Here is a 72,089-nt window from a genome sequence, read left to right as displayed (position 1 = left end):
TCAGAAAGAGCAGGTAAACAATTCAGCGCCATTCCACTCTGTGTAAGTGGATGCCCAGCGGAGCTGATTATAACTATAAAAAAATAAGATAAAACAACAATGGAAATAGCCCAAATATGCACATTGTTATGTTTATTTGTATTCACGTTTCACAGTAGTCATGGCTTTATGGTCGCTATGATAGACGGCCATGAGCTCTGTGATGACACTGGAGATGTTCTTAATGAACGTTAGGTCTATGCACGACCGATGGCGCGTCGTGGAGACACTGTTCTTGGTGTAACATTGAAGGCCGAACGCCAAGAACCACTTTCCGTCGGGACGAGACAGACAGACGTTGTGGGAGGCGGCGCGACGAAGTGGCAGCCGTTGCCACTGTTTGCTTAGGCCGGCCAGCCATGGTGTCGCGGGATCTCGGGAGCAGGCCGAGCGTGTTCTATTCTCGCGCTACCAGCACGTGAGCCCATCTTCTTCGCCTGCTTTGGAGATCGATAGTCGCGCCGCTACAATGTTAAAGTCACCCACAATGACGATGGGATCGGGGTCCACCGAGAGGATGCACCCATATGTGTCGATCATAAAGTCTTCGGGGTCTCTGTTTGACGTTCCGGGACGAACGCACAGGGTGGCGACGAGTTCCTCCCCAGCCTGCACGGCGCACGCGTCAGCACATTCCACGGCAAGGCTCTCTCCCGTCGTCCGTGAGGCATATGGCGCAACGGCTGCGCTGCCGTTTTTTGCGTAGATCTCAACGTCGCCCGCTCGGGAATCGACGTGCCCGTCGCACACGACGGCAACTGACATCATGACTCTATAGGCAAACGACGTACGTAGTTTATCTCGGTTCCCTCTCACCCTTACAATGGGTCGGCCACATGTCGTCCGGACTGCGGAAGAACGGCGCACGTACGAAGAGCAACGGCGGGAACAGAAGCAATACCCATCATCCATCACTGGTTTTGACACATCGGGTCTCAAACGCAGATGGGGCACATACGCTAGCACGATTTTGCCTTTTACTTAAGCTCTTTTAATTCTATAGACGCCGCCATCGTTTTTGACGCACATCACGAAAGGCTGGAAACTAGCCTAAGGCAGCTCCTCTCTAAAACAGAGAAAGCATTTGGTGTTCCGCACAAAAAAAAAAGGCCTGCCACGGGTTAAGTTGCATATAGAAAAGCCACTTCATCGTCAACATCATGAAGCGCTATGGAGGCGTGGCTGACAAACCCCTTCGTCTTTTTTTTTATCTCGCGGGCTTCTGTAACCTCTCCTGTCGTTTGATCTTTGTGCTTAAGTTGGACTTTTCTGTTTCTTTCAAGCTGGTGTGTACACTTATCATGCGACTTGCAGTCTCTTATATGCATTGCGAGGAGATGCGTGGGTGCCGTCCGTGTTGTGGAATTAAAATGCTCCTTCAGCTTGGTGCTCATACACCTGCGGGTTGGCCAACATATGTAGCCCACGCTAGAAAGGCGCAGAATACACAACTGAAATTGACAAAGATACGAATATGATCACGTGGTTAACACTACAGGTGGACCGATTGCTTACATCTGTAGTGCAGCTGTTCGATCTGTCAGTATACACGCCTGTACACGGCCGAACAAATGCTACCGAGCTTGTTCGCCGAGAACAAAGCTTTCACGCCGTAGCGACAAGCAATCTTTTTCAGCCTATGCGACAAGACTTGGACGTATGGTAGGACGGCCGACTCCTTACTATCTGACCCCCCAGATTCGTGTGTTCCCTGTTCTACTCTCTTCCTTTTTAACCCACCGAGCAATTTTTGGCCCGACGCGGTTGTGACAGCCTGTCGGAACGCCGCTGACTACATCCGGGCTACTTGCCCTGACAAGCTGTCGCCTATACTTTGCGGATGCACATCAACAAAACGTTTTATGGCTCACAAACAAAAGAGAAACACACAAATACAAATAGACACACAAATAGACACACAAAAGAGGAACACACACCACAGAGCGCTCTGTGGTGTCTCTTCTGTGTGTCTCGTCAAAATTTCGCGCAATACAACCTCTAATATGCTATACCAACACACCAAGTCTTCAACCTAGACAGAACAATACCATTCTTGACCAACTTCGAGTGGTTGGAACGGAAGTCCAGGAACTGACTTTTTAAATCTGGGCTGGTACTTCCAGCAATCATGATTATGCTCGAAATATAAGTGTAGGTCCAAAAACTGAGAAATAAAGTTTTTTTCCTCCTCCTCCTGAAACTTAATACTTGATTTCTCGCCATTTTGCTCGTGAGCTTCAACCGTGACCGATATTTTGGTGTGTTGAACACCAAAAACTTTCTCTGTTTTTGCTAGCTCTTTCTGATGAGGTAGGACATATCGCGTTTTTAAAGTTTTTAGCCTTTCCAATAAACTCTTCATTTGACTGTCAGCGCTGTGTCTTGTCGCTTCTCGTTCCTAGTAGTTCGCGCTCTGAATTAGCCATGATCTTCGATGCTTGAACACTCCATGGAAGGACTTGGATACGCTTGCTGAGGCAGAAGCTACCGCCTCCCCCCCCCCCTTTTTTTGTGTAGCCACATTCATTCATTCTAGCAAAGCTAGAATGAATGAACGTGCTTAGTTGCCATGGTATCACAGGCTACGTTTTTTGTTGTTGTTATTTGTGCTCGTATTGTTCGTGTCGTTTTTACCATTGCATTCGTTCATTCAGCCACGATTTTATATACTTTTTGTCAACATTAGATAGAGAGAGTGAGATATAAATTATTTGAAGGAAGGCAGAGAGGTCTGCCTGAGCTAACGAGTGCTCTGGCCTGCTGCTCTGCACTTGGGAAGGGGCTACGGTGACGTGAAGGCTCGATGAGGTATTATGATGACATAGAAGACGGATGCATGCACGACGATGAAGGCAAGTTCAGCATTGTGGTGGTTATCAACGAAGTCCTGAAAGGTCATTCAGAAATGTCATCCGCAATCCAGAGCTTTTGTCAACATTAAGATTATGTACACGTATGTTGTAATAGGTCTAACATGTTATGTCTTGATCAGAACTATTCTTTCGCTATTACAGATCAACGCTACGAACAGTAGATGAGCAACAGGAGCTACCTTGAAGGTATCCAAAACAGCACGAGATGTCACTTACGTGTCCGCAGGATATATTATGATATAATATAAATACAGAATGTTAACTGTGGAATAAATTCTATGGAAAACATAGAACTATTTCTATACATTCACCTTATTTGCAGCAGATGTAAACATATTCGAAGTTAATTTCTTTCGAGCGAGTAAATGGGGGCACTTAGCAGACATGGAAAAAAAGATGAAGGATGACGTGTGTCTCATGCGCTACGTATGTCTCACCCCCTTTCTTTTTTATTTTCCTTGTCCGCGTTCGTGAAGCGCATTTACACGCTCGCAATGCTGAACCAACTCGCCCAACTAGCTGTGTTGACCAATTGAATTTGTTCTGTACCCGTCAGAGGCTGGAGGGTATTGGTTGCGCGCACTTAGTACGCTTTGACCGCAGAAGCCTAATCGTCCACATGATTGCTAGAAAAGCATTTAGCGAGGCAAAGATGTGCTGAATGCCGTCATACGATCCAAGAATGTCCTTAAAGTAGCCTGCATGATAAAAAAGAGATATAGCAGAGATAAGTTAGTGCACTGAAGAAAGCTAACATAATAATAAAAAAAGACCAGTAACCTGTCTACCCTGTATAACGAATCAGCTATAGTAAGTAGGAGCGAGAACAACACATCAGAAGCACCGTGTTGCCTCCTTTCTTATCTTTATTCATCTTTCAGCACTATCTAGTATTTCAGAATCCACGCAAAACCAACTAGCCTAACGTCGAACGCTGTTGCGGGTCACTCTCATAGTTTATGTCGTGCTAGCTGCACACCTCGTGCAAACTGCCGAACGCGCACCTTGGCCATTAGCTCATGCAGTCAGCCAGAAGCGCAGCCAGGGGGAAGAGGCGCGGCTTGCCTCGCACATCACCCCCCCCCCCCCAAACAATAAATTCTGGCAACGCCACTGGTAGTCAGAGTCAGGAACAAGCAGTCGGACATTCGTGTTAATAGTGCGGCGCTTCCGAGACGGAAACGCACAAAAACACTGAAACAGTCCCTTGACCGTAACTCTGTAAACAAAAGAAAGTGCTATTTGCTTCGCTCTTACCTACGAGTGGCGGTCTGGCGAGTAGTACGACTCCCATCACCGTGTGACATCCGCCAATCACGAGCGAAAGGCTCTCGCTGCCGAAGTCCCGGATGAGAACGGGGCACGCCATCGGAGCCATCACGCCACAGCTGAGGCCCTGAACGACGGCGCACACTAAGAGCTGACCGCCAGACAGGGACCACACGAGGCCTTCGCAGGCTGCCGCGTTGCCAAACAGACCCAGTATCACCGTGGCGTTCAAAGACAACAGGCGTCGATCTACCACCATGCCAATAACCAGGCATCCCAGCACGATGCTAACATTGAATGCGAGGAGAAGGTACCCAGCGAAGCTTGCGTCTATGCCGCAGTTGATCGTCACGTCCAAGTAAAAAAGAACAAAGTTGGCCAGGGAGTAGTTCTGAATTGAAAAGGACAGAGTGTCGAAGAGGAACAGCGGTGTCGCAATCACCTTCCAGTTTATTTTAACGAGAGACCTGACGAAATTTCTCAAGAACGTGATGACTTTACACCATGGCGCTGGGGATCTTGAGGTGCTGATCGCCGGGCACCCATCGACAATGTGCTGCGCCTTTATACCCGAGATGGAGACGTTATGCGGGTCGGCGACCAGTAGACTCTGTCCTTGAGAGCTCTCAAGGTCATCGAGATTGCGGCAAGTCCCACTCGCTTGTTGATGTTCCGGAATATCCCGCTCCCGCAGTAAGGATTCGGTAGTACTCGCAACATCAGCTGTCACTGAGTTGTCGATTCCAGCCGGTGTGACGTCCGCCCTCTCATTTTCAACGCTTCCCAGGGAATGTTCGTTGGCCGCCCCAGCGTTGGAGCTCGTGGGCACAACGCCTTTTCTTGTGAGTCGCCACGGCGGCGTCCTCACGAGGAGAGCAGCCACGAATCCGTTGAGTGACAGGGCACCCAGAAGCAGGAATATCTCGGGCGTGCCGTAGTACATGCGGATGTGGTTGGCCACAAATGGAGTAAAAAAGTGAGAGCTCTTGGCTGCAGAGGACATGGCGTACGCTGTGGCTCGCCATCGAACGAAGTACTCGCCCACCACCACGGATGAGACCACGAACATGCCGCTGACTGCCAGCCCTGCAGATGTGAATGAAGGGTGGTCAAATGGCTTGAAAGAGCAACCGGTGTACTTTCGACCTCAATCTCTCAATATCAAGCAATGTACAACAGCACAGAACATTCACTGACTCGTGTATAGTCACAGAAGCACGTATTCGGCCAGACAACGAGTAATAGCAGGAGGGACGCACATCCTCTTTTCAATTTTGTTACTTTTTCTTGGAACCTTCTGTGAAAAGTTTATTAGTCGTCATTGTTCTTTCCCTTCTCCTGATGCTTCTGCTCGTTCTTTTTCTGTGCTTCTGGGCACTTGATCCGCAGTACCACGTACGAAAATGACATCGCGTTAAGCAATATTCGTGTTTTTGATTCATTCAAACCTAAGTTACTGCAACCGTTTCTCGAGATCGCGTGCACACTATTTATTGCGTATTTTGCTGTAAAAATGACCTGGAATACTACTGTGTTGCACTGCTCCGCAAGCAAGGCTAGTGGGAGCTGCCGGTGTCGCACGACGCCCCAAACAGTCCACCCAACCAGGCAAGCACTCTGGCAAGATTCGGCAAATAAATAACTTGTTATATGCAAGGACGAGCAAAGAAATTTCACTGAAAGGTGCCTCACCATGTACTGCCCCGAAGAAGAATGAAATGAAGGACACGGTGACGCTGAAGTAGCACACCATGAGGGCCAGGGACGAGACCAAAGAGCAGCCCAGAGACATGTGCCGTAGAGAAACCACCTCGCACAGGAAGCCGGTGAAAATTCCTAGAGAAACAAAGACTGAGTCCGTAAATCAGGTGGTTGCCGGTAGCTACCATTCACTGCCGCGAAATAAGCATCAAAATACACAAGACAATTGATTAATCCGATAGTTTTAGTTTTAAGCTGCTCGAAGGGCCACTCTGAGCTCGAAGGCGAGCGAGAACCCCGTTCGCTGCGCTCCCTACGGGCGTTCTTTATTCCTCGCCTCCTACTTCTCTAGAACGGATTTTACAGGAGACACATGGGTACTTATTTTGTCAGTGTACTATACGTCACGTTAGCGCTCTTGTTTGAAAGCGCCATCTACTTGCGACTGCCACGGCTCGGCGCTTTTCGGCTACACGACGTTGCCGCCGCACTCACAGTGCAGATGTGGTACGCGAAAAAAAAAATGCGCAGATCACTTGCACTGTTTCAATCAATGTTACTCAAAGCACTTTCCAGATAGCTGGTTATCCAGCATTTTATGGCGTTCCGCAAAGCATTACCAAGTAAAGCAACGTATTTGTGTAAATCAAATAGTTGTGTGTGTGACGCGAACGTAGGCGCGAGTGAGTGTGCGTAACGACAGCACTAAGGTTTCGACGATGGTGACGACAATCGTATGACGGGCAGCCACACGATTCCTACTACGTCTGTATGACAGGAATTTATACGATGAGCCAGTCGTTGGGCTCTGCATAGGTAGTGAACGGGCATAAGCAAGAGATGCAGTTATTGTGACATGGTCTGCGACTAAGTGTTATACCATCATACGTGTACCTATGTCTATGTCAGGTGGTCTATGTTAGAACGACGATGGCGTTTGTACTCCGGCGAATAAATGTTAAAACGTGATCAACCTAATCCAATCGTGAAAGTGGCACAATGTCGCAGTTTCTGCGTAGCGTTAGCTGCTATGAGGAAAGTTTTGAGGAGCTAGGGCCCATCTCGTAAGCATGCAGTCTAACCTGGCGTCTTAAATCCCAAGCTCTACCGAGAAACTAGCAAGTGACGCACACGCCAAACATCTCAAAGAGCTAGTCTGATTTGGCGAGATAGCAATATGTGTGCGATCATGGCCTAGTGGTCCAGTATCCTAACAGTATATGCACTGAGGCGCTAATGTTGCTTGAGCTTCGTGCAGTTTGGTATAGACGGGTTGGAACTTAAGATGATCATAGGTCAGCAAAACAAGTGGAAACTACTGAGACTCACACATATCTTTGTGTGTTCCGTTCTCATAAGAATGCGGCCGCAACGGTCAAGAATCGAACCCGCGACCTCATGCTAAGCAGCGGAACGCCACAGTCAATGAGTCATTGCGGCAGGTAGGACGAAAGTGCCACACTCCTCGAGCTAGTGCAGAAGGTGCAGGCAAACCGAAGATACCCGCGGTTAACGGGCGCTCGAACGTACCTCCGACTAGACAGAGTGAAGACTGCAGCGATGGTGGCAATGAGGCCTCGCTGTGGCTGGCACCGAAGTGTTCCCGTATGCCGACGTACAGGGCGCCCTGTGAACGGTTTCCTATAGTCGCAGTGTGGAGCATGATCACGCACATTGCCAGCGTGAACCAGCTCCTGCGGCTGTCTTGCAGGCGAAGGCGTAGAGACTTGCTGGTCCTGGCATCCATAGCGACCGCTTCAGATACTACCACAGTTACTTGGCGGCACGTCCCTGTGCGCTTGTCAGATAAATACACAGCAAGAGAAATGGGTAATTGTGCTCAGACAATGATGACCAGAGATATCAATATGAAACGGGAACAGCAAGAAGGCGATATCTCTGAGATGGTGCAGACGAATCGGAGAGGAAAATATTTAAATGTAGGACGGTATTTGTTCCCCTTTTGCAATTTATGAAATATTGCAATACGCCATCTTTCTAAACAACGCAAGTGCGAACTTTGCTATCTTTAATGCAGATCGCCTCTACTTCTTTCTTTCTTTCTTTCTTTTTTTCTTGTACATCAAATGTCCCTGTATTGCGGTATTACATAAGGAGTGGGCTTTTCCAAACAGCGGATGATTTCTTCGATGTATACCGTGAAGTGATCACGTCTGAAGTGGTGAAGAGCATTTATGGGCAGGTTGTTCTAATCGGTTGCTGTTCTGATGAATAACGAGCTTGCATGTGCAGTTGCGCGCGCAGGTGGGGAATAGATGTCTTTGGTGTGGCTTGCACGTAGTGCCATCGATGAGCAGGACTAGCGACGGAGCAAGCAAGAAGTGAGTCGTAAAACTTGCTCGAGAAACACAGACGCGAAATTTGTCTGCGCACTTCAAGATTAGGAAGATTAGCTTTGGCTTTAGAAAATGAGACACTGGAATACAATGAATAATTTGAGTATATAAAGCTGGCTGTAGGATTCTGAATATATTCCGGAGTTTCTTATCAAAATATATATGATCGGGGTCCCAGACTACAGGCGCACAATCTAATTTAGGTCGTACGAACGTTTCACAGATGTCCCGTAGTAGTGACAGGTTTTCATAAAAAAGCGCTAAAGACGAAAACAAAGTCGAAGGAACACATACGACAGGACTGGCGCTACTACCAACTGGCGTTTATTACGAATGGTCATCTATTTATGTTCTGTGCATCCACGTACATCACGCACTCATTATCATACACACAAAGATTGAAATTAATCATATCATACATGCGATTGTATGGTCAAACAGTTCAAGTCTCTAGATATCTCGAGAGAAACGTCACTTCTTTATCTTGCAAAGTCAAAGATGTACGGCTGACGCACTTGTCGCCTGCTTTCCTTATAAAATCTGCCTCATCTATTTCCCTTTCTGTTTTTGTGTTTCCTTTCCTCAAAAAGGTTGTGTCACCAAACATGGGTGTGCATGCGCACTTTTTGCAGTGCTCAGCCAAGTGACTACCGTGTCCTCTTCTGACATCATTGTTGTGCTGTCTAGCCCTTTCGTTGAAGCACTGGCCGGTTTGTCTGAAATAAACGCGTCCACAATCTAGGGTGTATCAAATATCCCTAGATTGTGGACGCGTTTATATCGGACAAACCGGCCAGTGCTTCAATGACAGGGGTAGACAGCACAACAATGATGTCAGAAGAGGACACGGTAGTCACTTGGCTGAGCACTGCAAAAAGTGCGCATGCACACCCATGTTTGATGACGCAACTTTCCTGAGGAAAGGAAACACAAAAACAGAAAGAGAAATCGTCATCATCAGCATAAGCCTGGTTACGCCCACTGCAGGGCAAAGGCCTCTCGCATACTTCTCCAACTACCCCGGTCATGTACTATTTGTGGCCATGTGGTCCCTGCAAACTTCTTGATCTCATCCGGCCACCTAACTTTCTGCCGCCCCCTGCTTCCCTTCCCTTCCCTTCCCTTGGAATCCAGTCCGTAACCCTTAATGACCATCGGTTATCTTCACTCCTCATTACATGTCCGGCCCATGCCAATTTATTTTTCTTGATTTCAACTAAGATGTCATTAACTCGCGTTTGTTCCCTCACCCAACGTGCTCTTTTCTTATCCCTTAACGTTACACCTATCATTCTTCTTTCCATAGCTCGTTGCGTCGTCCTCAATTTAAGTAGAACCCTTTTCGTAAACCTCCAGGTTTCTGCCCCGTACGTGAGTACTGGTAAGACACAGCTGTTATACACTTTTCTCTTGAGGGATAATGGCAGCCTACTGTTCATGATCTGAGAATGCCTGCCAAACGCACCCCAGCCCATTCTTATTCTTCTGATTATTTCAGTCTCATGATCCGGATCCGCGGTCACTACCTGTCCTAAGTAGATGCATTCCCTTACCACTTCCAGTGCCTCGCTACCTATCGTAAACTGCTGTTCTCTTCCGAGACTGTTAAACATTACTTTAGTTTTCTACAGATTAATTTTAAGACCCACCCTTCTACTTTGCCTCTCCAGGTCAGTGAGGATGCATTGCAGTTGGTCCCCTGAGTTACTAAGCAAGGCAATATCATCAGCGAATCGCAAGTTACTAAGGTATTCTCCATTACCCTTATCCCCAATTCTTCCCAGTCCAAGTCTCTGAATACGTCCGGTAAACACGCTGTGAATAGCATTAGAGAGATAGTATCTCCCTGCCTGACGCCTTTCTTTATTGGGATTTTGTTGCTTTCTTTATGGAGGACTATACGGTGGCTGTGGAGCCGCTATAGATATCTTTCAGTATTTTTACATACGGCTCGTCTACACCCTGGTTCCGTAATGCCTCCATGACTACTGAGGTTTCGACTGAATCAAACGCTTTCTCGTAATCGATGAAAGCTATATATGAGAAGCTTGGAGGAAGAAGACGACGACGCTGTTCGATCTGTTGTCACCTCAGCTCTGTAATTTTCCCTAAGTTTTGCTATTCATTGAGTGAGTTATTTATATCCTGGGAAGACGGCCGCATCTTTAAGGCGGTACTGTCCCTATGGAAAGGGTACGGCTGCTCCGGCGCCGACATCTTTAAAGGGACAGCGCCATCCGAAGGAAGCCAGCGTGGCGGAGGCGGCCATGGCCTCGCAAGGCGTGGAGCTGCCAGTCATCAGGGACGATCAGCAGTCCAGTACGTCATTATCGCTCAGTGGGGACGACTCCACTATCGTCGGCCCTGACGAGGAAGTGGCTGATATGGCGGAAGTGGACAGCGACGGCTTCAAGGTGGTGAGTCATCGGAAGCAAAGAACGGTCGGAATCCCAGTGATAGTTTTACCAACAGAGAAAGGTGCTGATTTTAGAGAGCAGAACCCTATCAGGCTCTTCGAAGCCATTAAAGTGCTGCTGGGATCTGCTCCGATTCGCAGTCGCTTCACTACGCAAGGTGCTCTTCATCTAGATATCGCAACGGAAGAGCAAGTTGACGTTCTTCTCCGGTGCTCTCAGCTTTGTGACATAAGAGTTAAAGCCCGGTTGCCCCACTCCTACATGACGAACACATGTGTTATTAGGGGAGTACCAGTGTGGTATTCAGAAAGCGACCTTCTTGACTACTTGAAACCGCAAGGTGTATTGCACGTGAAACGTATGATGCGCCGGGTGGAAACTCAAGAAAAAGAATGGGCAGCGAAGCCTACTACCTCTGTTGTGCTAACGTTTGCTCCCAACACCGAGCGCCCAGAGAAAATTAACCTCGGTTTCACCAAGCATGCAGTCAAAGAATTCGTTGAAACTCCTCCCCGATGCTTTAAGTGCCAACGCTTTGGGCATGTAGCCAAAGTTTGCATCAAAGATCAACGTTGCAAACGATGTGGTGGCGCCCACGATTACAAAGCCTGCAAGGCAGATTTTGCTTGCGCTAATTGTGGGGGCGACCATCCAGCGAGTTTCGGTGGCTGCCCCTTCCGTGTAAGCGCCTTACACCGTCGAGTGTCCTTCATTAGTGGTCCCAAACCACGACCTACTGAGAAGCCGACACCTGGAAGTGACAAGTTCCCTGCGTTAGAGTCGGAAGTTGAGTTCCCTGCGTTAGAGTCGGAAGTTCGTGGCTTGGTAACAAGCGACGTCAGTGAGCGACCTGACCCTAGCAAGACGGCAAAGTCCTCTGTGAGTGAGTCGGTTGTTCGATCTGCTTCAACCAAAACTGTCCAAGTTCCTCAGCGACCAGATCACAACCAGACTCGAAGACAAGGAGGACATTCCCTTGCCTCAAAAGAGACGAAGAAACCAGCTGCAGCGACGAAGAGTGAGTCCCAGTCCGCACCTTTTGTTGAAGTGGTGAGGCAGTGCGTTCAACAAAATAAGGAGCTCAAAAATCGGGATCTGTCCGACCTTCTGCGAGTTCTGTTTGAAGTCCTCCGCTCCTATGTTCAAGCGATGCAGGCTGGCACCCTGAAGACCTTTCTACAGCTCGTTCTTTCGTTTGAGTCCATGATTACCGCCTTCGCAGCGAACTTTGCCTTATAATATGGCTAGTTTTCTTCAACCTCGTGCAACCAAAAATCACCGAAAAGTGCCGTTTATTATGCAATGGAACTGTGCTGGGATTCTAAGTCGATTAGCAGAACTGAAATTATTTTTGAAAGAAACTTGTGTTCCAGTATTGGCGCTCTCGGAGGCTGGCCTACCAAGGGGGAGATCTTTGACTGGATATGTTGCGCACAAGAATTGCAGCATAAAGTCATTTCCCACAGGAAGTGCCGCCCTTTACGTACGAAGAGAGATTCCTCATGTGGCTGTGAACGTTACCGATCTTTGCACCGATAGCATTGAGGTAGCGGCTGTGAAGATACGGCTCGGCTTTCGAACTCTTTCAGTTGCATCCGTATACGTGTCTCCGCGGAAGAAGGTAGCAATGGATTTGTTTCTCCAGCAGCTTTGTGACCGTTGCCCAGCGCCCCGAATTATCTGCGGTGACTTCAACGCCCATCACTCGGTCTGGGGTGACAGGAACACAGACTCCCGCGGACGCGAACTGGTAGAAGTTATCGACAGTTTGGACCTGTGCGTGGCCAATGACGGAAGTCCCACTTTCTTCCGGCCTCCCGCCTCAGCCACATCTATAGACCTCACTCTGCATTCACCTGACATTCGTGTGAAGTGGTCAACTGCACCTGACCGCATGGGAAGTGATCACTACCCAATTTTTGTGTTTACTGCCGACTTCAATACGCGCGGCACTAAAAGAAGCCATGTTGTTAATTGGGACAAATACAGGGAGCAACTTGCACGTGTTTCTGGAGATGTGATAGAAAAAATGATTTATGGCAAGATGGCAGCTACCACGGCGGTCAAGTTGCCTAATCATTTTCCGACTCCAGATTTAAAACTCAGGAACCTTTGCGCAGCGCGCAGAAGGGCGGAGCGACAAATGATGCGGAAGAAGGACGACAGATCCTTGAAGACGACCTATAACAGGCTTAACTCTGCCATTCGTCGCCATACGAACAAGCTCTGTAGGTCGCAGTGGGCGTCCTTCTGCGCCAGCTTGTCTGTTTTTTCACCAATGACGAGAATTTGGCGAGTCATTGGCAGCCTTGCTGGTGATTCTCGTCCTCGTAAGCCTTTCGAAGCGCTTGCACTGCTAAAGCAGAAACCTCTCGCTTGCTTGGCAGAGGAATTTGCAGATGCATTTGTACGTGCAAGCTCAGGAATTCATCAGTGCGCTCGGCCTGCAACATCTACGTCTGTTATGGACGCCCCGTTCACACTTCGAGAGCTACAGACAGCACTCAGCAGCCTGCGGCGTCGATGTGCACCAGGTCCTGACGACATTACCAACCAGATGATGCAGAACCTACCTCTAGAACACCGGAAGATGCTCCTAAGCTTTCTCAATCGAGTATGGGAGACTGGCGACGTCCCTCCTTCATGGAAGGTGGCTTGTGTTGTCCCAGTGCTGAAACCCGGCAAAGAAATGACAGACTTGGCCTTGTATCGACCTGTATCATTGACGTCGTGTGTGGCTAAGCTCATGGAGAAGCTGGCAAGTAAGCGTTTATCATGGTGGCTTGAAGATAGAAGGGCTCTGCCAACATGCATGACTGGATTCCGCACAGGTCTAAGCGCGCAAGATAGCGTCTTGGACTTGATAAGCCACATTGAACATCAAAGAGCTTTCGGCCTCTCAACACTAGCTATTTTCCTAGACGTATCAAAGGCTTATGACAACGTACTTCAAAGTTCAGTACTAAATAGCTTGATGGACATAGGCGTACAGGGCTATCTTCTGCGCTTCATTCACTCACTTATCAGTGATCGTAAAATCCAAGTGCGGTTAGGAAGTACCATAAGCACCGAAAGGGCGGTATCGCGAGGTGTACCTCAGGGAAGTGTTCTTTCCCCGACGCTGTTTAATGTTGTAATGGCTGGTCTTCCCGCTGAAGTGCAAAAACATTGCAGGCATATCCATATGTCGATATACGCGGACGACATTTGTATTTGGTTAAGCGGATATCAACACAAACGTTTAGCTCTGATAGCTCGACAGGCCTTACTTTCAGTTCAAAATTACCTTCAAGGTGTAGGGTTGACTCTCTCGGTGGAAAAATCTGGCTTCATCATGTTTCCAGGTAGAGGAAGACGGTATGCGCGGCTGAAGATAGACATTGATCAATCTTGCCTTCGTCAATTGAAGTACAAACGCTTTTTGGGCGTAATTATTGACTACCGTCTACAGTGGCGACGAGCTGTGGACTCTATTGTGACATCACTATCTCCGCGTCTCAATGTGATCCGTAGAGTTGCAAGTGAGCAATGGGGAAATCACCCTTCTTCAATGATCAGGCTGCACGATGCACTAGTGACGAGTCGAATAATGTACCAGCTCCCTTTAATTTCCCCCTCACTATCACAGCTGGAACGACTTGAGGTTTTGCACAGAAAGGGCCTAAGGAGGGCTCTTGGCGTTCCGCAGTCTGCTCCTAATAATGCAGTACTTTATGAGTCTCTATCGAGACCTCTTAGCCTAGTCGCTTCACAAAGGCTATTGATGCAAATTGGCCGCCTCAAACAGACGATAGCCGGTCGAGCCCTTCTACAGAGCCTTCGAAAGAGATCCGAGTCCCGAGCGTACTTGGCCCTTAATACTATTGGTTACCTGGGTCTTGACGCTAGAGGTCGAACTAAGAGGTTGAATCCACCTTGGTCTTTCGCGAGCCTCGATTGTTCGTTGACAATTCCTCACGTTCGTGCTAAGCGGAGTTCTCCTTTGGCGGCAACACGTTCGCTCGTACTGGAACATCTTGAAACTGAATATGCACGTCATCTTCAAATTTTTACTGATGGCTCTGTGGACAAGGTCAGAGGATCTAGTGCAGCTGCTTTTCATATTCCCGCTTTAAAGTATGATTGGTCGGTTCGCTTCACTACAGTCGTGTCCTCCACAACGGCCGAAAGCGTTGCCATTGAGGCAGCCCTAAAAAAGCTACGGCTTTATACGCCTCAACCCGTAGTCATTCTTACAGATTCGAAATCCGCCCTTCAAAGGTTAGAGTATGGGTTCCCTACTGATGCTTTATGTCTAAGCTCCCTACGCTCGGTGCACACTCTCCTTATCAAAGGCTTCTCCATACGATTCCAATGGGTGCCCTCGCACATAGGTATCATAGGCAACGAGATGGCGGACAGCCTTGCCCATAGAGCGCTGTCTGGGAATCCTTTGAGAAAAGTGCCTCAAGAGGACAAGAGACTCTTCAGAGAAGCGGTGTCGTGCCACTTCCACTCTTTGTGGAGCTCACCTCACAAGCCATGTGTGACTAAGGGTCTCAAAAGAAACCAAGCCACTTTACTGCTCCGCATTCGCACGGGCTCTGCTCGTACCCCTGCGTGGATGTGTAAGACTGGCCTGGCGTTGTCACCATTATGTTCAACGTGTGGTGTGTGCGGTGACATAGAACATTACCTTATGTGCTGTACTCTGTATGACGCGGAAAGGAGCGTGTTATTCGGGTCCCTCAAGAGGACAGGAATTCCCCACAGTTCTATAGAGGACATTGTTTTCCCGCGCGGGAACCGGTTAGATAGGAAGGAGGTTTCTCGCCTTCTTTTAAATTACCTGCAGGACACGGATTTGGCCTCCACATGGTGACCTTAGGTGTGACTATGTGTAGTGTAGTTGTGAGGTCTGTGTCTGATTTATATGATTTATGTATTTTAAGTGTCGCTACGGTGGAGCAATTGCCGGCAGCTACTGCAAGGCTAATCCCACCAGTAGCCTACAACCACTCAACTCAACTCAACTCAACTCAGCTATATATAAGGGTTGGTTATGTTCCGCACATTTCTCTATCACCTGATTGATAGTGTGAATATGGTCTATTGTTGAGTAGCCTTTACAGAATCCTGCCTGGTCCTTTGGCTAACAGAAGTCTAAGGTGTTCTTGATTCTATTTGCGATTACCTTAGTAAATACTTTGTAGGTAACGGACAGTAAGCTGATCGGTCTATAATTTTTCAAGTCTTTGGCGTCCCCTTTCTTATGGATTAGGATTATGTTAGCGTTCTTCCAAGATTCCGGTACGCTCGAAGTCATGAGGCATTGCGTATACAGGGTGGCCAATTTTTCTAGAACAATCCGCCCACCATCCTTCAACAAATCTGCTGGTATACCTGATCCTCCCCAGCTGCTTTGCCTCAAATATGCCTCAAATAGTTTAGGCATATTTTATAAGGAAAGCAGGCGACAAGTGCGTCAGCTGTACATCTTTGAGTTTGCAAGATAAAGAAGTGACGTTTCTCTCGAGATATCTAGAGACTTGAACTGTTTGACCATACAATCGCATGTATGATATGATTAATTTCAATCTTTGTGTGTATGATAATGAGTGCGTGATGTACGTGGATGCACAGAGCATAAATAGATGACCGTTCGTAATAAACGCCAGTTGGAAATAGCGCCAGTCCTGTCGTACGTGTTCCTTCGACTTTGTCTTCGTCTTTAGTGCTTTCTTTATGAAAACCGTCAAGATGAACCAAATCGCCCAAATCAAGGTATTGTGATTAACGAAACTAGCGTTTTCTTGGGCGAACTTGTGCCCTCAAAAGCAGGCTACTCTCAAAGCACAACGATAGCGGCGAACACAGTCGGCGATCGTCGAAAATCTGCTCAGCGCGTAAAGCGCGTCGGCTTTTATATATCAGTCATCGAAGGTTCCAGAGTAATCGCTGGTACCCGCGTGTCTTCTTGAAAGTTCTACACCATTCGCGTCGTGCATACATGAAATACGATTAGACAACGTTCAGTGACAACAGACAGCGGAAAGAACCATTGAGAGCATTCGAGAAATATCCGATACATGCAGGCGCGTCCTGCGCCGAGCGATAACATTTGTTAGGCGGTGAAAAGCGGTCACCCGAGAAGGATAAAGTACAGGTGTCAATAAGTTAGTAAACTTCAAGAATGTAGAGACCGGACTCAAGTTACGTCTTACGTAATTTAAAACTGTTTTCTTCATAAATAAGGCCTGTTGTGTGAGATGACTAGCTGAGATTTTTGGTTATATCGACGCCTAAATATTTATACGATGATGCAACAGATACTTCAGATCCAGAGATGACATATCTGTGCCCTCGGTAGGAGCGCCTTCAGTGAAGCGACGATGTGGTGATGCGGTGAGGCGGTGAAGCAGTGATGCGAAGTTATTTAAACATTTAATGATATTAGCCATCTTTGGAAGCAAATATTTACTCTTTGCAAGTCCGTATTGAGGTAATATGATTACCATTAACGCTAAGAATAGGGTGAAACAATCGTCAAAACACAATCGTCAGCGACATGTTTAATACCTGAAGAAATGTTGTTAAGCAAATCAATATATCATATAGATTAAGAAAAATAGGGGCCCGAGGACTGTTCCTTGTGGAACGCCGTAGACAACGGGTGTTGAGGAGGAGCAATGGCCGTTAACGTACGCAAACTGCTGCCTGTTTGTTAAAAAGTTGCGCAACCAATCGAAAACAAAGGTATTAATATTCACACGGGAGACCTTGAGAATGAGCCGATTATGTGGAACTTTATCGAAAGCTCTCTCAAAATCTAAAGAAAGCGTCAACTGGTGTGTTGAGGCCAACACGGGAACTATTATCATCAATAAATAGAGCTATCTGGGTTTCGCAGGAGCGGTCCTTTAGGAAGCCGTGCCCCCGTGGGTAAAAGAAATTAATGGATACTATAGTAATATAGTAATATTATAGTAATACTAATATTATAATAAATTATATGCGCCAATAATTTTGACCATGCACTGCTCAAAGAAATGGGATGGTTGTTGTAAGAGGGCGATGATGAACATTTCTTCACCTTTTATTCAGTTCTGCCACAATACGGTGATACATACGGTGATATATACTGTCTTGCAGCGAGGTTTTCATAACAGAGAAAGAAAGACAGAGATTACATTACCCGCAGAAACTACACCGGCAGGCGCAAGATAAGCAAATTCAGCAAGGGTTACGAGGTTAAGTCGCACATTCTTGTACAACTTGTCGCACAACTTGTAGATACACGTAGTACTTGCACTTGCGCACTAACGGGCTCACATGCTCCAGCTGTTTGCTTTTTCTGGTGGAATAACCTTACACTCAAGGCGGACGAAAATACCACCAAAGACTAAACTTAAAGCAATATTGAAAGGTCGCTCTTCCAAAAAATTTTTCTCAGTTACGGGTAGCCATTGTCGGTCAGTCGCAGTCCTCATCCCTAACAGAAACTCAAACAGGCAGTGACCTTAATGTACAACGTCAGATGTTTAGAGATGTGGTTGGGTCCGGTTAGCTCCCCTACCTCACTGCATCCATATTTGCTAGCGTTTGTTACGAAAGCGTTTACTTGCATAAAGGCTAATTTCTTGAAATAGTTCAAGTGCTTGAAGGTAATAACGATATAAGGTGCGACCAAGACTCGAAGGCAAACAATGGAAGCTGAATTGTGCATCTAGTTGGGTCGATTTCACGCGAACTGATGTCAATTCTCCAGCCATATGTGTCCAACCAAGAGTGAATTTATTTGACCTAGCATTTCGGAGACAACCCTGTTCCTTCATCAAAGGCTGGCGGTGGATCGGAAGCAGCGCAGGTTTAACCTTAACCCTTTCAGACGCCACTTTATCCTGTTGATTGAAAACTTGGTTTCACCACACCTCTTGCATCGACAGAATCATAGAAAGTGTACAGCTGCAGAAAGGATTAAAAATTTTCAATTGTTTAGCGGTTTTTGTCAGGTTTACAAAATTTCGACTCCATGCGAAAACTCCCTACCGGAACATCAAATATGAGAACATGTACTACTTCATGTTTTGAAAGGCTTGAAAAGCACTTATCCAGCCACTTGAAGATTATGCCTGGTGAATGACATTGTAAAAAACATTGACACAAGTGAGCCCGCTACATAAAGCATACTCACACAGTCTAAAAGCAGCCAGCCGTCTACCTTCCCACTCATTTTGCTAAAACATTCTGCACTTTATTCAAAATTGCAGCGCGGTTCCAATAGTAAGCGTTTCAAGATGCATGAAACACATTTTAAATATCATTACTTTCATCGGTGATGTTGCTGTTGATGCACTATCCTGCTGTGCACAATTGTGTAGACAGCGTCTCAAAGGGTTAAATGAAAGTGAACAGGCGTATCGGGAGCAAAGTACTTACCTCGAGAAACTAGGCTCCTTTTTGGTCTCCAACTCGCCCGCTAGATAGCTCCGGTCAAGCTCCACAGACAACGTACGATCACACGCACCTATTCGCCCAGCACCTATCAATAATAACGGAACATACAGCCCGGCGTTCGGAATAAGTCGGGCATGGATCCCAGCACAGGCAACACACTTCGCTGTTTCCATCCGGGGGCGAGGGCGCGTTATGCTCCGTATCAGGGTTTCCTGCTTCAACAGCTGTTCTATAGAAGCAGCTGCCTTAACTTGTGCATGCAACCTACCAACCATGAAAATATGCGCTTGCAGGCCGGCGCATACAACGCTTGGGGAAGAGCATCCGATAATAGCCAAAAGAGTAACCGAACTTACCGTATTACTGTGGGCCCTTGGGTGAACTTGTAATGACGTGGTGACACAGTCGACGTCTTACGCAGGAAAATCAGAATTTTGTGTAAAAGTGTGGCAGTAGCATCTCATTTTTTTTTTTTTGCATAAGTTGCCAGGCGATTTATTGCGTGAAACAAAAAAGACGCAGTTTTCCCCCAAAAGCGAAGCCTCGATTGCGATAGCAAATTAGTAGGCAGCTATAAGAAGTAAGGATTGTACTTTTCCCGGCCGTGTAAACTTGTATACATACGCGTTTACTAACTAAATTAACAAGTGTGGTGTCGCGCGCGCACACGCAAACATGAACGCATCTCACTCGATGACCGCGTCCACTCGCTCTGAAAACACTGGTCAGGTCGGGTCAGGTCAGGTCAGGTCAGGTCAGGTCAGTTTATTTCCTTAAAGGCCCCTTTATCAGGGGTGTTACATAATGGGTGAGGTACACCTTGCAAGAACAATTCAACGTGATAAGAAACGAAGCATTTGAAAAGTGGTAGATACCCTGTATAAACAAACACATACTCGTGACGAATTGTCGATTAGAAGAAAAAAATACATTTATTCTGGCCTAAGAGAAGAAACAGCGGCAATGGACAATTCAGTTCAGTAACTAGTGGAACATTTGAAAAAAGGTAGATACATTGTATACAATCGAAAGCACACGTTAGAATATGAATTTGTACAAGAATAGGTAATTAATTTGAAAAAATTGAAGGAACCTCAGCAATGAACACATAGTGATTATCTCTATATACAACATGGTGGGGAAGGGCATTCCAATCAGTTGCAGTTCGAGAAAAAAAAAAAAAGCAGAGAAGGTAGTTGTATGTGAGCGTTGTATATTCTTGCTGGTGGAATGACGTATGGCACATGATTAAGTGAACTGCAGAAAAACTTATGAAAAAGACCAACGCTGGCTATCTTACGGCGGTGCGAGAGCAACTGCAACTCAGATTTCTTTTTTAAGGATGATATGCTTACGTCATATGAGTAGGATAAACGAATGTATCTTACTGCACGACTTTGGAAGCACTCAAGTGCGTTAACGAGATATTTTTGATATGGGCTCCAGATTGATTATGCATATTCGACTTTAGGCCTGATAAGTGATTTGCACGCCACAAGTCTGACATCCTGAAGCGCATGACGCAAGTGGCGCCTCATAAAGCCGAGTGTTTTGTTCTCCGATGATACTATGCTCTTGATATGCGTGCCCTAGTTGAGATCACAGGAAATTAAGACGCCTAAGTACTTGAATGATTTTACTGTTTCAATCTGATTGTTCGCTATTGTGTAAGAAGGCAAGAAGGGTGTACGACTACGAGTAAATGACACATGTTTACATTTTTTGGGAATAAGAGTCATTAGCCAACGGGCACACCAAGATTGTACATGGTTGAGATTTTGTTGCAAATTCTCTCCATCAGTGTCATTGTTAATGGTATGATAAAGCACGCAGTCATCAGCGAACATCCGAATTTTGCAAGTTACATGAAGGGGTAAGTCATTGATGTATATTTAAGATAGAAGTGGTCCAAGAACAGACCCCTGAGGGACACCTTATGATACCGGGAGGTTGACGGAGGACTGGTCGTTGATAGTAACGAATTGCTCGCGGTTAGTGAGGAACGTTTCTAGCCATTTTAATACATCCATGTCTAAATTCAAGAAAGAACGTTTATGTAATAAGTGACGGTGAGGGACTTTGTCAACAGCTTTTTCATAGTCGAGGAAAATAGCATCAGTTTATTTATTACAGTCAAGATTCGCATGAAGGTCGTGAAGAAAAAGAGCTAGTTGGGTTTCGCAAGAAAAGCCCTTACGAAATTCATGCTGTGCAGGATGAAAAAAATGGTTGGCGTCTAAATGGTCAGTGAGAGAGAGAGAGAGAAGAAACTTTATTAATGAATGGCCGGCAGTTTCGTTGTGGTGGCCTCAGGTGGCGGCTCCAAGTCCTTGGACTCGGGCGGCATCTTTGGCTTGCCGGACGGCCCAGAGCTGGTCTGCCAACTCTGAACTTTTCAGAGCCGCCTCCCAGCGGTGGCGACGCCGATGGAGAAGGTCCCCGGCTGGCCCCGCAGCTGGGGCGGCGTCGGGGAGAAGCGAGCTCGAGGCTTCCCGTACTGTGGTAACGGCCGCGATTACGGACGCGTCGCGAACGGATGTGGTCCCATTACCGTGGTTGCCGGCACATTCCCACAGCATATGTCGCAGCGTTGCTCGCTGTCCGCAAGCTTTACAGGCATCTGTTGGATATAAACCTGGGTAGATGTGATGTAGGACCGCGGGGCTAGGGTAGCTGCCTGTCTGGAGCAAGCGTAATGTTACGGCCTCATTCCTATTTAACCTGTCGTGTGGTGGCGGGAATGTGCGTCTTTGGAGTCTGTAGTGTTGGGTGAGATCTCTGAACGTGGTCAGGCGATCGCCCCACGCCCATTGTGATTCTTGTTGCCGCATTTCTGTTGTAGTGTCCCGATCAGGCAGATCCGATGCCCCGCTCTCGGGGGCGGGGGCGGCGGCCACATAATCTGCGGCGGCTCGGCGTGTGAGACCTCGAGCCGTGGCGTGGGCCGCCTCGTTGCCCGCGAGCGGGACATCGGTGTGTGCCGGGGTCCAGAGGAGGAAGACTGTAGAATTTTGGGGTTGCGAGGGCGATGACGAGTCGCCGTCGTCATAAATTTGGAGTACGCGGACCGCTTCCCGCGAGACGCGACCGCGCGCGAAGCCGCGGATTGCTGCCTGCGAGTCGCTGATCACGATCGCAGCACTAGGCACCGTGGCCAGTGCTAGGGCTATTGCGGCTTCTTCGGCCGCCTCCGTGTGTCCCGTGGTCCCTGTAGCGCTCGCGAGGCACTTTCCCGTGCGGTCTACAACCGCGATCGCGTGTGCGTTTTTCTCTCCTTCATATCGCGCAGCGTCTACGTACACCGCCTCGTTGCTGTTGCCAAACTTCTTCTGAAGGTCTCTTGCTCGTTTGTTGCGTCTCGCGGCGTGGTGCGTCGGGTGCATGTTTTTGGGAAGCGGCGGGATGATCAGGCGGTCGCGGACCGAGGCCTGAACCGCCATCTTTTCTCCATGCTGAGTGTGGTACGCGATGCCGAGTGCCTCGAGGATGCATCGACCTGTCTTTGAATGAGATAATCGTTCGTACTGCGCAATGTCGTGCGCCTCGATTAACTCGTCAAGTGAGTTGTGAAGCCCGAGCTCCAGAAACTTGTCGGTGCTCGCGTTGAGTGGAACGCCGACCGCCCTCTTAAAAACCTTTCGTATCATGCATTCGACCTTGTTTTTTTCGCACCCTATCCACTTAAGGTAGGGGGCAACATACGTTATGCGGCTTATCGCGTACGCCTGCACGAGACGGATCACGCAGTCTTCACGCATACCATTGCGTCTATTCGTGATGCGACGCAAGAGTCGGATCGTGTCATCTACCGAACGACGAAGTCTTCGCACCGTCTCTCCGTTATGGCCATTTGCCTGCAGGTGTAACCCCAGGATTCTAATTTTGTCTACGTGCGGTACGGGAGTACCATCTGCCAATATAATACGTATTTTGGAGTATTCCCGTTCTTCGTCGCTCAGGGTTTTACGACCTCTCCTTGTGGGTTTGTAGATTAACAGTTCGGACTTGGTAGCCGAGCACTCGAGGCCCGTTCCACGCAAGTAATTCTGGACCGCATCTACCCCTGCCTGTAGCGTTCGCTCGACGTGACCATCACATCCTCCCCCGGGAACCCAGAGGGTGATATCATCCGCGTATAGACTATGATGCAATCCTTCTACTTCTGTTAATTTCTCGGGTAGACCGAGTAGAACTAAATTAAAGAGTAATGGGGATATGACGGATCCTTGCGGCGTGCCGGACGGACCCGTCTCAAATTCCGGCGATTCCTCGTCGCCAACGACGATGCATGCACGCCTGCACGCGAGGAAATCTCTAACGTAATTATACGTTCTTTGGCCAAGTCCTAACGTTATAATTGTTTTTAAGATTGCTTCGTGTTTAACGTTATCGAAGGCCTTTTTAATATCTAGGCCGAGGATTGCCTTAGTGGAGCTGGTAGTGTCGTCTACGATCTGGTGTTTAAGCTGAAGCAATACGTCCTGTGAGGAGAGGTTGCGGCGGAATCCTAGCATGGTGTGCGGGAACGCGTCACGATCTTCGAGAAAGTCGGTCACGCGGGTGAGAACTGCGTGTTCCATGACTTTTCCAACGCAAGACGTTAGCGAAATCGGTCTTAGATTATCGAGGGTAACTTGCTTGCCGGGTTTTGGAATCATGATAACGCGGGCCCGTTTCCACGCTTCGGGAAGGGAGCCCCCTCGCCAGCACTCGTTGACGTAGGTCGCGAGGCGGGAGATCGACTCGTCGTCTAGGTTACGGAGAGTCTTGTTGGTAACCCGGTCCGGGCCGGGCGCCGATCGGGTGTTTAGTTCGAACAGGGCTATCCGAATTTCTGCTTCGCTAAATTCCGCGTCCAATTTCTCGTTTGCGACGCCGTCGTATTCAGCATCTTGGATGCTTTCGGCCTTCTTAAAGTAACGATCACGTATTGCGTCGAAGAAGTTATCACCTTTGTATTCTCTTACTAGTCTACGAGTCTTGTGGCCTTGAGCGGCCCTAGTTTCCTCCGGATCTAATAGGTGCCGAAAGTAAATGACGTGCTCCATTATCTTACATGGAAGACTCGTTAAGGAGATGGGGCGATAATTTAGTGGGTTATCTCTGTTGCCTCCCTTGTAGATAGGAATGACCTTTCATACTTTCCAGTGATAAGGAATGCAGGCTGCTCAAAGTGACTGAGAACATAAGAGACACAAAACAGCAGTTGAGATATACTTAGTATTTTTTAACAGTTTCGAGTTAATACCATCGATACCGGTGGATGAATAGAGTTTCAGGTTATCAATTACATTGGAGATACCATCTAAGGAGAACGTAATGGCCGGCATTACAGATACTATGTTACTAGACATTACTGGTAGAGGAGAACTAGTATATTTAGTAAAAACTGAGGCGAAGGCATTGTTGAACGAAATGGCACAAATGGTATCAGTCATTATATCTCCAGAACCGTCAGCAAGAGTTATGGAGCAAGCTTGAGGGGGGTTTATTACTTCCCAGAATCGCTTGGGTTTTCTCCGAGTATTTTCGGTAAGTGATGTTAAAAAAAGCATGCTTGGTGCTGCGAACAGCAGATAATTACATTTTTTCGGCAGAATAATACTTTTCCCATGTGTAAGCATTCGTATACTTTGCTTGGCAGATCTAAAAAGTGTTTTTTTTTTTCTTGGTTTTCTTGGTTTGGACGGAAGGTAATTTTCGGTATATGTTTCTCTGCTAATTCAATAATTTTACTTTTAAACAGCGTACAATTAGTGTGAGTGGTTGGCTCGTAAAATCTAGATTGAAAGTTTGGTAGAAAGGCAGTCAGTTCATCATTAATGGCTTCGAAGTTTCCTTTATCGTATAGGCAGATAGTTTTGCGATATGTTTCACGTGGTGGGCGCGGAAAAGACGAGGAACCGCGGGAGCAGCAGTGAGCGAAGTGACCTTCCTGCTGCTTCTCGGTTTAACGCAAATTAAGCGGAGAAAGCATGGTGCACAGGAAGCTATCAGCACTCGGCGCACTCTCTCCTCATCGCAGATCGCTTTCAAGATAGCGCCATACGCAGCAGCCGCCGAAGTGGAACGCGCCCCTCCCTCCCTCCGGTGCGTTGCACGCTATGGAAGTCGGCGCGTTTCCTACCCGGTTTCTTTGTTTCCGCGTGCGAGATTGAGCCGCCGTCGTCGGCTCACCTTTGCGCGCTTTCACTCGCACATACAGCATACGGCGCGCGGCGACGATGTTTTCTCCCTTGAACTTTATACGGAACATCACAGCGACGGTGCATGACGGCAGATATGCACCTGGAGTGGACGCGTATCGCTATCGCAATAAAAAGTCGCAGTTTTGCCCGGAAGTCGAAGCATTGATTGCGATAGGAGAGAGAGAGAGAGAGAGAGAAGGAAAGAAGGAAAGGCAGGTACGTTAACCAGACTGAGTCCAGTTTGCTACCCTACACGTGGGGAGGGGGATAGAAAGTTAGTAGACAACTATACGAGGTAAGCTTCGTAATCAGACTGGTTATGGCATGTAAAACACGATCATTTTTAAATGCGAAGCCTTTCTTGGCGAACATTTGCGACCTTTGACAGTATCTATCTAGCCGCCTACGCCTTGGTGCTCTCATGGTCGTTTCGTTAATTTGGCATGTACCAAAATTGGCATAACATGACAAGAGTGCATGACGAACATAAATGATAGGTCATGACATGCACACTGTGTTATACTCCTTGTCACAGGCGAACTGGAAAGAGCATTTATGAGAGTGATATTTATTGTACGCGTTGACTTTTTTGGCGGCCACCACTTTGCAGACCGCGGATAGACGACGCGGCCGCAGATATGGTCTTCGCACGTGACGGTCAGGCAGACACGTACAGTGGAGGGGCGTTCCTTTCACCATAACCTGCACGTCTTCGCGAAGTTCATCTTGCTCTCTGGCGGGCACTTGAAGGCGGCTGCAAACTGCGGCGTGTTTCCCAAGGCCACGTTGACCCTGCGAGAGCGTTCGTCTGCTTTCACTCTGCATGCAGCACCACCACGGACAGTCGGTCGCGTTGCCACGTCAACAATAAACGCGAGGAACGCACACACAGAACCGGAGCACTTGTAGTTTTTGATGTCGTGCACCCGTGCATAGAAGTATCTTTATCTAATTAGATATCAGCCTGAGGTAAAAGTCACCTAGCATGCTGCTCAGGACAAATAAGGAAAAAGAATAGCATGTGGGTGCATTCAAAGAGATGCGATTATTGCAAATTCGTGTCCTAAGAGCCCGTTCAATTCTGTGGATATAAACCTCTCTTACTCAAGTTTTAAGGTGAAAAAAAAAGAGATGTGACTCGCATACCCCGCACTAACTTCTGTGCGCGCACAAGGTTGGTCTGAATAATAATAACAATAATAATAATAATAATAATAATAATAATAATAATAATAATAATAATAATAATAATAATAATAATAATAATAATAATAATAATAATGTGAAATGCTCCCACAAACGCGAACGTTCGACAAGGTGAACCTCTCAACTTTTCCTATATGTCACCACGCAGGCCTGAGATTTCAACGACCCTGATGTTGAATCGTCACTATACTCGCGGACAACTTTCTGCGGCTATGAAGGAAAAGCTACAGAGGCAAAGCGCGCACAAGTGAGAGCGCTTCTGAAAAGAGTCCCGCGTTTTAATGTGCGTCAGTTTAGGCTGGGCAAGGCAAAACATAAACACCTTAATAGCAAGTTAAATAAGACAGAACACACCACTGAGTGTCAAGGTTTACTTATTTTGCGGCTTTTCCCTTCCGCGTCTTGGGAAACGCGAAACCATGGCACGTGGACGCTGCGTCGATTCAGCGTCTGTTCCGAGCAGCCAAGAGCACTGTCAAACGCTGCCGGACTACTTGGCGCGGTAACACATGCGCAGCAGCCACGCACTTGTACCTTTCCCTTCATAGCCGCAGAAAATTGTGCGTGAGCATAAATTAAACCACTTCCGCCGCAGCTGCAGTTCTAGAGGCGATACTAAACATGTTATTCAACTCAACTCGGCGAGCTGTTGCAACCGAGTGTATAGATATAGGATTGCAAAAGCTAGATTTACGAATAGCGTGCAGTTTATTGGGAAGACAACAGCAGTCCAGCAATCGCGGACCAAATTCACATACAGTTCGCGCATCCTAGCTGCATGTGTGTGGTTGTCAGTATTGCCGCTATCTTAGATCCAGGGGATACAGAAAGCTGGAAAGGAAAAAAAGGCAGTAATATAACTAGACTTGTGTCTGATTGGCTATGCAGCCAGTAGGTAAGGCGACAGCGAAAGAGCAAGGGAGAGCGCAAAAGTAAAGGTTTTGTTGCGGCGTATATGTCGCTGAATCAGCCGCATAACCGGAAAGCATAAACGTATTTTAGTGAACAGCGAGTCATCGCCTCAGGGAATGGTTTCTACGCACCTTGGGGCAAGGGGAGGACCTCCTCACCGGAAAAGGCGGTAACTTGGCCCAGAGAAGCGGCCAATCCAAAAACGGCTGTGGATTCCACGTGCCGGGCGGCCAATTAGAGGGAAGACCACTCCCCGTTTCGCCAAGACCCTCACACGTACGAGGTCACGCGACTACAGTCATTGTTACGTCTGGGCTACTTAAGGAGCCCGCCATGTATCTCTTTACTCTCTCTTCTCATCTCAATTATTCAGCATTATCAGCAACAGCAGCAACAGTAGCGGCAGCCTATCTTATGTCCACTGCCAGGACGAAGGCCTATCCCTTGCGATCTCCAATTACCCCTGTCTTGCGCTAGCTGATTCCAATTTACAGCTGCAAAATCCTTTATTTGATCACACCACCAAGTTTTCTGCCCTCCTCGACTGCGCTATATCCCTTCTTTTCACCCTTCACCACGTTTTAAATAATTTGTTCAAGTTTTTTACAGCGCAACGTCGTCACCTAGGTCTGCCCAGTCTCCTGGTGTCCTGATGCCCATGGCACACCTAGCTCGGATCGGTGCCATTTAGTGCAATTAACGTCGGACAGCAGGCCACGAGAATCGAGAATCCGGCGTCGGAACACCTCTCCACTTCCTTACCGCATATGCTAGCGCTGTAGGTGTTTGTATAGTGACACGTTATAGTAATCGACGCTTCTTGTATATATTCCATAACAACGCAGGATTTGGGTAAAGTACAGAGATACACACTTTTGTTCTCTAACAAAATGTTTTCAAATGAGTGCTCAAACGGACGAACATTAAATGCGTGTTGTGATATGGACGCGAATCATGGCGAAATACAAAAGAAAAAAGGAAACAGAGCATGCACCATGCAGTAGATGGCAAGAAGAACATTGAACAAGAAGGAAATTGACACGTGTGATTGCTTGCTTGTTTGTTTGTTTGTTTGTTTGTTTGTTTGTTTGTTTGTTTGTTTCATTAAGAAGACTCAATTGCCGCATGGCCATAATGAGAATTCAGACCAGTTGTTCCACGGATTCTCACATGGATTTGAGCAAATCCCTATGCAGCGCAGAAAAAAAAAAAAGAAGTCAGGCACATTTGCGGCTCGAGCGATTCTGTAACAATTGCTTTTGATCAAAATTATATGATGAGGTAATATTTACCGAACGACAAAACCAAAAAATTATCGCTATGAGAGCTGTGCGGCCGCCGTAAAATTGCCCTCATTTCTAGCACAGCAACGAAGCGCCGCACTGTTAGTCCGAAACTTAGGCCGAATTCGTGAAGCTTTTCTTTTTTTTCGTAAGAGGTTTCTGTCATTAGCCGATAACCTTCCCTGGTGATATGGTCGCTGTCACTATTGACTGGCGCTTGCTTTCACGAGCGGACCTAGCTTAACGAATGCTCATTGAATACGGATTTATTTTCCACGAGCACCTACCTCTTTCCTCACTCGCCTTCGTAGTAACCCACCAAGATCTTTCTAAAACGGATTTCGCCTCTGAATGAAACAGCCTACCTCTGCTCAGAGATGGAGTGAACGTCCTCTTCAATTACGAATTTCTTCTTAGCCAGGTCATACTTCTTGCACCACGGCTGTGAATAAAGATTACAATGGCACATTAATGGCGTTTAAGAGTGTACGTTTCTTAGCAAAGTGGGACGTTGTTATTCTTGATAAGCGTGCCCACAAAAGTTTTCGAAATGCGGAAAAGTTCCAAAAAATAAAACGTTAGTATTGCGTGCAACGCGTGTAGTAGAGCGATGAAGGGGTCATCATTTTCCGGCGACGCGTTTTTATCATCAATAGACACCAGCATTTGTGCGACAAGGACTGATAAATTCGCTACTTAATTAAATTACGCGAAGGTAAGTTAGCAGTTATTTTCCAGCGAGTGCATCTTTGCGATCGTGGAATTGAAGCTGGTAAATCCACATAGAGGTTTGCTTCCACACATTTCGAGATATTCATTCCCAATATCTGCTACGAAGACATGCTACGCCCTCTCAAGGACAAAACTAAAAGATCTTTGAGTCGTACTTATCAACAGCTCGAAGGAAGTTGTTGATGATTTCGACTTCGCCCTGCCGTTTTCTAGCCGCCTGGTTAGACCAGATGGTAGAGTGGCTGCCCCGGAAAGGCAATGGTCCCGGGATCGAGTCCTGGACCAGGACAAATTTTTCTTCAACTGCGAAGCCTTTCTATCGAGGAACCCGTATGGGTTTCCTTTGTATCAATTGATACGATTGGGTGGATGTCTCATTTTCCCTTTATTAATTACTTCTCTCCACGTTACGGGTTTCCGCCGTCCTATTACTTCAAATTCCTACATTTGGTCAGGAACTTCTGTAAACGCACCTGGGCAGCACCGATGAAGTGCAGTTGCTCGAATGTGTAGGACTCAAGACCGGGAAGCAATTGCATTGAATCCTTTTCCTGCTGCATCAGCGCTTGGAACGCCTGCGTGGAAAAGCGGCAGTGCAGATTTATAGCCGTTATTGCAGAGCTGGGGCGGCATTTTTTTTTGTTGTTGTTTTCGTTCTTCCATTGTTTCCGAACTTCGTGTTTGACTCTTACGAAGGCGGTCCACCGCTATTGTCTGAACGGGCCATCAAAAGTGACGTATAATATGAAATGAATAGAATTCGAGGAGAAGAATCCTTACAAATCACGGCCCCTGCTCTCGTATCTGCAGGCTTTGGCACCAGCTCACAGACACATTATAGTTGGTTTTTCACCATATGAAATTAGAGACAAAAACGAAAAGATGAAACGCTCTGTATTCTTCAGGCGAAACAGCTAACGACAAAAGAAACTGAGGGAGAGAGCACAATGTACGATATTTCATCCTTGCATCATCAGGATACCGGAAGAAGATAGGCACGGAGCCTGAACTTCCCTTGGGCAGAAATTCGGGCTAGTTGGTTATCCATGATCACGCATAAAACGAGCCACAAATGTAGAAGAGGTTTAGAAGAACTGTGTTCTATGTTTGTCCCTGGCTTTATGAGCAGTTAATGTATGTATGAGCTCAGAACTTAATTTTCGCATTTTTCTGTGGGAAGAGCAAGTTCGCGTTCAGTCAGTACGCATTTCAACGCGCAAGAACTGTGCTCGAAATCTCGCTCTGCGTTACTAAACCTTCGTAATGAAGACAATTTCGGCTTCCTAGACATCATACTGACGCTTTTCTGACGATTTCTGATACTGACGATTTCTGTCGAGCACGGTAGACACAGCTAATACGATGCTTCAGCGAAAAGACTTTTCCAGCTGTTGAATGTGGTTGTTCTCGTCCAATGTAATTCGTCGAAAGGGGATAGGCTGATGATCGGTGCAAAAAAAAAAAAAAAAACCGGAAGGGGCAGTAAGAACAAACAGTGCCCTTTAAAGAAGAAAAAGAAAAGAAGCGCTGATAGTCATAACTTTAGCTATTCGCCATATAACCTGCCACCGCATGATTCGCTGATCAAGCGCTCTCTTGGGCGCTACGATATCTACATGAGCTTCCAGGCTTCCGTTTGAACACCCTACTATAGTTGGGAACAAGTTAAGAAGGCGGGAGAGGCCCCGTCCAAATGACCGAAGTGCAGCAGCCGATTGACTCGGCGACTAAAGAAATAGTCCCACTGACGTGACTCGGCGCAGTTCGAAGCGCGGGCTGCCATGTTCCCCGTCGGTGGGCTCACCGGCCGTCCGGCTCATGACGTTAGTCTAGAGTGCGCGCTCATTGGTGGAGGCTGAGGGGCAAGTGTCGCTGCCTTCTAAAGTTGTACCCTACTATAGAGGGCTTCAGGACAGGCTGTCCAAGTGAAAAAAGAAAGAATCTTGCTGCGAGCGCACGGCGTTCAAGCAGACCTGTAAAATACACTTACCAAATAACTTTGACGACCGGACGCGTTGTCGGAGATGTCTTCGCCCAGCGTGCGGGAAGATGGCAGCTAAAAGGAAAATTTCTTGAATATAGAGGCATCACCTTGGGCCCGTATTTGCAGCAGTTGCACGTGCACTACAAGAATTACAGAGGTGGAATTTTCTGGACGAATGAAATCGCCCGAACGGTTTTAAAGGAACACGAGACAGAGTGAAGCGGACAAGATATTTACCAGCGTTATGACCCTCCGCCACCTGACGCGAAGTGCGCATGATGCTCGCCGTTTCACGTCGTTCCGTTTTCTCCTACTGCGTAATGCATACAATAACGAAGAGTGGCCTTTGACAACTACGCCGTCTATCCTGCGGGATAGCCCGCTTCGAAAGCAGTTGGTCCAGGTGATCGCATGAACTTCTCGTTCACTTCCACGCCTTCTGTTCCATGCTGTCGAGAGAGACCGGACGAAACTACTTTTCTTGGAAGCTTGACTTTCACTAGAAGAAAAGGTTCTCCTGCGTCGTTCAGTCAGCGCAGCAAACGAGGATCCCAAGAGAGACTGCATATGCAACGCTGTGCTATGGTACTACGAATAGGAAAGTGAAGATATCGCGATATTGAAATTGGGCAGAGCATTGACAAGATATGAGATAACGCAGGCCATCGTTCAACAACAGTGACACGACATGAACTATCACGATGAGAAAAATACGGAGTTGCGTGTATATGTTTGAAATTATCAAGGACAGAGAGGGCAGCCCGTCGTCAACGCTATCGAGCTTAAGTTCCTGCTCTCCGTATGACGTCTCCGTTAGAAAGTTTGGCGAGAAAGAAATTATTTCCAATTACAGACACATCTTCTTTATACCTGCCTGTTACAATGTACTAGAACGCATGATTCACAAGCATATCATTTAGTACCTGTCTTTCAACAACTTACTATCAACGAATGAACATGGTTTTCGACCTCGGTTTTCTGCTGCGACACAACTTATTGAATTTAGTCATGAAATTGCTTCATAATTGAACCTGCGTAGTCAAATCAATGCTGTTTTTATCGACTATATGAAAGCATTTCGTGGGATTTGTCACATCAAGCCGATTATCAAACTGGGGGTATTTTTTTTTACTGGTAATCATGGTACTATATTATTCAAGTGGATAACAGAGTACTTACGATAAGGGTATCTGTGTGTTACATTTGATCACTCTCTGTCATCATTCGTTCACGTGATGTGTGTGCCCAAGGCTCAGTGTTGGGGCCACTTTCATTCCTTATTTATATAAATGCCTTCGTTCAGCTAGGTCATATCCAACACGCCAGTTAAAATGCGCCTATACGCAGGCTATTGCGTTCTGTACTCGAGTGTCACTAATGCACATAACCAAAAAGTGGCGTTTCTTTCTTTATTCTGTAAATGAAAGCAGCACATTCCAAATTAAATTACATTTTAAGAAAACTGTTACTGTAATCTTCACTAAGAAGAAACACCAACTGCATCTTCCGTTTGTTTACGGCGGGAATCACCTAAATCATGTGAGTGAATTTCGTTACCTTCGTGTGACGGTATTTCTCTGACGTGAAGTGGCATAAACATGTCCATTTCATTTGTTTGACGGCATTCAGAAAACTGATCACGAGAAAGAAATTTGTAGAAGAATAAAAATGGGTTGGAGTGCATACGGCAGGAATTTGCAAATCATGACTCGAAGCTTACGACTGTCGTTGAAATGACAAGTATGCTATCATCGCATTCTACCGGTGCTAACATATGGAGAAGAAACTTGGAGGTTAGCAAAGAAGCTCGAGAATAAGTAAAGGACCGCGCAAATAGCGATGGAACGAAAAATGTTAGGCATTACGATAACAGACAGGAAGAGAGTGGGATGCATCAGAGAGCAGACACGATATTCTAGTTGACATTAAGAGAAAAAAAAAATGAAACCGAGCAGTCCATGTAACGCGTAGGACAAATAACCGGTGGACCACTAGAGTTACATAATTAGCGCTAAGAGAAGGGAAGCGCATTCGAGGGCGACAGAAACTTAGGTGGGGTGAAGAAATTAGCAAGTTTGCAGGCTGCTGCTGCTGATGATGAAGATGATTCAGAAAACTAGGTTATCTCAAGATGACCTTGAGGGCGACTACAAAACAGTGAAAGCTTACAGCCTACAAATCGTTAGTCTGGCTTATGTTGGAATATACTTCAGTGGTCTCGTCACCGAGTAAAAAACAATGGTGAAATATTTCCTATAATCAGTTCACAGACGATCACATAACAAGAGTACTTGGGGGCAGCAGAGGTTTCATAATACTTCCCATAATCTCACATGCTACTGCCTTTATTCTTTAATTATTGCTGTGAGATATTTCACCGTGAACAAGTGAGACAGAGGAAGCATTCTTCACCAAACGCAGAGCAGGCATTTGCATTAGCGATCCGTTGGTGTCCCTCACTGTACGCGAAGAAAGTGCAGTATGTCGGCTGTGTGCGCGGAACAATTCCAGTAAACAATACCGATTGGATGGTCCGCATAGTGCGCTTAAGTAAGCGCCTGCACCGCTTATATGTGTCCAGTATTTATGGGCGCCTGTTTCGCGCTGAAATCATTTACCATCACGCACCAACTAGCTTAAGAACAAGCTTATATCGGAGAATTACGCTTCCCCCTCTGAAACCGACGTGGTCTGCGACTGATCCTGTTCGCGGCGAAAGATCCTCTCACCTTCATCTGAGTTTCGGCGTCTGTGATGTTCCCGTACTGGTTCACGAAGCACTGGGCTTTGTCGTGGAATACTTGCGCTGTCTTCGCGGTCCACCAATCCTGTCTTCTGCCCTTCTCGTCGTACAGCCTTCCTGTACGAAGCACGAATGCCAGCCGGGAAATGAGTGGCTTGTTGCAGACAATATAGCTGTATTCGAGCAGGAAAATGTTTGAATCTAACTGGATAATAATGCACGAAAAAGTGGGTGGGGAGGAACTGGCTGTGGTTATAGAATACAAAGCCGTACCTTTCACCGTGTAAAATAGACGCTATATAGTGGTGGGCTCCGTAGTAATGTGGACATCCTGGGGCTCATTAACATTTTCACTTGAACGGTATCGTTGTTTTTTTCATGGCACTCCTATACGAATGCGGGTAAGAATTGTGGGGTCTCACGCGTGCTCTTGGGACAAAGGCACGCCAACACATTGGTGAAAGCAATCAAAGGGCATCTTTTGCATCTTTCATACACTAATGCCTGCTAGCCGACTCACAACACAATCTATCTTACTATCTATCTACCTTACTACAACCTTACTACTACCTAGTCGTGCGAACTCAGAGCTAGTTAGCGCGACTAACCCTAGAAGGTTCTGGCTCCAGATTTTATCCCCTGGACAAAAAATCGTTTTGCTTCAAATGCGAAGCTTTCTTTTTTAGAAACCCGGGTGAATTTCCCGTATAGCTTCGTGCTATACATTTCGGTGTATGATAAAGTTTTCCTCGCATTTTCGTATACAAATGGAGGATTTGACCATTCGAACTCCACTGTTGACTGCATGTACAGCAGCAGAACCCGTAGCTACTCAGACACATCGTTAGAGCTTCCCTCTGAGCAGTCGTATCTATAAAGCACAAACACACTTCTCTGAAAAAAGAAAGTACAAGGTACGGGCTCGAAGATTACTCATTTTCTCATAAATGTCTCTTTTAAGAAAAAAGAAAGTTCACTGTAACCTCACTGAATAGCCAGTGATCGGAACTCTTACCATGGCTGTCGAATCCATGTGTAATTTCGTGAAAGACTATGTACCCGAGGATGGCATAATTTATGTACCTGTAATAAACAGTGCGGCTGTCAGTACGAAATGTACGCTGTAAGTACGATTGTTACTAATTTTACAGCTGTAAAATGAGTAGAAGCACGGAGTCCCCCACCTGTAGAAGGTGGGGGACACACCTGTAGAAGGTGGGGGACACACCTGTAGAAGGTGGGGGACTCCATGCAACTTTTAACCATCTGGAGTTCTTTAACGTGCACCTAAATCTAACTACACGAGCGTTTTTTTTTCTTTTTTCATTTTGTCCCCATCGAAATGCAGCCACCGCAGCCGGGTTCAAACCGACCACACTTCTTGGCGAGGTCGTATGAACATCTCTGCCATTTTATGAATCTGTGCATTGAAAAGTGCGACTATGGAAACTTGAAAAAAATGCATGCGCTCCTAATATGCGCTCTTTGAAGTGCAAGACGAATATTTAAACCACGCTTAATAAATTTCAATGCCTCTGGCGCCAAAGGGAAGTGGAAGAATGGAGAGGCGGAAAGAAAAAGCACCTAATTTGGTTTCGTCTGCTTTCTCTCGCGCCAAAAACATTGGCAGGTATGTGCATGCCAACCAGGGCCTAACGTTCGATCCACTCTGGTATGCTTATAATAAGACTTCTGCACGCCTGCCCCTCAGTACTTCTTTGGCAAATCATTCCTTAATTATTACTTTACTGCTTCGAATTTTACGATTATTATTGGCTGTCAATGTTAAAAGCTTTGAAGGGTTTGAATTCGAACCTCGGTTCAAAAGTTTGTACTTTTGCATGCGTGAAGCGTGCCTTGGCCGAGCAAAATCTACGTATATATCGTCGGCTGAATTCAAGTTTGAGTTTGTTTGGCTATACTCAAAAATGGGTTTCACCGCTTGTTTTCTGCTCGCAGATTCTGGAAATTTTGGCTGTTCCTGTCCAGGATATTTACTAATGAGGTATCCTGCCATAATAATTTAGCCACACGTAGAATACATCAAGCTTGAATAATTCCCGCCCCTTAATATAGAGTCGAGAGAATGCTGTAAGGTTGCGGCAAAAGCATTGAGAAGTATTTTTGAACACTCTTTGCTAGAACGCTATAATAAAGACGGAGAAGAAATGTTTAAATTAGCGACGCATGGCTTACTTGGGCAGTCCGGCATCAAAGAAGGGCTGTTGCATAATGCCTGCCGGGATATCTGTCACAGAGAATCGAAAGAGCACAATGCAGAGTCACTATAGCGTCGTTTTAGTACTTTTGAGGGTGCTAAATTGGTGTCTTTTTTATTTGCATCCTCAATTGCACCAATTTAGCACACTTGTACTATACTCAAGACACCCCATAACAAACGGTGTGTGCTAGAATATCCCCAGTACATGCACCCACGCAAACACACGCACTCTTTTTCTCGCAGTAAAGAAAAAAGAGACAGGGTACTCAATCGTCAACGAGCTAAATGTACTGCATATGCAATAAGAGGACAATGAGGATGAAAACATATAGCCAGCCCGCATGCAGTGCCTTTTAAGCGCCTTCAATAGTGTAACACTTCAACCGCGCAATGTTGGTTTTCTGCAGTTAACATAAGCAGTAAGATTACTTCATTCCGGTTGCCTAAAATAATAAAGTTTGCGCTCTGCGACCCTTCTCTGCTGAACATTCATTCGTTAATTCATGCATAGCGAGGCTTTCGCCGGAGACTATGCGTGAAGCAGTGATGCAGTGAGCGCTGTTTTCCCGCAACCCTGCGTGAGATGTAAAAAAGTGCCAAAATATGTGCTCGCGCACCGTCGTGAGCGAATGTGCTAAATTATGGCTCACAGATTTTGTTTTCCGTCCACTTGCAATAGGCGTTCACCATGGCAGCGTTGAATGCCTCGCTGAAATTGAAAGACGTGCAGTCAAATCAAGCATACGCATAAGCAGATCAATCGCATGTCATGCCCAATTAGCTTTACCATATAGGCTGCTCCGACCGAAAGCACAAGCTTCTTTTGCTAGAATGCCATCTTCAGCGTTGTGATATGGAATCTTTAACTGTGCTACCAAAGTTCACGTTCGTTCGGAAAATCTGAGTGATAGATAACTGGTCGATTACCTGAACAAATAATTATTTACCTATAGAAATATAAGAACTAATTATGGACTGCTACCCCAGTGTATATATATAGCGGCATGTTTGTAAACAAACATACATAGTATTGACAATATCATCAATCTACGTTACTTCACTGTTCACCGCTTTGAACAAATATTTATTAAATGACTAATGAAAGCTCGTTCAGATGCGTTATTCTTACCTTCAGAGAAAATGCGGGCAATTAATGATTCGAAAACCTTTATTTTTTATTTTTTGCCCTTACAGAAGTGTGAAGGCAGTTTCGCCTTATCTTCTTGATTTCACGCTCTACAGCTTGTCTGTATTGCACTGTCGCTTACAAAACCAACAGACCTCCCAGCATTCCTTAAACCGCGATTGGGCGTAAGTCCAAATAACATATTCAAGCAGAAACAGCGACATCTGTGCTAGGTGAAGCAAAAATGTTTAGGTCACAAATGGAAGAGTGGTTCATTAGATTTGCACACGAGTTTTCGTACAAGGAAATACTACAAAAATGAATTGACCGCAGTAGAAAGACTTGCAGAAACGTTTCCTGTCGAAAAGAATGGTGTATATGATTCCATTTCAACACGTAACTGTGGCAAAACAACGTAAAGCTGTCTTGGTGTTGGAAACAGCTGCTGCGCTAATAATAAACTCCTTTCTTTCTCAGGTTAAGGAGAGATAACAGAAATAAGAAAAGGCTGAGAGCTAAACCAGAAAAAATCTGGTCGGCTGTATGCCGTGTAAGAGGAGTACAGTATATGTAAGAATTAAAATACGAAAGAGAAATACTCAAGAAAAGAAAAGAAAGAAAGCGTCGATAACGCAGGTACCGACATGAAGCGGCACATATTTCAATTGCGGTCTCTCAGACTTGGGCTTAAAAACGTGTTGCTGCGGCTAGTTGGTGCATCAGAATAAATTAGCAGACTTCAGCGAAAAGCAGACGACCGCGGCAAACAAACAAACAAACAACTAAGATAAGCCAAGCCCGTTTATGATCGAGCCTGTTCCTTTGAGGTCGTTTGTTATTGCGATGAAATCTCGTATCGAAAAGTCGCCGCAATGCCGCCGAAAGCCAGCGATGTGAATATTGGTTGCAAGTTGGCTTCTAAATCTCAAAATCTAGGCAACAGCGGAATTTCTCACAAAAATCACCAAAAGAAAATCTGCTGCGATAGTGACTTAAGTCTTTCTGGCTTTAAACGGGCTTACGGTTTCGGAAATTGGTCGTTTGACCTGCAGATGGCGTCATAAATACAACAATTCGCAATGATTATACATGCTCGCAGAGACTTACTGAAACTTGTGTTTAGAAAACTATGATTGCTTAGAAACTTGTAAACGCAAGGCGTGAAAAATAAACTCACTAATACGTATGAAGCCACAAGTACGAAAATTAGACAAATTCGCGCGGAACATGCCCATCATTCCCACGGTAGCTGAGTGATCGCAGCGCCAGGCTTGCCTCTAGATTTTGGGGGGGGGGGGGGGGGGTACATTATGTTGACGACCAATTATTCATAATATGACGGAGGGCACTGCTCACCCCTCTGCCGGGTCCTGCTCAAGACGCAAGGAGAGCAGCCTGTTGACCTTGATTCGCCGCGCAAATGCAACGTAGTAGTACACGAACCGCTCTCCACCGATGTCATCGCGCTGCAGAGTTGAAAGCGCGAATAAGTTGCGCTATCGCATCACACTTACGGTAGGACATTTCTTTCTCCATCAAAGTATAAGTCATTTCGATGGTGTTGAGAGCGCACACATATGGAAATAAGTCACAGGCAGATTACGAAAGACAGCTGTCTTTCTCTCTCTGCTTGGTAATTGTTTCTTTAGATAAATGAACGCTGTGCGCACCATCAAACTGAATCGTTGTGAACTTGCCCAAACAACCGCACTTGCACTGCATCATAAGTCACGCTGTTGGGCGACTTCTTATTATTTGATCTTGCAGTACAACAAATTCGTAAGATATATATATATATATAATTCGTATACACACATACATATATATATATATATATATGTGTGTGTGTGTGTGTGTGTGTGTGTGTGTGTGTGTGCGTGTGCGTGTGTGTGTGTGTGTGTGCGTGTGCGTGTGTTTGTGTGCGTGTGTGCGTGTGTGTATGCGTGCGTGCGTGCGCGCGCGTGTGTGTGTGTGTGTGTGTGTGTGTGTGTGTGTGTGTGTGTGTGTGTGTGTGTGTGTGTGTGTGTGTGTGTGCGTGTGCGTGTGTGTGTGTGTGTGTGCGTGTGCGTGTGTTTGTGTGCGTGTGTGTATGCGTGCGTGCGTGCGCGCGCGCGCGCGTGTGTGTGTGTGTGTGTGTGTGTGTGTGTGTGTGTGTGTGTGTGTGTGTGTGTGTGTGTGTGTGTGTGTGTGTGTGTGTGTGTGTGTGTGTGTGTGTCTGCGTGTGTGTGTGTGTGTGTGTGTGTGGCCATTTCAGGTTCGAAGTAATAATGAACAAGATACAGGAACTCCCCCTATAACAAGCGATGAGGTCAGAAGGGCCTTGCAAGACATGAAACTGGGAAGAGCAGCAGGAGAAGATGAAATAACAGTCGATTTAATACAATACGGAGGAGACATACTGCTTAAGAAGCTTGCGGCCCTTTATCCGAGGTGTCTGTCGGCTTCAAGGGTCCCAGAGAACTGGAAGAATGCCACCATTAAACTAAACGACAAAAAGGGAGACGTTAAAGAATTGCAAAATTATAGGCCCATAAGCTTACTCCCAGTATTACATAAAATATTCACCAAAATAATCTCCAATAGAACAAGGGCAACACTGCACTTTAGTCAACCAAGGGAACAGGCTGGCTTCAGGAAGGGATACTCTACAATGGATCACATCCATGTCATTAATCAGGTAGACGAGAAATCCGCAGAGTACAATAAGCCTCTCTATAAGGCTTTCATAGATTAAGAAAAGGCATTTGATTTAGTAGAGATACCAGCAGTCATAGAGACATTACGTAATGAAGGAGTACAGGAGGCTTACGTAAATATATTCGAAAATATCTGCAGAGATTCCACAGCTACCCTGATTCTCAACAAGAAAAGCAGGAAGATACCTATAAAGAAAGGGGTCAGAAAAGGAGACAAAATCTCTCCGATGGTATTCACTGCGTGCTTGGAAGAAGTATGCAAGCTATTAAACTGGGAAGGCTTAGGAGTAAGGATCGACAGCGAACACCTCAGCAACCTACGGTTTACCGATGGCGTTCTCTTCAGCAACACTGCAGACGAGTTACAACAAATGATTGAGGGCCTTAACAGAGACAGTGTAAGAGTGGGGTTGAAGATTAATATGCAGAAGACAAAGATAATGATGACTAACCGGGCAAGAGAACCGGAGTCCAGGATCGCGAGTCAGCCTCTAGAGTTTGTGAAGTAGTACGTTTACCAAAGTCAGTTAATCACAGGGAACCCTGATCATGAGAAGGAAATTCATAGAAGAATAAAAATGGGTTGGATCACATACAGCAGACATTGCCAGCTTCTGACTGGAAGCTTACCATTATCATTGAAAAGGAAGGTGTACAATCAGTGCATTTTACCGGTGCTGACACATGTAGAAGAGACTTGGACTGACAAAGAAGCTTGAGAACAAGTTAAGGACCACGCAAAAAGCAATAGAACGAAGATTGCTAGGCATAACGTTAAGACAGAAAGAGAGCGGTTTGGATCAGAGAGCAAACGGGTATAGACGATATTCTAATTGGCATCAAGAAAATGGAGCTGGGCAGGTCATGTAATGCGCCGGTTAGATAGCCGTTGGACTATTAGGGTTACAGAATGGGTATCAATAAAAGAGAAATGCAGTCGAGGACGGCAGAAGACTAGGTGGCGTGATGAAATTAAAAAATTCACAGGCGCTAGTTGGAATCATTTGGCGCAGGACAGGGGTAATAGGAGATCCCAGGAAGAGGCCTTCGTACTGCAGTGGACATGAGATAGGATTATTATTATTATTATTATTATTATTACTATTATTATTATTATTATTATTATTATTATTATTATTATTATTATTATTATTATTATTATTATTATTATTATTATTATTATTATTATTACTATTATGCTGATAATGATGCTGGTGCTGACATATAGTGTTGCGGTTTGATCTAAATGACCTCTATTTTACCTTGACTGCCATAAATTGTATTTCTCATTAGCTTTGGGCCGGAGTGCCACGTGCTGCACCTGAAGAAAGGGAGTTCTCGAGAGACGTAATATAGACGCATTAGGCACTGTTTACTGCGCTTATTCGCAATAATGAACTTGTACTTTAGGACCTAACTTAACAATCTGTAAGGTTTGCTTTCCAGGCAGTAGTAGAACAATATTTAATCTTGTGTCATTACGTTGCAGGAGTTAGGCTAATATTTATAAGGTGTTTTTAAGAATAGACAAACTTTTTTATTTTAAATCGCCTCTAGCAGGTACCACCATTCTAGTACTCGGGGTAGTTTATTCGAAGAAGCAGACGTTACTTGTATGAGAAATTTAAAAGAGCAATGGACTAACTAACAAACACTCACTCATTTCGTTTTTAGCGAATTATTTTAAGCACATATTGCAATTTACGTATTGGAGCCAGTTAGTCGGCAGGGTACGGGGCTTGAAGATATGCCAAATCAGTGGTTCTGCCTTTCACAAGAAAAAAAGGTTAGAAATTTTAGTCCTTCAACAGACACCATGAGATCGAGCTGGTTCGGAAACATCGTTTTCTCGACGTGATTTTAGACCACCAGCTTCAATGGACTCATCATTTGACCGCCCTGGAGGACCAAATTAGTTGTGTTGTAAATGTTCTCCGCAGAATCGCAGGCACGAAGTCGGGTGGAACAGCTGCATCCCTGCTTCCCGTCCACTCAGCACTTGTGCGTCAGAGAATTGCTTACTCCGCCCCTATATTGCACCAATTATCTGCGACGTCCCTCCATCGGCGGCAGCTATTACAGGTTCGGAGTTTACGAGTTTGCCTAGGAGTCCCACAAGCTACGTCCAGTCACCTCACTATTGCAGAAGCGCGGGAACCGCATTTCACGGTGATTCGGAACCTGGAAACATGCCGACATCTCTTCAGAATTTCTACTCAGCATTCTGCGCACCCCCTTCTCTCTCTGATATAGAACCGTCCGGGTGCACAGATACACGCCTTGTTTGAAGAGCATAGATCACGACTCCCACGATCGCTTTTTTGGCACTCAGACCTCTGCTATACGACCATGGCTTCTGCAAGCGCCGAAAATAGAAACGTCAATCGAAGGGCTTAAAAATTAAAGCGACGTTTCCACATTAGCAGCAAAACAATTAGCGTTACATCACCTATTTGACAAGTACCAGGAATCTATTCACGTCTACACGGACGGTTCTGTAGTCAAAGAAAGTGCGTCTGCAGCTTATGTTATACCATCCTTAGGGGTAGAGTACGCTTGTCCACTAGGACGCTCGTCGTCACCAATAATAGCGGGATTAGTGGCGATTCTCCAAGCAACTCATTTCATCAGAACTATGTATGCCAGGCTAACCCCGCCTGCTTCAACATCACCACCACCACCACCACCACCACCACCACCACCACCATAAAATACGAGACACCAACAAAGTGGGTAATTTGCACGGACTCCTTATCGGCTTTAGCATGTCTTGAACATATTGATGACAGCCAATCACACGCACGAATAACATACACAGTATTGAACAGTTTAACTCAGACTAATGAAAGACAATATGAAGTGATATTACAGTGGGTCCCGGGCAATGCTGGTATAGCAGGAAATGGACTAACGGACGCATTGGCAAAATCGGCCCATAAAGATGCAGAAATTCAACTCATTCCTTTATCACCAGTGGACACAAAACGGATATTGAGAGTACTAAAGAAAGACTTGTTTATGTCAACATGATTTAATGAGACACTAAGGAATCAATCCTTTACGAAGTGGACCCTCAACTCAAATACAAGCTGAATGAACAACTTTCTAAAAGTACCGAGACACTAATTCATCGAGTGCGCCTTGGGACAGCATACACCAAACATTTCCTACATCGCAGGAAACGGGCTACTTCCCCGGCTTGCTCCTGTGGCCACGACGATGAGGATGTTCGCCATCTACTCCTTCAATGCCCCATATACGAGATGCAAAGACGGCAGCTAGAACAAGAGCTACACTCCATTGATCCTCACCGTCCTTTCTCACTCGCAAAATTGCTGGGCCCATGGCCATCGAAAATAGCACAGCGAAAAGCATTGAACGCACTTGAACATTTTTATGAAGAAACAGGCATCCTTAACAAATACTAGGTATTGCACTGAATAATCACACGATGTTACTATAACGTTCTTCTATTATTTGTGATTATTAGTGCTCGTATATTACGTGTAATAATTTTTTTTTTGCGTCAGTTATTTTAACAGTGTAATTCCTCATTTGTTTATATGCTGATCGAAGTCTACATCACGGCCGATTGTGTGTGTTCGTGACTTTGTTTACGAACTCATTGTGGTGCAACTTGCATTTGACTTTTATAGTGTTATGTTCATGAGCGTATAGGACTGTGCTGTGGATTTCTGAATGTGTGAAGTGGTTTCTTTTCATTTTACTACGTATTTCTTAAATTGTTGTTTCCGCTATGAGAAAAGGAGTAGCCGTCACAATTATAAGGTGACTACGTCTCTTTCTTTTATTTTCCTTTCAATAAAAGAAGGCGCCAGTTCCAAGATGTTCATTTCCAAATTTCGGAACATTTGCATTCCAGTTCTGTTCCTATTTCAATACGCAAAATGGTGTTTTGTTAAAAAAAAGTAAGTGGGACAAGAATGCATGCTTAGGGAAAGTTTGACGGCGCGCATGTCGAAACCGGTGCTATCCACAGGTTTCGTTCCAAACGGTTGTGCCTTGTACAGTGACTGGCTACATTTCGTAAATTAAGATGTGCTGTAAAGTGATTAGTTAAAAATTAATTTGTAAAAACGAATTAGTCAACCATTCATTTCAGTTTATTGTGCCAGTAATGTCCACCTCTTCGAGTAATCTGGCTCAAAGCTTAGAATGTGGGTATCAACCACAAAATATTTTGTTTAATTCTATATTTTTATATAAGACGATGAGCAAAACGAGAACAAGGGAGAAGCGAGAGCCAACGTTTCGACAAGTGGGCTTGTCTTTTTCAGGGCGACATATTCAAGACAAATCATATATTCAAGGCGATATATATTCAAGACAAGTGCACTTGTCGAAACGTTGGCTCTCGCTATTACCTTGTTCTCGTTTTGCTCATCGCCTTGAATTTTGATCCCCCGCCTTTCCCGAATTTTTATATAGTAGTCTAAAAATACGTCCTATAAAATGACCAAGGTAATCACAACTATGATGCAAGTGGTCTTGACTTACGTTTGGTGCCTCCAGAGCAAGCTTCAATTCGTTCGTTATCCACTGGGGATAGCCAACCACAGCGGACATCTTGGCAAGCTGTAAAACGGCCAAGGAGCGGACACACACCCTCGATAATCATGAATTGCCAAAGTTTAGTTATGATGCACAAACTGATAAGTTAGGTGCTATGGTAATAAGTTCTGATGATGTCTTAAACCTAATCTTGAATCTCTACGCTAAAAAGTGCATCGGTTCAGGTGGCATCCCGAATTCTTTCCTTGTAAGATCTCCATATGGACAGCTCAATCTCTTACTGTAATCTTCCAGAAACCTTTAGACTCTGGCGAAGTACCGACTAAATGGAAAACAGCCAAAGTCCTGCCTTTGTATAAATCAGGTGATAAACAACTTCTCTCTAACTACATACAGGCCGATATCTCTCACACCCCAGCCATGCAAGATGTTATAGCACGTTATTCACAAAACATATAATCGAATTCCTTATCTCTAATGACGTTGTAACATCAGCATGGCTTCCGTCGTGGTTATAGCACCGTAACGCAATTAGTTGATTTTGTTCATGATATCGCTTTTAACATAGACATAGGTAATCAAGTGGAGGCAATCTTTGTTGACTAAAGCCTTTGACTCTGTGATTTATTCTAAAATACTGGTAAAATAACCCCATATTCAATACTCCCTGTCTTGTTTCTTGGATAGCTATGTTTTCTTGGTTATCGCTCACAATCTTTTCCTTTTAATTCCGTGGACTCAACTCCTGTCGACGTTACGTCAGGCGTTCCTCAGGGATCCGTATAAGTCCCTTTAACATTTCTAATATATATTAATGGTTTCCCTCGTAGCACCTCAACTAAAATTAGACTTTATGCAGATGACTGCGTAGTATACGAATCTATTAATTCTATTGATGACCCCGACTGTCTTCCCCAATCCCTTATGTCTTTCTGCGTTTGGTGCAAAACGTGGCAAATGAACATCGACTGTAGTAAAACAGTCGTGATCTCATTTTCCAATAGACAGAGCCCCCTCTCGTTCGATTATTCTCCGGATGGCATCCAACTTAAAAGAGTGTCTCAATATAAATACTTAGGTGTCATTATAACCGAACATCTTTCATGGTCTAAACATACTGAATATGTAACTGGGAAATCCCTAAAAAGATTAGGTTATTTGCGCCGCACTTTAGCTAAGACCCCCGCGATACTAAACTGTTATTATGTAAAATGTTAATTCGCCCTGTTCTAGAATATGCATCTGTCGTTTGGTTCCCCTACAAACAATGCGAAATAAGCTCGCTCAATAACGTTCAACGAAAATCTATCCGTTTCATTTGCCAAAATTACAGCCGCAGTTTCTCACCAACACAGGCTCAACAATCTTTGAACATTGAGCCATTACCTTCATGTTATCGCATTAAAGCCTTGAAACTTTTATATGCAATTAATAACTACCCCTCTGGTCTTTCTGATTGTAACCATGTCACACTTACTAATGCAAGTTCTACCCGTAGCTCCCCGCGCCTCGAACATAACACCTATTTATACCCGTACTAACACATTCAAGTACAGTTTTTTTCCACGTGCAAGAGAGCTTTGGAATTCTTTACCCGGTAACGTTCGTTCACTATCTCTAAAAGATTTCATGGCTGTCACTGGTAAGCACTTCGCTAAAATGTAAAGTGCTTCTTTTTGCTCGTTCATATTTTGGTGTTTGTGTGTTTTTAATGTGTAATCTATAGTAATGTATATTGTTCTCACTCCTGATATAGCCCAGCTTGGGTGGCAGTATATGTAGATAATATAAAAACATAAAATAGATAAGATAAGTTCCACGGGGCTTTTCTTTTTTCATTTTCCTTTGAGGTTTCGCTCGGGAGAAATAAATATGTGCACCCCTAAAAGATGTTCCTGTAGCATATGCACTGCCTCATAGATTTTACGCCATCGTTAGCCTTCCAGCTGAAGAGTAAATTTGCTCTTCAGCTTTGCACTTACTGCGCGTGGCAAAAATCTAAAGTAGCTCGGAGAAAGCACTCAGTCATAGGTTCGAATGATAGCTCATCAGTATTCGTGATATACAGTAAGACTTTGAGTATGTAGCATGATCGCGTTAAGCATATTTCGCTGCTCCGGAGCACTAAATAAAATTACAAGTCATGCTAGAGCGGTATATTACGTTCGCCGCTTACCATAAACCGGACTTTTATTGAAAGCGGGGGCTTGCTATATCATGAAACCATGTCGTCATTGTGCCTCTACATTGTTTGCATGATAACTTTTTTCCCTTTTACGAAAACTCCACCTTGCGGGTTTCCAGAAACTCATTTGTTTATCCAGTGTCATATACGTAAAGCTTACAAATGTTCTCAACGTGTAAAAAAATAATTGAAGAAAGGAACTCCAGTTTGTATTTTGTTTGTGTTGCTATTCATATACGTCTATTCTCACGAAACAACTATATAACTTGCATGATAGATATCGTCACCGCGACTATAATGCCATGGAACAACATACCTCGTATTGTATTCAAACCTCCCTTACCGCATTGACGACTCCCAAAGATTTAGGTTTGATTGGCTAAAGCATCGAAACTGGATGAGCCGGTTCAATTGTAGCGCTAACCGTACAACAACGGATCGCGTGAATGCCAGTGGCATATTTTATGGCCTCTGAGATGGTTTGCAGTAAAAAAATCTTGAACACCATACTGTGTTTTCACTCCTCTCCAAACTACTATGCACTGTACCTTTCTTCTTACCTGTGTCTTCTCCCTACGCTGCCACGTCTTTCACTTCGTACATATCACTACAAAACTATAACTACGCAACACCCCTTTCCACAAACGAGAGAGGAAGCACGCTGCTGCTCATTATAACGTCCGTATGGCGCAATTTTGACCAATTTTTTAAGTAGACTTCTGAGAAGTGCCAGCCGCATAATATTTAACGTTTAAAGGCGTCGTAAAAGGCGCTTCGTGTGCCTTAGATCTGTTTTTGTGTCGTACTCATACAAATTTTCAATTAAGCGCGATTACCCAACCCGCGCGCAGGTAGCACAGGAGAAAGTTATCCGAATGGTAGTTCAACGAGCACCTTTGACTTACTTTCGACAAAGCTGCCGCTTTCGTTTCGCCGTCCATCCAGTCGCTGCTTTGCAGTTCTTTGCGAAATATGCTCTGCTGAAACTTTACCATTTCCTTTACCTGAAAATAAAGTCAGGACAAACCCATGGCAGCTCAATTAAAGAATATGCCTACTACGATAAAGACGTAACTCAGTGACATCCTTCAAATTCCATAGCCACTATATATTGTACACGTGCGTGTGTGCATGTTGTTCATTCATAATAAGAAGCGTTCTTAAGGCTTAATACCTAAATGAGTTTTTAACCTTGCAGGCTATAGCCCTTAACGAGTCTCCGTTTACGGTAAAACAGTGTTTATTATTCGCCATTCTTGTTGAGTACTGCGCCTACAACCGATTTCGGTTAACCCTGTGTGCCACTCTCTTTCGGTTACAAAAGACGAACGTTTTCCAGTGATATCGTCAACTGAATTGATTAATAGCAGCAAGTAATGCACAGGTCTGGCGAGTGCATCATTTAAGATAAGATAAGATAATAACTATTAAGATAATTCGCGCAGCCAAGCGTTTCAAAGCTGACATCGCTCATGCGCGATAACAAAGATAGATATGGTATGAAGGCTGTCTTTCGCCCAATTAAAAACACCACATTTACGCAAAACAAATGTGAAATTAATATATTAACTTCTGGGGTTTTACATGCCAAAACCACGATATGATTCTGAGGCACGCGGTAGTGGGCGACTCCGGATTAATTTTGACCACCTGGAATTCTTTAACGTGCACCCAATGCACGGTAAATCAAATATGCGATCTACGCAGATGAGATCACCATCTGGATCAACACGGTTTCGCCAGGACACATCCAAGAAACTCTCCAACAGGCTATGAGCAGGGTGCATGAGGCTGCTCAAACTATTGGCCTTAGATGTGCGCCGGAAAAATCTGAGTTGCTACTGGTCCATCACAAAAGATGGCGACCGCCCACCATACAACTTGTAAAGGAAGGCATGTCGGTTTCCCAACGAAAACGTATTAAGATACTTGGTCTCCATATCCAGAAAGATGGAGGTCCCGCTGCGACGGTGCAGCACAGGAGAACAGGCGTTGCACATGATGCTAGGGTCCCTAACCAAGCCAACGGAGTGAAGGAGGCTGATATGCTTAAACTACGGAAAGCACTAATTATGTCGCGCCTCTGCTACCAACCTACCCTATACCAATCTGCGTCAACAAGATATCAATAGCCTTGATGCGCTCATCCGGAAGGCGACAGAGCTGGCCATCGGCATTCCGTTTAGTGCCAGCACTAAGCTACTCCTTGACATCGGTTGCCATAACACGGTGGCGGAACTAGTCAGTATTCATCGCCATCGCCAAGAACTGCGTTTGCAGCGCACGTGTCCAGGCATGCACATCCTCCATAGCATCGGTCATCATCCAGAAGCTGCGCCTCTTGTGGGCACGCGCCCACTACCCCCGAAACAACGCGAACTCCTAACCATAGCTCCCCTGCCACGCCACATGAATCCAGAACGAGGCAAGGGGAGGCGACGCAAGCAAGTTGCCTACTTCAAGAGGTACACTGCAAGACACCCTGACGGCATATACTTCTACGCTGATCCTAGCGTTGGTGCATGGGGCTCCGCTATAGCAGTGGTGAATAACAACCTCCAAACTGTGCATAGAGAGGCACTCCCAGAGACAGACCCGACCTTAGCGGAGCTGACAGCCATCGCAAGCGCGATCAAACACATGCCCCCTAGTAACTCAGCCTACCGAAGAATCATATTTACCGACTCCATGGCGACTTGGAGGAAATTATTGCACAACGATCTCCAGGCCCACACTTCGGCGCTTATTCAAGAGCACCTTCAAGATCCTTTAGAAGTCATCTGGGTACCTGGTCATGACAGGCTGCCAGGAAATGAAAGAGCTAAACAGCTCGCCTGCGAGACTTTGAACCAGGCTCCCTACATTCCGCGACCAGCCCAGACGAAAAAATGGGCTTCCCTGCTTCTGCGGCCTTATCAAGAGGCAAGGCGCAAGTTCCTGAAGCTCAGCAGAGTGCTCACCCGTGAATAGGGTGTAATGATTCGTCAGGCCCAGACTGAAACACTCCCTACGCCAGCGCGAATGCGCCTCCTGCGCGGCCTCTTACCTGAAGATCCCCCACCCTGCCGATACTGTGGCGAACGCCCGAAAACATCTCATATCATCTGGTCCTGTGGACCACCCCCACCCCCCATGCCTGCCCCTACAAATCTTTCCCTTAAACCTCATGCCGGGTGGCTGACAGAAGTAACCAGCGCCGATGACCAACGGTACCTTGCGGCGTTTATCAGTGTTGCACTGAAGAATGCCGCAAGCGAGGCTCTGGACTGGCCTTTCCATAACACCAACATGAAAACAAAGTTTTTTTTTTCTCTTTCTCTCGAGGTTAGCAACGCAACGCAAAGCCACTAAGCCACCACGGCGGGTGGCTTTGGCGTTTAAAACATTCAAGCTGTTATAGCGCCTCCTGACCAGCGCTGCTTCACCGTGTAGCAGCGCCAGTCTGAGATACATTTTCGGAGACTGGTGTGCCAATTGAAGTACAAAAAAAAAGAAAGACAGCGCATCCTGCCAAAGGCATGTTTGCAAACAGCATGCAGCAAAAAGGACTATATATGTACAAGACGCAAGTGGAAAAGTGGCTACAGGACAGCTAACTACTAAATAATGATGCCTTTCTCATAATTTGAGAAGTATTGCTAAAGTAGAAACGCGCGTCTGACAAGTCATGCAGATACAAAAAAGCCGCAGTTTTTCCCGAAACGCGAAACACTGATAGTGATCGCAAAATACTAGACAACTACACAAAAAAGGGATCGTATATTTATTGGCTGTATAAATTGCAGCACACATTTCCTGACGAATAAAATTAAGAAGCATGGTATCACGCACGCACAAGCCAACATGAACAGATCTCACTCGATGACCGCGATGTACTCACTGTCACAACGCTTGCGTGATGAAGAGCGCAAGCAGAGGCGAGCGAACGCTTCTGCTGCCTCTCGCTTCAACGCATCTCCGAAACTTGAGTTTACGCGACCTCAAGCCCTAGGCACGCAAAAATACAGCGCGCATGCAGCCGCCAGCCATCTTGGCTCGAACAATCTCAGCGTCCACCGGAGATTACCTCCATAATGAGGCCCGGGCGGTATACGCGCTCAGCCACACGGACAGCCAAGCACAGCCACGGCCACGCTAGTGGAGGAGACGCAGCTCCACCTGCCCCCCCCCCCCCTCCACTCCATTTAGCAAAGCACTTGCTCACGTAACCTCTAACATTGGGTAAGCATCAAGCCACCATCCTTCTCGGATCACCCTCGCAACCACAACGTATACGGCGCGTACGCGCGATTGTATCTTATCGTACTTTGACTTATGCGGAATCTCACGGTAAACCCCCCTTCCCCCCCCCCCCCGGCGACTGCAAGATTTCGCCTTTTGTGTCCATATAATTGCTATTGCGATGACAAAGCCTCTTACGATGGGCACGCCCGTCTTGTCAAAGAACTTGTCGACGTAGAAGCGGCTGTACGCCGCCGGCGCCACTTTGGCCAGGGCGGCGTTGCACTGCAGGGTCTGTGGCAGGCTGGTCTGCGTCACGTTCCGAACTTTGTTCTTGAAGGCGGTGTTCAGCTCGCGGACGCTGGGGATCACTTCGACTCCCACCGTTTGCAATGCGTGCCAGACGAGGACATTAGAGACGATGTGCCTGAGGTAGAATTCACACGGTGAAATGCAAACTGAACATAGTCGAATCTCAACAATGAGCAGCTGTCTTCGCGTTCCTTACCATTTATAGGTAGTAAAAATGTTCGCACCCTGAGGGATACTAGTTTGTCCCATGGCTTGCCCATAAGGCTGGTAAAAAAGTAAAGTTATTGTGCACAACATCGAGCTGAACTACACGCGCCATGGGAAAACCGTAGTTCAAAGCTGTGTTCTGACCACCTGGTGCACACTAGAACATCTGACACGAGAGCTTGACAGTCATGACTGTTAAAGTTTATTTCATTTATTTTTCGTGTCGTATGTCGCAACTATCATCATGTTCACTTGCAACAAAAAGTCGCTAAACGAGACTGCTTTATTTGTCCCCATGAATGATTTGAACTCACCTATAAATGCGAGGGTTCTAGCTATCGGACATCCCAGTGCTTTTAAGGGTGAAACATCCTTTTCTGTGATACAGGAGCCCAACCATGGCAATTTCGACTTCTTTTTTTTTTCTTTTCTTTTTGCTTTCAATAACTATCCAAGCCCCAAGAACCCTAAAGAATTATGCTGGAAAAAGTCAATATGCCTTAAACATTTGCTTGTGCGAACGAGTCTAACCCCCGAATCTTCCAAGAATCCTCGATTCAAAATTCTTCCTACTCTCCTTGATTATTATTATTATTATTATTATTATTATTATTATTATTATTATTATTATTATTATTATTATTATTATTATTATTATTATTATTATTATTATTATTATTATTATTATTATTATTATTATTATGACGACGACGACGATGTTTACTTACATTTCCTTTGAAACGGTGCGGCGGTAAATAGTCAACTAGCTTGCTTGAGCTAATCCGATATTATGTAAATCAGTTGCAGTCTAGCATTTTGCCTATCTCTTCATATTTTATTTCCTCCTGAAAACCTCTGCCTCGATACCGAACAATTATCCATGTGCAGCAACTCGGGTTCAATCAATCTGTTTCCTGTATATTTTTTTCTACCAATGCAGCGTCTTTTACTTATCTCGGCTACTGACCATCCTCTTTGAATCCCAGCGCTCGTGCAAGGTGAACGTTGCCTACGGATATCGCTGGGTAAATAGCTTGGCACTCCATTACGAATTGAGTTTCACTGAGTTCGCCCTAGCTACACTTCTCAGTAATTGCTGCGGAGTGCCTCTGCAGCGCAGTGACCACTTATGTCGAGGCACGGCACTGCTATCAACGTTCCTGAATCGAGGTATAGTGCAGCATGGAGGAACGTTCTAGTATACGGGGGTCAATGTCGGTACCCTCTAGAATTGGATGCGTCATAACGTAATTACACACTATGGCTTACTCCGTTCTGGTAGTGACTGCACCTGCCCAACACGGGCGCAGCCGGAAGAATCGCACGCAGCACTCTTCTTTACTTTTCTCGTAGCAACATCATTGCTACACAACGTCAGCAAATTTTGGTCTCTCTCATGACGTCACGATAACGTGATGCCAGGTCCGGCAGTTAGAGCTTCAGTAGTTAAATCAGCATATATGTTAAGCGTTTCTAAACACTTTAATACTTGCAAGACACGTGTGATAGAGCTTCTAAAGCTTCGAAAATATGTTAGTAAGCGCCCTTAACGACGTAGGGCTATGCTGTTTGTTTATTTCTTTCGTTTTGTATTTTTTTAACAATGCACCATCTGGTAACTTTTGCAGTTTTTTTCCTGCGCCGAAAGCGCTCAGGGACCCAAGAAATATTATAGAATGTGAAATGTGACTAGAGCGACGGCGTGAGCTTTTTGTCAGCCCTCCTGCCGTGAAGCGGAAACCGTGCAGGAAGCGTTCGATCGTGACCAACTTGCTAGTAATTGTGACGAGGAACTGGAAGCCACGTAACGATATCAACTATGTTTTGCTCAGTACACGCTTTAAGAAAAGGTCGTTGTAGTTACTTCCTAGTTGTCACAGCATCCGCTACATCGAGAGAACTGCAGTTGGTAATTAATGATAGAGCTAGCAACATTACTGATTAAGTAAAATAGTCACTCTTATTAATGAGCCCTAGTTACCAATACCGAACGCAGTTAGCATCACCGGACACAAAGTTTTAAGCCTATTATGATGTTTATATCAGACCTGCTCTAGGATATATCAGAGCGGCTCCAATATATGCGTTATAGGTGCGATGCATGTCTTAGCATTGCATCCGTTTGGAGTTTGGTAGCTGAGACCCATTAGAAGCCGTGGCTACATTGTTTAGTCAGTAACGCTGCTAATTTTACCATCAATTACCAGTAGCAGTTATACCAAGGTAGTGAATCCTGCGATAACTAAATAGTAACTGCAACGACCTTTCTTTTAGAGTGTATTCTTTAAGTGTACCAAAAACAGAAATGATCTGATTTGGTAGCCGCTATATTGACGTGTATTAAATTTGTGATGTTTAAAAGAAAAGATCAGTCTACTGTTGGTAATCAAATTCTGAGTTAAGCAGTTAATTTTTTTATTGTCGGACTCCACCTCTAGATCCACTACATCCCGAAGGAAATTAGGTGAAAAGATGCTAAGCAGTTCAGAAAACTGACGAACTCCACCATATTTATTATCGAGATCATTTTTTCTGTATGTCTCAATGCTGGTTGAACGGCACCACAAAAGTGTTCGAACCTCGGTCAGGCTACATTTTTTTTTTCTTCGCTTACGACCTGTTCTTGATTTGACTAGGGAAAAAAACTGTGAAATTGAAAAAAAAAATCAAAGGTAGACAGCAGGCATTGGCTTACTTTTCCCATTCTCCGCAGGCCTTGAGAAGTTGTCGTACCTTGCCTGGTTCGGACAAGAACACCGCATCGTTGTGGTCCACGACAACGTTGGCCGCGCTGAATGTGTTATTGAATATCTGGTAGATGTTAACCATAGATCGTCTCTATGAAACAAAAGACGGAAGCATAAAGACGAGTGTCTGGCGAAAACCTGCCTGATCGGGGAAGATCGTAGTAAATAGTGCACGCAGCTCCGACTAAGGTAAAATGTACTGAATGAAACGTTTCGAAGTACGACAGAGCGGCCTGAATAATGAAAGATTGTGAGTGCGAACCTAGGATCTGCTTTCGCTCACTGGCGATGACGCAGGCGTCATCCTAGTTGATCACGTGCTTAGTAGACACAACATGCTCTGCGAGGTCATTAGACGTCATGTTGCGTCTACTGAGTCAGTGGTGACTCCTACCGGTTGTCGCCAATGAAAGAAAAGAGCACGTGATAACACGTACATAAATTAGTGTACTTAGTCGTTTGGTTGTCATTGTGAACAAGGCTGAAATGTCTTTTAGCTGAATGCATTTCACCTTGGCCGGTGCTGTGCGCATATTTAGTAAAAAGAAGGAAGGATTGTACCTTCGTGCTCCTATGATCGTCTTTTGTAACTTCGGAGCACCAAACACATTTAACAGCAGTAAGAAATGTCGTGGACCGAACGTTCCAACAAAGGCACTTCTCTCCGCCTGGGTGCTGCTACCCTTGTCAAAACGTTGGCTCTAGGGGCATTCTTTCTTCTACCACTGTTAATAAATTCAAACCTCCATTTTCCTGAGAAACTTTCTCTTATCTGGATTCCAGAGGCAATAAATGCCACTTACAGCACTGAGAAAATGTACCATGTAACGGCATCGCGTTCTCTTTGAATGGACGCGCTAAATATTCGGAGGCCAGAGATTATTATGCACTCCTAGACTGCGGCGCGTCTCGAGCCCTCGTGGTTCAAGAAGGATTTCGCGAATATATTTCAGCGATATACGCAGCACCCTAGAAGCGACTACATTTTTCTCCCTCAACTGATACAATTAAAGCAGCACCGCAGAGACAGTTTTGTTCGCAATGTTCGACATCAAAATCATGAAATACTTGCAATTATGTTACGTATGTATGCAGCAACCGGAAATTTACTATGCGTAAATATTTTACACGGTGTGGGCTTCTCAAGAAAAGCTCAGTTTTCGCCCAGTGTTGTCATGCAACTTATCAATACATAGACCAATGTGCCGCTAGCACATTTCACCACTCGCCAAACTTCATACTCCAACAAAGTTGCCCACTAGCCAAGCGCAACTTCACTGTATACTTTCTCTTGGAAGAGCTCTGGAAGTCACAGATAAGAACAAAACTTGCCCGTAAGGCTCTTTATGTCATAAATAACCATTCGGATTTATTTTCAAGTCTCATTACACATTTGTGTTTTCATCGCTTCGAACATTAAGATAAAGAAAGGCTTCCTCACCAAATCGGCGTCACCCTCGAGCTCACCAACGCTGGTAATGCTTGAATCAGATTCGTTGCTCCCTTTGGAAAATATCTACGCGTGACAAAGGGAAAAGGTGTGCATTAAATTCCGCGACATTAGACAAAGCTCTAAGCATTAAACGCATCAATCAAAGAATGAAGGAGCGCCCATGAAATTAAAACATGTCAGTATAAATGAAGGCAACGACACTTCTCACGAGTTATATTGTCAAGCGTCCATCATCATTAGCTTCGGACCAAGCCCCTTGTTCGCATGCAAAATTTATATGCTGGTGTTTTACGTGTCAGAATAACGATATGATTATGAGGCTTGCCGTAGTGGAAGACTCCAGGTTAATTTTGATCACCGGGTGTATTTCTAACATACACGCAATGCACAGTACACGGGCGTTCACGCATTTCGCCCCCGTCAAAGATGCGGCCGCCGCGGCCGGGATTTGATCCCGCGCCCTCAGTTGTAGCAAACGCAACGTCTCAGCCGCTAACTACACCACCACGGTGGTATCTTTGCTTGCAAACGTGGAAGTCTGCTTAGTGCTTCGTGAGTAGTCGCTCGCTTTCCAGCACTTCCATGTTAACATAAGCCAAAATGTGGCTCGTGCATGACAAATGTCAATAATAAGGGATAAAAGCGAAACAATGCTATTGTCGCTACTGTTGCTATAGCGCCGTAACAAATGAGAGCAGACGAGACAGGCTGCGTCGTCTGCTGCCCTTCCGTCTTATCTCACATGCACTGCCCGCTATTTAATGAAGGTAGTTTCTATACTGCTAAATCTACACGAAAGGGATGGCAGAAGCGGCGTAGGGTGCGCCACCTGCAGAGGAAGAACCACGCACAGCGGAATGTCGCTCACCTCAGCCAACGTCATTTCAAAGTTCACCATCTGATCAATAGTGGAAACGAGCTGCGTGGCGTTTAAGGAGGTCGTGTTGATCCGTTTTACGACCTCGCGTATGTATTCCTTGTAGTGAGTCGTGTGCAGGTATTCTCGTTTCACAGGCAGCGAGCCCGACCGCACCTGCGAGGAAAATTTGACAACAAAGCGTTGAGACATGTTGCGCTCGCGCATTCCTGATGAGGAATATCACATTCACGAGGTGTCGTTCGAGTAACAATTTGTTTCAACAACTAATTTTTATTATACCAAAGAGTACAATGATGTCGAAAGCACTATTGATACACACCTGTACTTATTGTAACATTTCTCTTAAATTTTCTCTCTTCTTATTTTCCGCCCGGGGCGCACCAACAATAAGGACCCCCAGCATACACCTCTTCTTTATTGACGGGGGCACTTCGGGCACATCTACACAAATTTCACTCATCGTGAAGATCGTACAATTTACGTGTCTTATTTTTTTATTATTACTTTAAAGACCGGAAGCACTCCTACTGCATTATACTTATATACAGACTGTCAAAGGACACTAAATTAACAATCGCGGGTTGCTGACCAATTTGAGCGAGTGTATAGTACTATTTTAAAGCGACGCTTTCTTTGCCTTGTTGAAAACGTCTTGTTGAAGTAGAGTGCAGTCACGAAGGCTGCGAGTTCTCGTTATTATAATAACAATAATAATCAATCAATCAATTATTTATTTATTTATTTATTTATTTATTTATTTACCACGCCCAGGAACAACAGTGAGGTCTGATTGCTGGCGCACGTATGCAGTAAAATAAAAAAAAAAGACACTGCAAGGGAATATAAGTAAAAAAAATTACAACGAATAAAAAGAACAACCTTGAAAAGAAGCGTGTACATACAGCAAGGCACAAGGTGAATACAAAAGAAAAAGAAAAAAGAAGATAAGGGCACTTGAACAATTTGTGAGACTATGACACAACAACGCAGTCTTGAAAAAGACAATGACAGTGAGCTATGAAAAATATCAAGATTATGAAGATAAGCGTTGTAAGAACTCTGTATTCTGTGGACGGTTGAGTGTTGGTGATGAGAGGCAGGAACATGGAAAGGTCTATGTTCTCTGGTGATCTTGCGCTGTATAAGAAACATGATAAACTGATGTGTTCGGTACAGGTGAGGACACGTGAATGAGTTTGAAAAAGAAACAGATGGTCAGCGGGATTACATCGGCAGCGAAGTAAGGGCACTGACAATAATCCAGCAGTGCTAGAACAAGGTCTATTGTCCGTCTCAGCAAAGCGGTGATGATATGTGCTTAGAAACGTTTTCTGGACCCGATCTATAATGTCACTGTTGCACCTAGAAATGTCATTTCAGGCGATCGACGTGTATTCGAGTGGGGGAACAAATATTGTTGTTTACAACTTGCGGCACGGTGTAGGAGAATTGAGTTGTGTCGATACTCTGCAAACAAGGCCAAGAGAGCGCACTGCAACGCGTTTAGTGTGCGCTGAAAAGCGTCCTTAGTAAAACGGCGCCAGAGAGCACAAGGTACCAGACGAAAAAGAACGACAGGTACACAGGGCGCCCTCTGTGTACGTGTCGTTCTTCTTCGTCTGGTACCTTGCGCTCTCTGGCGCTATTTTACTACGGGCATGTACCGACTAGCCCAAAAATACGTCTTGACCTGAAAAGCGTAATGTTGTATCAAGAGTACACAGAGATCGTTGACCTCACAGACCTTACACAATGGTACAGAATCTACAGAAAAGGAAAAAGAAATGCTTGCTGTTTTGCGTGTGAAGGTCATGACTTTGCTCTTACCAGCATTCAAGGTGAGGTTATTATGTTTGCACCACTTAGAAAAAAAAGAAACACGAAAACAGGTCACACTGCAGGATGCGACAGCCATCAACAGTACACATTTCGTTAAAAACCTTGATGTCATCTGCATATAGAAGGAATGAAAAATTCCGATAATCAAGCAATCAACGAATCATGTTCATTTAACATACCCAGGAACAACCCTACGGTCTGAGTGCTAGCGCACGGTAAAATGAAAAATATACATATACAGGAAAAAAACATAAATTAGAAGACAACAATTATGAAATGGAACAGCTTGCAATAAACAAAAGTCATGACGAATTCGCAACAGGAAGACGGAGAATGAACCCGAACAGTGGATGAGATTCAATAAAAAATAAATTAATCAATCCATTCTTTAGATTATGTGCCCAGAAAAAAAAGGACATGAGGTTTTAATACTGGTGCACAAGTAATCTAGCGAAAATATAATGTATACAGCTATTAAAAAAAAAAGAATACGAAGGCAAAAAAAAAAAAAGATGCATGAACAAAAAAACCATTTGGGCATAATAGTGGCACACACCAAAGGACACGGAAAGTTGCTAAAACAAGCTCTTGTACATTGATAAAGATAAGGTAAACAGAAGACTAGTGAGCAAGCACAAGGAATAAAAAAAAAACTAAACATAAAGGCACAAGCGTAAGGAAAAGGGAATGAAGAAAGGGGAAACGATGCATCTAAAATACATGTAAATGCAATGCACCAAGAGCATTAAATGGGGAGAGAAAAACAAAGGCGCTGAAACATTAGACATATATCGCCAGGAAAGCTGAAAATGTGCTAAATCACACGGCGAAAGAGAGCAGCTACGTATACCGAGAAACACTAGCACACGACAATACGAAACTTTGAATAGAACGACGAAAGCGAGGGATGAAAAATATCAACATCAGCGAAATAGGTATTCTACAGATATTGAATTCTGTGCACAGCAAATTTTTTGCTGTGATAAGCAAGAATGAAGAATGGTCGGCATTCCCTTGTGACTTTCTGCGCACTCCGAAGCACGACATAATTAGGTAGATCAGCGCAGTTCAGGTTTCTGTGAAGGAACTTATACAAACACCGAAGGTCTGCGCGAATACGCCGGCAGGTAAGCGACGCTAGTGAGGGTAAAGTACAAGTGCTATACAAGATTGACCAATGGCAGCGCAACAATGATGGCGGTCAACTGATACGAACTTATTCTGAACTCCTTTCTAGCCTATAACTATGGTATTTGGAAGTTCCATTCCACACCACCGATGCGTATTTGAGTTGGGGAAGACATATAGCCTGACAAAGCGTTAGGAAAAGAGTGGGAGTTTTTTTCGTGTGAGGAGCGGCAAACAGAACCTAGAGAGCGCAGAATACGCATAACCAACAACAACAACAACAACAACAACAACAACAACAACAACAACAACAACAACAACAACAATAATAATAATAATAATAATAACAGCAACAACAACATCGGAGAGTGTCGAGTTATCGGCTGGCGCGTTTGGCGTGAAATTAACCATTTAGCACACCAGATTCCGTTAACGGTGCGCAATCTGCCTCTGAGATCCGCAAGGCTCTACATTATCACGGTGCAGTGACATCAAAAAGGCTGAAGAATTACGAGACAGAATGAATGAAGAATATTTTTGTTTGACCAACTGGTGCACAGCGAGCAAAACAAGGTTGCAGTAAAAACTATACAGGAGCGCGCGCGACCCGCGGTCGTCGAATCGAAATCCCTGTGCGGCCCTCGTGCATGCATCCGCCATCGCACATTACAGAACATTAGGTGGCGTTCGCGTCGGTCCAACAATGTACTACAGCGTTCGAGACGTAGCGCATAATATCTAATAATGATGGGCCCATCTCGTCGTCATGTTACGATATCATGTCACGACAGAGTATCCTCCACAGAGCCATAACATAACAGCGACAAATCGGCGAAAGCGATCAGCTGCAGAAAGAAAGGCAATGCACAGATATCAAATCATCGTCCTTTGATTGATTGAGTTTAAGTTGGATTTACACAAAGGACGGGCTGTCTCACTCCGCGGTCGAGCATGACACAGCTGAACGCCACCGAGTCAGACCGCATGTACAAGGAAGCCGCAGACGAGTCAATGATGACGCGATTTGTGGTACAGCTGAACCACATAACAGGATCGCTTGCGCACTGATTCAACAATTCGCCCCGTCGTGTGAATCCAGCACTAAAGTCCCATGGGCAGTGCAGCTGTTGAGAGTGACGTCGTACAGTGGAGGGACTGATCTTGACCTCCGCAGTGTTATTTAACGTGCACCAATTTCCCGGTGCACTTTTTTTTCTGCACTTCGCCTCCAAGTGACCAAAGTAGGTTAAGTAAACTGCATCTGCTTACGTGTATAATGTCTTTGCTTGTGTCGTGGTTCCGTTTCACGTCAACGTAGAAGGTGAGCCTGTGGTGAAGGTGACAAAACATGCCAGGGGCTACACCGAACACCAGCAGCGACTAGAGTGCGGTGAATCTAATCGACGTCCTCGTGCCGAGAAGCAGAACGCAAAAGCCACTGAATGACCGCGGCGAGTCTCCGATCTTGGCGTGTTGAGATATTTTACACCTACAAGAGCAGCCTAACGATGATGAAAAAGCTTTGGTGCGTTTAATTTTTTAACAGAGACGATTGAAATTTGTGTTTTTTATTTGCCAAATAAAAGGGAAGCGGAGATCCGAAGAAAGAGCCACTTATTCCTTTGATGAGCCTTCCTCCACCTTGCGGGGTTCTGCAGAAGTTAATTGTAATATTCGGTGTCCACGAGCTTGACGTTGTCGATCAATTCGGCGTCACTTTGGCAATATGCTAGTCTCGTGGTTAGCTGAGATGGTAAATCGATCACCCCGGAAAGGTGTTGGTTACGGGTTCCATCCCCGAACCAGGATGCATTCTTCCTTCAGATGAACAAGAGCCTTAGGCTGCATCCGAAATATACATATAGGTTAGGTAAATTGTATTGCTTACGTGTATTATGTTCTTGTTCGTGTCGAGGTTCCGCCTCACGTCGACGTATACAATGGGCTTGTGGTTGAAGGTGACCATCAGGTCGCCGAGGAGCCGACTCCACTGCGGGATGATTACGTCTCCCGGACCGTTGGGCCATTCCTCGACGCCGATGGTGTGCATGATATCGTTCCAAGCCTCCTCGTCGTCCCTGTCCACCTCGTTACCTAGATGTGACGGAGGAGTGAGGAGGTCACGCTATTACAGATCACATGTGATTCGTTAAACTCACCGACTAATCGAAAACAGGCAATTAATTAATTAATTTAATTCATTCATTCATGTAATAATTGAACCGAGATCCTCAAGATTTACCCACGGTGCTGTGGACCGTGCTTGTCGCATATATATATATATATATATATATATATATATATATATATATACCAGCGTCTTCAAAAAAAAGCGCTGAAGGGCTTTCATCGCTTTGTAAAGCTGTTCTTTATAGTCATAAGCCTAACACTAAGAAGTGAGAACGGATTTCAGGCTTCTTGTTTAGTTTCTTCGCATAAGGGAGTTGGTTCCGCAATTCGTATGCAGCATGTGCCCCAAGAAACCACCGGCTAAGGGCTGCAATAAAGCCTACTCGTGCGGTCGATTTACCATACAGTGATGTAATGAGCAGTACTTTATCAAATAAAGTTGTAGGAGTTTCGTAGAGAGCGAAGGAGGTATATTACTCACCACCTAGCATGCAGGAGGAGTGAGCTTTGTATAAGAAATTTTCGATCCGGCTGGCATTCTCGTAGGGTACTGACAGAGCACCTGCATAAGTGGGTATACTTGAGTTAGCAATGGTTCATCTGTTTCAGTTAAAGCGGCATTACAATTAACAGTAAAGAGCAGCTTTAATTGATTTAGCCTCTTTGGTCTACATCTTTCGTCGGCGCTCATGGGATGAGTTAAGGAAACACTGAGACAATTGCTAGCAGCAATGTATAACGGCAGTGACCAAAATTTCGGATGCTGCATGAGCGGTAGTGGGCGACCATTAAAAGCACATGTACGTACATGACCTGTGGTACCTTGTTTTTCTTTCCTTTTTGCCTGCGCTTCTTTCTTTCTTTTGTACGTTTCCTTGTACCTTTCCCTGCGATACTTTGCCCGTCACGAAATATATCTTTAGCTCTCTAGCGTTAGTGTCGCACACTCTTTGTACTAATATCTTGTCTTTTCACTGCTTTTAACTCCACACTGATTTGTTGACCAGCTCTCCTGCTTCTTCTTTGTGAAATCAACGGCCGCAGTAAGGTTATTGTTCTAGCGTCTCGGGATTCTTTCGGCATATCCCGGGATTATTTCGGATAAGCTGATAGAAAAATAGCGACTCGCTGTGAAACCCTCCTGCTCTGTGCATGAGAATGCCCGTCACAGTTTGTCTCCATTTCCTTGAACATCTTTCAAGTTATTTATTTATTTATTTATTTATTTATTTATTTATTTATTTATTTATTTATTTATTTATTTATTTCATACCCAGTTTCATTCGCTCTCGATCACACCTTATTCACAGCATACTCTCTCTATCATTCTTTGGCCGCGGTATGGATAGTGAGGAAGTTTCGGTTGCCATAGATACGTCTTTCTTTTCTTCCTCTTTCAATGCATCTTATGGATCTCCTTTTTTTTTCATCTACATTATCAATAGATCAATCAACCAGTCAATTCGAGTACCTCCATGTGTGCCGCACGTCGGCATCGTTTTAAGGACTAGCAGACCACGGAAAATTCTTTGAGCCCTTGAAAGGGAACTATAACTTGCGCTTACGCGGAACACCTTGAACGTCGCGAAACTCAATTAGTAAGTCTGCCGTAAAGCCAATTGCAAAGGTTTCAGGAGCACGGTATACAGGGAAGACGTTGTTTTCCTCGACTCTTTGTCAATCAGCAAAGACATCTAGATAGTCATGTGGTGGTCTTACAGCGAAGTGCCCAATCCACCTTTTTTCAATTGGCGGCGGTTCTGTTGGCCACTGCGAAATTTCGCTATTTCTTTTTCTCAGATTCCGCACACCTATAGCTTGCGCTGTTGGGGGGCAACCATCACTTGGAGTGCGTACGTGGACGGCTGCTCTTCGCAAGAGTTCATGAAGGCAAGCGCCTGAGCGACCTTCGTCAGGCTTAAAAAAAGCAGTACACCTTGAGTGGCAAATAACTCAGCGCGACTGGATGCGCAAACGTGCGAGTGCTTCTGGGCTATCCGAAGGCTGGTGTACAAAGCTCTTCAGGAATATCTGTCCCTTAACCCTTTGTGCGCCGTGTGTCTTTGCGAAGCGCATCAAATTTAATTTTTGTCTAAGTGACACTTCAGCAGTCTTTAAATGAAGATGATATGTACTAACGATATGTTGCTGAACATTTTACAAGTTTCCGAATCTGAAAATTAAATAAATAATAATTGCGCTAATAGTAACTTAATTAAGGTAATTAGTGTTCATCAGGTGACACGGCCTATGTTGTTGTTATTGTCTTTTGAATGACACCTCATGATCAACATCGAAGTCCGCTGAATCATATTTCATAAGGTGTTCTTGAATTTCAGCATGGTTCGAGAAACGCGGGGGCACGGCCAGGTGTGTGCATCGGCAACCAGACGATTGTATTCAGGCACGACACTTGGAGGGCTTGCTTCCGGGGTTTCGGCTACTGCCACAGTGGCTGTCAATCTCAGTGGCCCTCTGTCAGGAGCACCAAGCACGATTGTCAACTAGACAACGGCTACTGCACCAGCCAATCAAGAGCCGCGTTTGCGCGCCGAAACCGGGGTGAATGCGGACCCTTCTCCCTGTCTTACTTGAAATGTTGTACTTCACCGCTTGGTCCAGCGCTTGAAACTGGCCGTACACTGCGCTGTACTCGGGCACTTCCTGCCTCGACGTCCACCCGCCGCAGGCGAATTGGAAGAAGTTGTCGCACGGGTCGGCGCTGGTGTCCATGTTATCTTTGATGGCAGCTCCTATACAAGCGTTCAGCATTGGGCTGGATGTTATGAACAGCATTGGGGTGCTGCCTGATTACCCGAGACTCAACGCAAAAGAAAAACAATCACTGTTGCATAATGATCACGATAAACTTGCTCGCATAATACGATAGGACATCAAAAATAATGAGGAAAGGGAGTGCACGTCTGAGCAACAAATGCGCTGGTGCGTGTCTTCGTTTTATTTTGCTATGTTTTTCAAGAAAAGTAGCAGCGAAGGAATACAGTAGAAGGATCGACATGTGGGCAAGTTGGTAATGGTTGAACATCTTGAAGGGGCGGCGAAAGACGGCGAAGACAGAAGGCAGGAACACACAGCGAGTTCAGCGCTGTTCCTGCCTTCTGTCTTCGTCGTCTTGCGCCGCCCCTTCAAGATGTTCAAGGAATACAGAATCGTCACAAGCAACATATATGGCTAGGGTGCGGCATCAAAAGAATAAAAGACATTGACACAATTTGTTGAAGCTCTCGTAAGTGTACGCCCATGTCCATACGACACGTAAAGTCACTAGCATGCATAGGCATTTGGCCAGCTGCAAATATCGCTAGTCACTTGACGAAGGCCATGCCACAGCAGAAACGTTCGTAAAGGCGCCTTTTTGTACGCGTGTTATTTCGTTAGTAATTCTGGTGCACTAAAACCGGATAAGGGAAGGTCACGTGCGTAGTGTTTGGAAATAACGAAATTTGAATTTTCTCTATCTATCTATCTATCTATCTATCTATCTATCTATCTATCTATCTATCTATCTATCTATCTATCTATCTATCTATCTATCTATCTATCTATCTATCCCTCCCTCTCTCTCTCTCTCCCTCCCTCTCTCTCTCTCTCTAAATAAGGGCACGTGGCCTGCTCATTTTTATAACGCTTGTTTGAACTGACCCCCCCCCCCCCCCCGTGCGCCATCACTCACATAATCAACAATAACATTCACAATCGCCATTACCATCTCAACTAGTGGCCTTAATAAGCGCTTCTGAGCATAATAAAGCGTACACTAAATTGTTCCTACCTTTCCTTGCGCAGGCAGGTGTCCTGCAAACAGTGGGAGCTGACATTCCTGAGAAAGAAAGCAGTAATTAAGGGCCTGCCGTTAATCTAAATGGGTCCCCGCCTGTGAAGTGATATATTGTCCAAGAATTGCGAATTTGTCCTCTTGGAATGTGTTCGTGATGATCAACGCGCACAAAAAGTAATACAAGGAAACACAAGCTGTTAAGAGAGCGCTTGTACTGTGTTCCCTAATTCTGTACTCGTTTTCGGGCGCGCAGATACTCATAAATGCGAACTGACCTCACCTGCGAGCCCAATGCTATCCGAATGCCTTTTTAATGTCATTGTTACCCAGACTTTGTTTTCCTAATGTAATAATGATTTAGTTTAGCCACGGTCCACTTTTTTTAGGTAAATAGCTCTCCGATTTTGGATGTTCGTAATGCATGCTATCAATCTAGCAGTATAAGCAAAAGTTAGATTTCGCAAAGCGAGTACAACAGACTACACCGCAAAACGCCTCTTAAGTATTTTTGTCAAGTCATAAATAGGCATGTCGCAGTCACAAATAGTGGAGGTGGATAGGGCGAGTCTTGTTTATAAATGAGCAGCTTGGATGAAAAACAAAAATGAGACACAACGCTGCGCTGTGTGCATCTACACATTGGGTTGTTGTTCACTTCTAAAGATACTCTGACAACCTGCTTGAGCCTTAACGGTTTTTAGCAGTCTTACCGAGGAAAGTAAGAGCTGCAAGGGAATGCAAAATAACAGTAATTTCTCGCTTAAATAATACATTCACAGATATGTACAGTTGTACAGGCGCAAGGTAGGCATAGTGCCTCAACGAAGCGGTTTGCCAACACTTACCGGTGCCAGCATTCGTGATGAAAAAGAGAACAAGAATTTTCACTTTCATGCTGACTATCTCAGGTCCTCCCTCAGTTATCGAAAAGTTGTATAATAAATTTGGCTATAAAATTACAATCTAACTTGAAAGAGCGTTAAAATTAAGGGATTCGCCCGTGAACACACATAAAAAAGCAAATTTGAAGCGTTCTTCTACCTGCAACTGCGCCAACGAGAAAAATGAACAAGTCTCACTAAGGTCTATAGAAAAAGTCATGTGGTCGGAGAGGGTTAGTACTCGGAAAAGCAGCTGTGCGCATAACAGTACTAATATTATAAGCTTGAACGAAGAGCAAAGGTTTCTCCATGGCCATATTTAAGCGCGTGTTTGCAAGCTCAAATGTGGCCGTTTCCCCTCCCGCCGTGACCGCTGCAAGCAAGGCAGCAGCCATGGGCGGAGAGGGAACGGCCACAACAAGAAATTATGCGTCCGTTAGCAAACAATACGGCATCGAGAGGGTCGTGATTTCAGCCGTTCCCTTTTGCAGGACGACCGTAGCGTAAGTGCGTGACTTGAGCATATATGCGCGTGAGCGTTAGTATTCCCACCGACCACATTTCTCGCGCGTTTCCCTCCCTATTTGACAGCTCTTAGTTGCCTTATTTCCTTTTATTAGACTTGTTACTCCCGTTGTACACGTTACTATCGTTGCTTAAACTGCCGGCTCACAAATAGTCCCATTTCCCGGGATGTCATCAGCTAACAAAAATTACGGCAGATCCAACGCACTTGTGATCCATGTTAAGCGGACACTTTTTCAAACGTTTCAATTAATAATGTCGTGCTAGAAAACGACGAGTGCGCACAAGGAGCTGTTACCGTTCTTCTCCCGTCAAAGAAGCATTCTATCATTTCACTTTACCCTAACGCGCAAGTAAGTGCTTGTGTTCTGGAGCACTATAATAAAGTAAGTGGGTCAGGATGTACAGCATCTTATGTTAGAATGCCCGCGACACAACACACACAGACAACGTTCACCACGTGATTCAGTGGCATTATACCTCAGGCCCTTGAGCCTCAGAAAGATCTTAGGTCCTTGGCCAACATATCCATTGCAAAGACGAGCGTTACTGGCCCTCCAAAGATTTCTAGCAGCGAGCAATAATCTGGAAAATTTTGAGTAGAGTGCTCGTCTGTGATAAGCTAAGTCTGTGGGATACTTGTTTTAGCTCGCGAGATGGCCGTTAGGTTTCACCTGATCGTTGAGTTTACTCGCGTCTATTGTGGACCAAATAAAGTTGTTTCACTCACTCACTCACTCACTCACTCACTCACTCACTCACTCACTCACTCACTCACTCACTCACTCACTCACTCACTCACTCACTCACTCACCCTACTTTGGCCACTTCAATGCCTGGATTCATGTACCTCCGTTTGAATCTAATCCGTGCTTTTTACGTGCCGTCATTTTAGTGTAGTTATGTGACCGGACTTTGTAGAGACGCAACCGCAGCTGCAACCGCAGCAGCAACCAAGTCGCCTCGATGGTGACGGGTTAAATTAAACACAGGCATCACCATGGCTACACACGCAACGAAGCACACTAACACTGGGAAACAACAATACACAATCTGGCAGTGGAACTGCCGGGGCTACAGGAGGAAGCGGGGTAATCTCCAGCAATTCATACGCAGCCGCGAGACGAAACCGGACGTGATCCTTTTACAGGAGACAAACCATCCGGTTAAACTAGCTGGCTACAAAGCCATAGACGCGACCGCGACGGAGAACAGGCAAAGAAGGAAACGGGCTACACCCCGCGTGGCGGGTGGCGCTGGGCCAGGGGCGATGGTGCCACGCCGGCCGTCTCCCCCGCCGCGCCCGTTGCCGGTCGCCGCCGTGCTCGTTCGACGTAATGTCACTGTGGCGCAGCGAGAACTTGCCTGCGTAAATATACCTCACGTGTTCATAGAATTAATTCCTAAGAGCGGCCGAGGACTCTTCGTCCTTAACGTGTATAGTAAACCCACGCTGCAGCACAGATTCGGGGACCTACTGCGGGGCGCGCGTGCGGCTTCCGGCGGCGAGCCTCTACTTGTTGCGGGCGACTTTAACGCGCCCCACGGAGCCTGGGGCTACACCCGGGAAACACCCAAGGGCAAACACCTTTGGGAAGACTCGCAAGACCAAAGGCTTGCACTGATCGCGAATCCCGCCGATCCTACACGCAGAGGTAACAGCGTGAGTGCCGATACGTTACCAGACCTTGCGTTTGTTTCAAATGTAACAACAGCGCACTGGCAAAATACCCAGGAAGATTTGGGGAGCGACCATGCGCTGATCGAGATCACGATAGGCACGGGCCCGAGCGGTCGGGATACTAACCCTGAGGGCAAAGGTCGTCAGCTCAAACTCGTGAAGTGGGACACGTTCCGCAAGAAGCGAAAAGAAGCGGGGCGAGCCGACGAGCCGATTACGGACATAGACGAGTGGAGTGAGACGCTCAGAAGGGACGTAGGCGCAGCAACGAGCGACGTTCCGCCCGAGGCGAACCTCGAAATAATTGACAGCAGGCTCCTACACATGTGGGAAGCAAAGCGAGCCCTCCTAAAGAGATGGAAATGCCAAAGACATAAGAAGGCGTTGCGCAAACGCATAGCACAGTTAGACAGAGGCATTGAAGAACACGCGCTTCAGGTATGCAGGGCACAATGGGAAGACACGTGCAACGGCCTCGAGAGGCAGATGACCGGGGCGAGCGCTTGGCGCCTTTTTAGACACCTATTAGATCCGGAGGAGACTCGGGCCGCTCAAGGCCATAAGACTCGTAGACTCGTAAGAGATTATAAAGGCGATAACTTCCTCGACGCAATACGTGACCGTTACTTTAAGAAGGCCGAAAGCATCCAGCATGCCGAGTACGACGGCGTCACAAACGAGAAACTGGACGCGGAATTTAGCGAATCGGAAATTCGGTTAGTCTTGTTCGAACTCAACACTCGATCGGCGCCCGGCCCGGACCGGGTTACCAACAAGACTCTCCGAAACCTAGACGACGAGTCAATCTCCCGACTCGCGGCCTACGTCAATGAGTGCTGGCGAGAGGGTTCCCTTCCCAAAGCGTGGAAACGGGCGCGCGTTATCATGATTCCTAAACCTGGCAAGCAAGTTACGCTCGATAATCTAAGACCGATTTCGCTTACGTCTTGCGTCGGGAAAGTCATGGAACACGCAGTTCTCACCCGCGTGACCGACTTTCTCGAAGATCATGACGCGTTCCCGCACACCATGCTAGGATTCCGCCGCAACCTCTCAGCACAGGACGTATTGCTTCAGCTTAAACACCAGATCGTTGACGACGCTACCAGCTCCACTAAGGCAATTCTAGGCTTAGATATTAAAAAGGCGTTTGACAATGTTAAGCACGAAGCGATCTTAAAAACAATTAGAACATTAGGACTAGGCCAAAGAATGTATAATTACGTTAGAGATTTCCTCACGGGTAGGCGCGCATGCGTCGTCGTCGGCGACGAGGAATCACCGGAATTTGAGACGGGTCCGTGCGGCACGCCGCAAGGGTCCGTCATATCACCATTACTATTTAATTTAGTTCTACTCGGTCTACCCGAGAAATTAACAGAAATAGAAGGATTACATCACAGTCTCTACGCGGATGACATCACCCTCTGGGTTCCTGGAGGAGGATGTGACGGTCACGTCGAGCGAACGCTACAGGCAGGAGTAGATGCGGTTCAGAATTACTTGCGTGGAACGGGCCTCGAGTGCTCGGCAACCAAGTCCGAACTCTTACTCTACAAACCCACAAGGAGAGGTCGTAAAACCCTGCGCGAAGAGGAACGGGAATATTCCAAAATACGCATTACATTGGCAGATGGTACTCCCGTACCGCACGTAGAGAAAATTAGAATCCTAGGGTTACACCTGCAGGCAAATGGCCATAACGGAGAGACGGTGCGAATACTTCGTCGTTCGGTAGATGACACGATCCGACTCTTGCGTCGCATCACGAATAGACGCAATGGTATGCGTGAAGAGTGCGCGATCCGTCTCGTACAGGCGTACGCGATAAGCCGAATAACGTATGTTGCCCCCTACCTGAGGTGGATCGGGTCCGAGAAAAACAAAGTCGAATGCATGATCCGAAAGGCTTTCAAGAGGGCGGTAGGCGTTCCACTCAACGCGAGCACCGACAAGTTTCTAGAGCTCGGAGTTCACAACTCCCTCAACGAGTTAATCGAGGCGCACGACATTGCGCAATACGAACGATTATCAAGGTCAAAGGCAGGTCGATGCATCCTCGAGTCGCTCAGCATCGCGTACCACACTCAGCATGGAGAAAAGACGGCGGTTCCCGCCTCTGTTCGCGACCGCCTGATCATCCCGCCGCTTCCCAAAAACATGCACCCGACGCACCACGCCGGGAGGCGCAACAAACGAGCAAGCGACCTTCAGAAGAAGTTTGGTAACAGCAACGAGGCGGTGTACGTAGACGCGGCGCGATATGGAGGAGGGAGAAGCGCGCACGCGATAGCGGTTGTAGACCGCTCGGGTAGGTGCCTCGCGAGCGCCACGGTGACCACGGGACACACGGAGGCGGCCGAAGAAGCCGCGATAGCCCTAGCACTCGTCGCGGTGCCGAACGCTGCGATCGTGATCAGCGACTCGCAGGCGGCAATCCGCGGCTTCGCGCGTGGTCGTGTCTCGCGGGAAGCGGCCCGCATACTCCAAATTTCTGACGACGGCGACTCGCCCTCGCAACCCCAAAATTCTACGGTCTTCCTCCTCTGGACCCCGGCACACACCGATGTTCCGCTCGCGGGAAACGAGGCGGCCCACGCCACGGCTCGAGGTCTCACACGCCGAGCCGCTGCTGATTATGTGGCCGCCTCCGCCCCCGAGAGCGTGGCATCGGATCTGCCGGATCGGGACACTACAACAGAAACACAGCAACAAGAAACACACTGGGCGTGGGGCGATCGCCTAACCACGTTCAGAGACCTCACCCAACACTACAGACTTGAAAGACGCACATTCCCGCCACCGCACGATAAATTGAACAGGAACGAGGCCGTAACATTACGCTTGCTACAGACACACACCTACCCTAGCCCCGCTATCTTACACCACTGCTATCCGAGTCTGTATCCAACAGACGCGTGTAAAGCATGCGGACACAGAGCAACGCTGCCACACATGCTCTGGGAGTGTGCCGGCAACAACGGTAATCAAAGCAGCTCCGTTGGCGACGCGTCCAGAATCGCGGCTGTTGCCAGAGTAGGAGAAGGCTCGAGCTCCGTTCTTCCCGACGCCGCCCCGGATGCGGGAGCCGCCGGGGACCTTCTCCGTAGGCGTCGCCGCCGCTGGGAGGCGGCTATCAGAAGTTCAGAGCTGGCAGACCAGCTCTGGGCCGTCCGGCAAGCCAAAGATGCCGCTCGAGTCCAAGAACTTCGAGCCGTCACCTGAGGCCACCACATCAAGAACTGCCGGACTATTCTTTACTAAAGTTTCTTCTTCTTCTTGTGTTTATATTAGTGCGCCTATGTAATTGGACTTTGTGTTATTGTGTTATATATATATCCGGCACGCTCCCAAGGGAAGGCTCCCCCCCCCGAAGTTAAGCGAC

General features: G+C 45.8%; 2 protein-coding genes across 2 annotated transcripts; both read right to left on the bottom strand.

Moving 5' to 3' along the window:
• Window positions 1-3,464: 3,464 nt before the first annotated feature.
• On the bottom strand, window positions 3,465-7,629 carry LOC126520763 (uncharacterized). Its single transcript, XM_072286698.1, has 4 exons — window positions 7,413-7,629; window positions 5,874-6,017; window positions 4,170-5,267; window positions 3,465-3,610 (listed from the first exon to the last, which is right to left on the bottom strand). The coding sequence occupies exons 1-4, from the start codon at window positions 7,627-7,629 to the stop codon at window positions 3,465-3,467; spliced, it is 1,605 nt and encodes a 534-aa protein (XP_072142799.1).
• An 18,203-nt stretch (window positions 7,630-25,832) lies between these two features.
• LOC126542945 (neprilysin-1-like) lies at window positions 25,833-65,692 on the bottom strand. Its single transcript, XM_050190068.3, has 19 exons — window positions 65,612-65,692; window positions 64,410-64,571; window positions 62,300-62,380; window positions 61,577-61,782; window positions 56,710-56,874; window positions 55,830-55,904; window positions 54,337-54,479; window positions 51,321-51,549; window positions 47,807-47,905; window positions 44,702-44,779; window positions 38,844-38,953; window positions 37,012-37,070; window positions 36,337-36,388; window positions 35,156-35,223; window positions 34,127-34,257; window positions 31,404-31,469; window positions 29,887-29,988; window positions 29,047-29,123; window positions 25,833-26,072 (listed from the first exon to the last, which is right to left on the bottom strand). Exons 1-19 carry the CDS (start codon window positions 65,655-65,657, stop codon window positions 25,973-25,975), a joined length of 2,049 nt encoding a protein of 682 aa, XP_050046025.3. The 5' UTR covers window positions 65,658-65,692; the 3' UTR covers window positions 25,833-25,972.
• Between the last annotated feature and the right edge of the window lie 6,397 nt (window positions 65,693-72,089).

The sequence above is a fragment of the Dermacentor andersoni genome, chromosome 3, assembly GCF_023375885.2.
Source record: "Dermacentor andersoni chromosome 3, qqDerAnde1_hic_scaffold, whole genome shotgun sequence".
Classification (NCBI taxonomy): Eukaryota; Metazoa; Arthropoda; class Arachnida; order Ixodida; family Ixodidae; genus Dermacentor; species Dermacentor andersoni.
The sequence above is the reverse complement of the archived record's forward strand: the minus strand, read 5'-3'. Positions and strand labels throughout refer to the sequence as shown.

Excerpts from the sequence above, each read along its gene's own strand:
- LOC126520763 (XM_072286698.1), bottom strand. The coding sequence starts at position 7,629 with ATGGATGCCAGGACCAGCAAGTCTCTACGCCTTCGCCTGCAAGACAGC. Across the intron at positions 5,268-5,873 it reads CTTCTTCGGGGCAGTACATG|GGCTGGCAGTCAGCGGCATG; the intron begins GTGAGGCACCTT and ends TCACATCTGCAG. Across the intron at positions 3,611-4,169 it reads CGCCAGACCGCCACTCGTAG|GCTACTTTAAGGACATTCTT; the intron begins GTAAGAGCGAAG and ends TTTATCATGCAG.
- LOC126542945 (XM_050190068.3), bottom strand. The coding sequence starts at position 65,657 with ATGTCAGCTCCCACTGTTTGCAGGACACCTGCCTGCGCAAGGAAAG. Across the intron at positions 29,989-31,403 it reads CCGGTCGTCAAAGTTATTTG|GCGTTCCAAGCGCTGATGCA; the intron begins GTAAGTGTATTT and ends TTTTCCACGCAG. Across the intron at positions 29,124-29,886 it reads ACTTCATCGGTGCTGCCCAG|CCGTGGTGCAAGAAGTATGA; the intron begins GTGCGTTTACAG and ends CTTTATTCACAG.